The sequence below is a fragment of the Schistocerca cancellata genome, chromosome 3 (genome assembly GCF_023864275.1).
Source record: "Schistocerca cancellata isolate TAMUIC-IGC-003103 chromosome 3, iqSchCanc2.1, whole genome shotgun sequence".
NCBI lineage: Eukaryota > Metazoa > Arthropoda > Insecta > Orthoptera > Acrididae > Schistocerca > Schistocerca cancellata.
In genome coordinates this window covers 310,308,144-310,380,232 of record NC_064628.1, presented here as the reverse complement: position 1 = coordinate 310,380,232, position 72,089 = coordinate 310,308,144, and positions in this window count along the sequence as shown.

The window sequence follows — 72,089 nt, the reverse complement described above, 5'->3', positions numbered from 1 at the left end:
TTGAAAGCCTCTATAAGGGGAAGATTTCTCTGATGTGATATAAGAAGAAGCAGGAGTCGATTTAGAAGAGATAGGGGATCCAGTATTAGAATCAGAGTTTCAGAGAACTTTGGAGGACTTGAGATCAAATAAGGTAGAGACAACATTCCATCAGAATTTATAAAATCATGGGGGAAAGTGGCAACAAAATGACTATTCAAGTTGGTGTGTACAGTCCATGAGTCTGGTGACATACCATCCGACTTTCGGAAAAATATCATCCACATAATTCCGAAGACTGTAAGAGCTGACAAGTCGGGAATTATTGCACAATTATCTTAACAGTTCATGCATCCCAATAGTTGACAGGTATAATATAAAGAAGAGTGAAGAGGAAAATTGAGGTGTTGGACTTCCATGGTACTGGAGGGAGCTATAGAGGATGAGAACTGTAGAGGAAGACAGCGGTTGGAATACATCCAGCAGATAACTGAGGACGTAGGTTGCAAGTGATACTCTAAGCTGGCAGGCAGTGGAGACAAATTTCGCGGCAGGCCGCATCAAAGCCGTCAGAGGACTGATTACTCAAAAAGCAAATGAGACGTTGGATGATATTTCCCATACACGAGTTACCGTCCTCAATTTCTTCCCCAGAACACCCTCTAATACCCCTCTATTTAAGTTTGTCTGTATCATTTTCTCACGCCCGATATATTAAAAAAAAAACCTTGTCTGAGTCCTGTATTTACTAGAATTCATTCACTTCTTTTAATTTCTGTGACTACCATAGCATTAGCTTTTTTTCGTCGGTTTTCTGACTGGTCTGTTGCGACCGCTCACGAATTCTTCTCCTGTGCCAACTTCTTCATCGCAGAGTAGCACTTGCAAGCTACATCCTCCACTATTTGCTGTATGAATTCCAATCGCTGTCTTCCTCTACAGTTTTAGGATTCTGCAGGTCCCTCTAGTACCATGGATGTCATTCCCTGATGTATTATATGTCCTGTCATCATGGCCCTTCTCCGTGTTTCCAAATATTCCATTCCTCTACAACTCTTACAGAACTTCTTCATTCCTTACCTTATGAGTTCACCTAATTTTCACCATTCGTCTGTAGCACCACATCTCAAATGCTTAGATTGTCCTCTGTTCCGGTTTTCCTACAGTCCATGTGTTACTACCATACAGTGCTATGCTACAAACGTTCAGCCTCAGAAATTCCTTCCTCAATTTAAGTTCTATGTTTGAGACTAGCAGACTTCTCTTGACCAGGATTTCTTTTCGCCAGTGCTAGTCTGCTTTTTATATCATTCTTCCCCTGTCCATCGAGGTTTATTTTGCTGCCTAGGTAGCACAACTCCTTAACTTCATGTACTTCATGATCACCAGTTGTGTGGTTAAGTTTCTCGCTGTTCTCATTTCTGCTACTTCTCATTACTTGCATCTTCCTTCGATTTACTCTCAGTCGGTATTCTGTACTCATTAAATTGTTCATTCTATTCGACTAATCGTGAAAATGTTCTTCACTTTCCCTAACGATAATAATGTCATCAGCAAACCTTTTCGCTGATATGCTTTCAACTTCCCCACTCTTGAACCTTTATTTCCCTCGTCGCTTCTTAGTTGTATACTTTGAAAAGTGGGGCAAAACACATCCATGTCTTACACCCTTTTTAACCCGACCCCTCATTCTTGGTGTTCCACTCTTATTGTTTCCTAATTACAGGACATATCTCCTGTGGATTCACATGATGTGTCTCTGATGCAGTGCTTTCCGTTGGCTTCTGCATCTTCATGTCGTTGATCGTTACTGATTCTTCCGCCTTATAGGGGCAGTTTTCCACGCCAAGGACAAGAGAGTGTTGTTAACCTCTCTCCGCTCCTCCACCCTCTTTGACAAGGATATTGGCAGAAACAGGGTGAGTTCTTACGCCGGTTTTTGTGGCGGCGTTCGTAGCGAAAAACACTTCGCTGTAGAAACGGCTTACGAAGTCACCGCCACACTTTTAATAGCGGGCCGACCGGTCCGCTGGAACAGTGAACAGAAAGATGAAAACCCAAACACTCTGATTAAATAAAAGTCGGTACTTATCTTTATTAACGAAGATACAGAAACAGTAGTGAACTCCATGTCTACAGAAATCTGTCTAGTTCGAGTCGGAGCGGCTAGGTCAGCGTCGGCTGACGACAAACAACAACTCTGCTGCGATGAACACACAACTGACTAGCAAGTACACAAATCGGTGGCGAGTATCCAACTGAGCGGCGAATACAGAACTGTCCTAGCGCTCGCGACTCCAGCGCTTAAGAAGCCAGAAGCCAGCGGTGGCGCGCGCAGACTTGCGGCGATTTCCTGTATCGCTGGCGCTGCTTATGCGGACGGCGTCCGGACTTTGATGCTGCCAACCTTTCGGCAGCGGGCTCGGTTGGCATTACTGGCTAGGATATAACACTCTCCCCCCCCCCCCCCCAAATCGCCGCACCGTCGTTGAATAATGACGTGGCGAGCGTCGACGGCGGGGGAGGGATCTGGCCGCAGGCGTAGCAGAAGAGACCGGGGCGGAGACTGTTGTCGGTGGCAGTCCCCGGTCTGCACCCCAGCATTGGCTGCGTGGGGCCTCGGGAAACACCGACTGAAAACCGAGGTCAGGGTGCACGCCTGTGACCACGGGCGCAGCTTCTGGTACTGGACGCGACGGGGCGTCGGGACCCACGAAGAGAGGCAGCGTCTCCTGACGCTGCGTCGACGGCTGCTGAGTGGGCGCCGGACAAGGCGCTGCGGTGTCATACTCCTTGGGGGTGCCCAAGGAAAGCGGCTGCAGGACAGGCTGCACAGCCACCGCTTGGGATGGCGGCCCGGCTGAGGAGTCGACGTCCATCTGCTCCGAAGGCGGTGGCGACTGAAGAGGGACCGCAGGCGCCGGAGCGACCACCTGTGGCGCTCCCGGATGAATCTGCGCGGGAGGCATCAACGGGACGGGCTGTCGGCGTGGTAGCGGCGACGGCTGCTGCTGCTGCCCTGGTGGCGGCAGCGAAGTCGGAAGGCGCGGCTGGAACCCGCCGCGGACCAAATCTGTGGACAAAGAACGAGCGGCAGAATCCGGGCGGCCAGCGCGGCGCAACTGGTTCTGATGCCTCCTGTGCACCCCAGTAGCACCGTGAACAGTATAAAAACCGCGACCCTGGTCACTTATCACGGTGCCTCGTTCCCAACGACGGCGACCGTGATAAACTCTGAAAAAAAACGGCGTCGTTGCGCTGAAAACGCGTGCGATGCTCAGAAGCGACGGGTTGATCCGGGGGGTGCGACAACCGTAGTAGGGTGCGATGACGACGGCCGTGGAGAAGCTCCGCAGGCCAAGGGCCGTCGCGTGGCGTGGTCCGGTACGACGACAGGAACGTGATGAGGGCCTGCTGACGAGAGTGCGTAGCACGAAGGCGGTCCATATGATCCTTGAATGTGCGTACAAAACGTTCCGCTGCACCATTCGATTGAGGGTGGAACGGCGGAGTAAGAACATGGCGAATGCCATTGGCAGAACAAAAACTTTCAAATTCAGCAGAGGTAAATTGTGGACCATTGTCAGACACTAAAACTTCTGGAAGACCCTCAATACAAAAAATTGAAGTCAACGCCTGTATAGTTTGTGCAGACGTTGTAGACTGCATGGGCACAACAAACGGAAAATTACTAAATGCATCTATCACGATGAGCCAACGAGAATTCCAATATGGACCAGCGAAATCAATATGTACTCGCTGCCAGGGACCGGCAGGGCGTGCCCACTCAAAATAGCGTTGAGGCGGAGCAGCTTGGTGTTCGGCACACGTCGAACAATCTGTAGACATCTGCGTAATCTGCTTAGCAATGCCGATCCATGTACAATGACGGCGGGCAAGCTGCATGGTGCGGACCACTCCCCAATGACCTTGATGCAACAAGTCGAGGACCTTGGATTGGAGCACTTGGGGAACCACTACACGAAACTGGTCATTCTCGGTGCGTAACAGCAAAACTCCTTGTGAAACAGACAACAGATGACGTTGCGGATAATAGCGACGAATCACAGGATCCGATATGTCCTTTGCCTTGGACGGCCAACCACGTTTAACAAAACGTAATAGTAAACTCAGATGAGGATCCGTAGCTGTCTCACGTGCCACCTGACGATAATCAATCGGAAAATCCCGGAGGGATTGATGCTCATCGGCGTCAATCTGATGGCAAGAGTCTTCAGAGGAATCGAAGACATCATCCGCAGCAATCGGCAATCTAGAAAGCGCGTCAGCGTTTGCATGCTGAGCTGTAGGGCAATACAGTATCTCATACTGGTATTGTGATAACAAAAGAGCCCAACGTTGTAGTCTCTGAGCTGTCCGCTGAGGAACTGGTTTAGACGGATGAAACAGTGACGTCAGAGGCTTGTGATCTGTTACTAAATAGAATGGTCTACCATAGAGGTAGTGATGGAATTTTGTGACACCGAACACAATAGCCAACGCTTCCTTGTCCAATTGGCTATAATTACACTGAGCTTTGTTTAGCAATTTAGATGCGAACGCAATAGGACGTTCGGTGTTACCGACTCGGTGAGACAACACAGCACCGAGGCCGAAAGAAGAGGCATCACAAGCTAACACTAGAGGCTTGTTTGGGTCGTAATGGACCAGTCAACGATCATTCAATAAAGCCTCTTTAAGCTGCTGAAAGGCTGATTGGCAATCAGCTGACCACACAAACGGAACATTCTTACGGCGGAGACGATGCAAGGGTGCAGCAATCTGTGATGCATTAGGTATAAACCTAATATAATATGTCAATTTGCCAAGAACTGCTTGCAATTCATGCAGATTGCGAGGGGCGGGCAAATCACGAATAACTGCTAAATGTGACTGGGAGGGATGAATGCCTTGAGCATTAATAACATGTCCCAGATACTCCATCTCCGTAAGGAAAAATGAACATTTATCGATGTTGCAACGTAGGCCTGCCTGAGACAACACTGTAAACAAACACTCCAAATTACGGAAATGTTCAGCAGGCGTCCGACCGGACACAACAATATCGTCTAAATAGTTGCAACACGATGGCACATTAGCCAGAAGTTGTGACAAAAAACGCTGAAAAACAGCTGGAGCTGACGCACAACCAAAAGGCAAACGCAGAAAACGGAACAACCCCAACGACGTGTTTATGACAAAATACTGTTGTGATTGCTCGTCGAGGGGCAATTGCAAATATGCTTCACGGAGATCAATTTTGGAAAAGAAACGAGCTTCCCCTAACTTATCCATCAGCTCGTCCGGTCTAGGCAAAGGAAAAGAATCAATGACAGTCTGAGGATTAACTGTCGACTTAAAATTAGCACACAAACGTAACTTGCCAGACGGTTTCTTTATGATAACTAAGGGAGAAGCCCACTGGCTCGCTGAAACGGGTTGAATAACACCGTTGTTTTGCCAACGACGAAGTTCATCTTCTACAGGTGCCCGGAGGGCGTGAGGCACTGGACGAGCACGAAAAAATCGAGGCTGAGCATTATCTTTTAACGTAATATGAGCGGCAAAGTTCGCAGCACAACCTAGTTCGTCTTTAAATATGTCACTGTATTGTTTACACAAATCGGTTATGCTGTCTTGAGGAACAACAACAGAATTAATTTGCAACACATTGTCTTGGATAGAAAGGCCAAACAAGTCAAAACAGTCTAATCCGAAAATGTTTACACTGTCTGTAGCGCGGAGCACTGTGAATGAAACTGTTTTTGTATTGCCGTGGAATGTGGCTGGCACGCTACATACACCTAACACAGGAATTTGTTCTCCACTATAAGTAGCCAAAGAATGTTTTGCCGCTGAAAGTTTAGGGCGGCCGATAGCCGCATACGTAGCACTATTTATTAGAGTCACAGACGCACCAGTGTCCAATTGAAAATTGAAGGTCATATCCTGGATGCGTAGCTTCACAAATAGTTTATTACACTGTCTCTGGATCGGTGCAGTGGAGTCGGAAGACACAAAATCAGCGCGTTTAGCGCGTGTTCGCTGCTTACGACAACTCGTGGGTTGGGCGGGTGGAACAAAAACTCCCGCTTCACTTGCAGTCTGTACATTACTTTTTACAGCGGTTGAATTACGCTTGGGTCGCATAGCAGAGGGCTGGGTGGGTGGCTTATTGCGAACAAGTTTATTACCCACACGAACCGTGGAAGAGTCTTTAAACGCGACCTTCTGGGCGGGCTGGCTTTGAATAACATGAATATCCATGGGCTGGGCAGCACTAGAATTGTTCTTGCGTTTACGCAAACAAACAGTCTGGATGTGTCCTTTCCTTTGACAAAAGTGACAAACCGCGTTTCTTAACGGGCAACGTTCACGAGGATGAGCAAGAACACACTTAGGGCAAGACTTGACTATCATTTTGCACACGCGGCTGACGAATGTTTTTAACATGACGCGGCCGGCTAGTGTTTACAGTCTGACTCTGCCGGTGGGGCCGCGGGCGTGACATAACTTGCTTAGCACAGGCAATTTGAGAAATACATGGCTGATCTAACTCAAACTCAGCATAGTCAAAAGTATCGTGGGCTTCAATGATGTTCATCAGAGTCTCTAATGACGGGTCAGGCAACTTTAAGATAGCAGCACGAATACGAGAATCTGCAATGTTTTGAGTAATAGCGTCTCGTAACATGACATCACTGTAGGAAGCTCCACACACACAATTAAATCGGCACTGACGGGTGAGGCCCCGTAAATCTGTTAACCACTGTTTATTAGATTGATGTGGCAGTTTCTTTAATCTGAAGAACTTGAATCTGGCTGCTGCCACATGAACTCGCGACTCGAAATACTCAGCAAGCTTGTTAACAACAACGGCATAGTCTAAAGCTTCTGGCTTGGATTCCGGGAACAACTTACAAAGTAGTCTATAGACTTCCACGCCTGCAGTGGAAATTAAATAAAGCTGCCGCTCATTACCTGTGAGTTTGTAGACTGTCAGGTGCGCCTGCAACTGCGCGAAATATTCTCGCCATTCTTCTCTTGATGCATCAAAAGCACGGAAAGGTGGTGCTGCCTGTGCTTGTTCCTTTTGTGTTGGTGGATTAGCCGCTTGTTTGGCGATTGCTTCCACCAGACTTTGTATTTGCTGACTCTGTAACAAGATCAACTGTTGTAATTCGGCAGACATAGTGAACACAAATTAAACCAGCCCCCAAAATTTCATCTCTATAATTAGTATAACAAGAAACAAGTTGAACCAGCCCTGCACACGAGTTCGGAAGTCCTCGTCGCCAGTTTTGTGGCGGCGTTCGTAGCGAAAAACACTTCGCTGTAGAAACGGCTTACGAAGTCACCGCCACACTTTTAATAGCGGGCCGACCGGTCCGCTGGAACAGTGAACAGAAAGATGAAAACCCAAACACTCTGATTAAATAAAAGTCGGTACTTATCTTTATTAACGATGATACAGAAACAGTGGTGAACTCCGTGTCTACAGAAATCTGTCTAGTTCGAGTCGGAGCGGCTAGGTCAGCGTCGGCTGACGACAAACAACAACTCTGCTGCGATGAACACACAACTGACTAGCAAGTACACAAATCGGTGGCCAGTATCCAACTGAGCGGCGAATACAGAACTGTCCTAGCGCTCGCGACTCCAGCGCTTAAGAAGCCAGAAGCCAGCGGCGATTTCCTGTATCGCTGGCGCTGCTTATGTGGACGGCGTCCGGACTTTGATGCTGCCAACCTTTTGGCAGCGGGCTCGGTTGGCATTACTGGCTAGGATATAACACCGGTGGTGTCTTATTCGAGTTGGATGATGATTAGAGAAGCACTCCGTCTTCAGGCCATAAGTGGCCCATCGGGTCCATCCGACCGCCGTGTCATACTAAGATGAGGAAGCTTATAGGAGGGGCGTGTGGTCAGCACACCATTCTCCCGGCCGTTCTGATGGTTTTCTTTGACCGGAGCCGCTACTGTTCAGTCGAGTAGCTCCTCAGTTGGCATCACGAGCGTGCGTGCATCCCGAAAAATGGCAACAGCGCATTGCGGCTCGGATGGTCACCCATCCAAGTTCCGGCCACGCCCGCCAGCGCTTAACTACGGTGATCTGACGCGAACAGGCGTATCCACTGCGACAAGGCCGTGGCCGTGATGGTTAGAGAAGGGACATGTATAATCTGGTTCCTACACGTAACTTACGCCTCTCGATTAGCATTAAATGCCCATACTCAATGAAAGAGGTTTACAATTTAATCAAGAATATTGCCGCAAAATCTTGCGATCAGAAACTTCATGCCGTCACGTCACCTCCCCTTAGCCGGAAAGGGCAAGCGAAAGCTGCCCACAGTGCCTCGCGTACTGAGCCAGTTAACCATGCAAGTTCCGGCCACCTCCACTGACGTCTCTTAACTTCGGTGATGTGACGAGAACCATTGTATTCAACGAGGCTACGCCATTGGCTGCAAGTGTAAGGTGGATGTTCAAGAGCTCTCCAGTTTAGCGTATGGACTTTTTCACTGAGTTTGGTTGCTGTATACATCCTGGTTGACAGTCGTCTTGGCCTTCATCGGTGGTCCTACTCCAACTTCCCTCTATACTCGTCCTGTTGTTGATGATGGCCCCATTTTTCGTCACAGGCCACGATTTGTTCCAGACAGGCCTCTCCTTCTTCTTTGAAGTGATTCAGGACTCACAGAGAGACGTTTTTCTGCACATTCGTTGTGTCTCTGCGAAAAGTTGTGGAATCCACCTTGCTGATATTTTTCTGTATCAAACAGTATGCGATAAAATGAAGAAATACTTATCCCCCCACCCCCTATGATATAATATAGATGAGATAATATATGGCTGGAATATTTTCGCTGATTCGAGTTGCCGTACGACGTAGGTGGCTTTGATTTTCCATTTTATCGTCACCATTTGTAAACTCCTGGGCCTAAATGAACCCTTGGGTTTATTTAGAGTAGTATGCCAGACCGATTTCACACCATCGCTGGCTGGAAAATGAATAATAACGCGTTGCGCAGAAGACATTGGTAATTCCTGTTCACTCAAAGCGATATTGAAATGTTGGACCATAGTATTACGATCTTGTGCATGGCTACCCCCTGCTCATTCTGTAGCAACCATTCCTCAATCTGCCACTCTGCTCATGTCAGTAAGAGCGCCAACGGAAAGAACTTTCTGACCTCATAGAAACTGCCACGACTATTTTCTGAGCAAGTTCCAGGAACAGCCATATTGTTACCTCGCTTTATCATTCTCCCTTTGTATTTTATCCCATAAACTTTCCTTGATGCCCTGAGTAAGCTGGAGATATCTATCTATTCACAAAACAGCACTCAATCGGAAACTTGTGTTTATTCAGAAAGATAAACGTTTAGTAGACTACCGTCGTTGGTCTGAGGAATGTCCAGGAACAAATACAAGGTTATTTCGCTGAATGAAAGGTGCGGGATATGTTATAATGAAATTGAGCTTCTGCAAAAACAGATGCGTCTCTTTATTTATGCCCTCAGCAGCCGAATACTATAGGGATTGGACAAACGTATGGAAACGTCAAAACTCAATACATTAATTTGCCCAATACGGTGTAGGAAACCCGTTGACATTCAAAATTTGTTCCAGCCGGATAGAAGTGGATAACTGAAGGTTCCCTTGGAAAAGCAGCAATGGAACTCTAACATATGTTCGACATAGTTAAATTAATCTACCAGTGTGAAAGTCAGCATAAAAGTGAAACTTCCTGGCAGATTAAAACTGTGTGCCAGACCGAGACTCGAACTCGGGACCTTTGCCTTTCGCGGACAAGTGCCCTACCAACTGAGCTACCCAAGCACGACTCACGCCCCCTCCTCACAGCTTTACTTCTGCCAGTACCGCGCCTCCTACCTTCCAAGCTTTACAGAAGCTCTCCTGCGAACCTTGCAGAACTAGCACTCCTGAAAGAAAGGATATTGCGGAGACATGGCTTAGCCACAGGCTGGGGGATGTTTCCAGAATAAGATTTTCACTCTGCAGGTGAGTGTGCGCTGATATGAAACTTCCTGGCAGATTAAAACTGTGTGCCGGACCGAGACTCGAACTTGGGACTGCTCGGGTGTGCTAGTTCTGCAAGGTTCGCAGTAGAGCTTCTGTAAAGTTTGGAAGGTAGGAGCCGAGGTGCTGGCAGAAGTAAAGCTGTAAGGACGGAGCGTGAGTCGTGCTTGGGTAGCTCAGCTGGTAGAGCACTTGCTCGCGAAAGGCAAAGGTCCCGAGTTCGAGTCTCGGTCCGGCACACAGTTTTAATCTGGCAGTAAGTTTCATATCAGCGCACACTCCGCTGCAGAGTGAGAATCTCATTCTGGAAACATCCCCCAGGCTGTGGCTAAGCCATGTCTACGCAATATCCTTTCTTTCAGGAGTGCTAGTTCTGCAAGGTTCGCAGGAGAGCTTCTGTAAAGTTTGGAAGGTAGGAGACGAGGTACTGGCAGAAGTAAAGCTGTAAGGACGGAGCGTGAGTCGTGCTTGGGTAACTCAGTTGGTAGAGCACTTGATCGCGAAAGGCAAAGGTCCTGAGTTCGAGTCTCGGTCCGGCACACAGTTTTAATCTGGCAGTAAGTTTCATATCAGCGCACACTCCGCTGCAGAGTGAGAATCTCATTCTGGAAACATCCCCCAGGCTGTGGCTAAGCCATGTCTACGCAATATCCTTTCTTTCAGGAGTGCTAGTTCTGCAAGGTTCGCAGGAGAGCTTCTGTAAAGTTTGGAAGGTAGGAGACGAGGTACTGGCAGAAGTAAAGCTGTAAGGACGGAGCGTGAGTCGTGCTTGGGTAACTCAGTTGGTAGAGCACTTGATCGCGAAAGGCAAAGGTCCTGAGTTCGAGTCTCGGTCCGGCACACAGTTTTAATCTGCCAGGAAGTTTCATATCAGCGCACAATCCGCTGCAGAGTGAAAATCTCATTCAGCATAAAAGTGTCCACTTATTATGGATCAACGGACACTGTTGTACATCATGCAGCGAGTCGGGGAATTACCTGGCGAATGAAAGTGTGATTCACGTTCAACCCTACTACACTTGCCCTCCACATATAGATTTTGTTGGTGGCGTAAAGAAAATAGTCCCTCAAGAATGGTCACATACGTGGGAGATCACGCAGTAGTCCAAAGAAAGACGTTATGTCCCATTACAGCCGAGTTTTCCGCGAAACACCTGGTTCTCCCAAGTCAAAATATTTAGACGTCACACCACTACTATAACGCGCTTTCGGCTGGGTCACGGTTTTTATCCTCCACATGTGGAATGTTCAGCCATCGCCGAACCGCGATGTCCACCCATGTGGGATGACAGATCTCAACCATGTGATATTAAGATGTTCACGCTGTGACAGATAACGCTGCCAATTTCTCATTGCCATGATCAGAGCAGGAATTCCCCAATTTACATCTGTGAACGACCTGTTTCGGCAGCTGTCCACAACGGACTATTTCGGTATTGTCCGGTTCCTGCGAGCAGCGGATATCCAATTATAAGTCAGGCACAAAGGATCCAGACTGAGAAGTTGTGAAGCATGGATTGTGTTTGAATGTACAAAGTTTAACCGGAATGAATCTAATTTCTAATACCTGTGCGATATTGTATACCAAATCTGTAGTTACTCACTTCTCTGACTAAATGTTTAATGACAAATATCAGCAAATTACAAAATGTAATGTCCTGTATTGTTAATAAGGGAATGTTTTACCATTATTTCTCTAAAATAGTGACACTTTGAAGTAATGATGATGCAGGTGGACAACGGCCGCGCACCCTTCTCCCCAAAGCAAACCACGAAGGCTCAATAAAATTGAGAGATACGACAATTCATCCCCCTGCTCAGAAAACTAGCCTCGGACATTGCGAACTGGGTCCTGTCATCTTGGAACACATCAGCGCCATGGGGCAACAAACGTTGTACCTTGGGATGCCCGGAATGTTGCAGTCTTGGAGCGTAAACTAGACGGACAGTAATATCTCGACTTAAAATTGACAGTGGAGGAGTAAGAATCAAGAGGGTGATTAGACTCTTCCACGTAGCTACCTTGGTGATGAATGACAGTGGGGATGTCATCTGTCGAAGAGATATAGATCCAGGGTGTTTCAAAGCCTTTTTATCAAATGTCTCGTGGTAATAGTTCAGGTCTTGGGGAACAACTTTTGTTAGTGACAAAGTGTTCGCTGATGAATGACGACGGCCCTAGCCGTTTTTGTTACTGCTACTGAGCGAAATGGCGCAGCGGTTGGTATCCTGGAGTCTCATTCGGGAGGACAACGGCTCAAACCCCGCTCCCGACATCCACGTTTAGGTTTGTCAGAATCGATCCAGGCAAATGTCTGAATGGTTTCCTCCAAAAGGTCATGGCCGATTTGTTTCCCCATTCTTGCTTAATCCGATCTTGTGCTCCGTCTCTAATGACCTCGTTGTCGACACAACGTTAAATTGTAATCCTGCCGTGACAGATATTATGCAACATACCTGACGCTGCTAGTTCGATCAAATCTCGTTGTAGCAGGGCGAGTGAATATAATAAATAGATGACTAGCGTCGCCGGGAAGCATTAGGACATATCTTGTCTCTAACAAAAATTGTTTCCCAGGATGCGAAATAAAAAATTAAAAAAAAATTGAAGCGCCTGAAGACACTATCGGATATCAATGTAATTTTGTATACAGGGTGTCTCAAAATTGTTTGTCAATATTAAGGTATATGACAGGAATGATCATTCGAAATAAACAAGTCAAGTGAACATGGGATCTAATACTCTTACTTTAAGGACTATGAGCAATTGTTGATCTTCGGCACTGTGAAACAAATTTTTCTACTGCAAGCTCTTTGCTTTCCATATTTTGGGAAGTGATAGTATGGACCAAAAAAAGAAAAAAATTCTAGTAAACATGTGCTACAAAATGCATAGCTTTAGAGGCCTGGGCACTTCCTCATCTTTGCTATTTTGAAACACACTATTGTAATGAACAAGTGCTTATAAACTTTGAGGTATGCATTTTGGAGCATATGTTCACTGGACATTTTTTCTTGTTTTGGTCCATACTACCACTACCCAAAACATGGAAGGCAAAGATCTCGCAGTAGAAGAAATTTGTTTCACAGTGCCGAAGATTAAGAATTGCTCATAGCTCGTAAGGTATGTGTTTTACAGCTTACGTTTACTTGACTTTTCTGTTTCAAATGATCTTTCCTGTCAGATCCCTGAATATTGATCATCACTTCTGAAACACCTGGTATGTACCCATCATCGGCGGTTGTGTTGATGATTAAAGTTACAATTCTCTGTGAGATGCAGATCTGTAACCAGAATGCATCAGTGTTGTTAGCTTCTAGTGTTCTTTTAGGCACAGTAGGATGCATAAGCTGCCAGAAAAGCTTTAGATTTTTAGAGATCGTTTTGAAGAACACACAGCTGTCATGTGCATCCCTGAAAAAGCTTTATCAGCACCTGACAGAAATTAAAAGGAACCGTGGTATGGATCCCCATTTGGCCGATGGGTCGAATAGATCTGTATCCATATTTTTGGGGAATACGTACGTGACAATGATCAAATGTTGGTCTACATAGGAAGGTGAGGGCAGATATTCTCGTCGTCAAGATTCCAATCGAGCATGTCTGACCACCGCAAGAGAGAACGGTAGTATCGAATACCGAGCATATTGTAACCCCATCATATCTGCACATACCATCTAAGAAGAATAAGTAAAGGTCACCGTGCTATATTCTGTGTGTCATCCCGCACCGTTCCATACTGAGGCTGCCATTAACACCACGACACAAACAGCTAAATTTGGTGTGGTTCACTGAGCACGAGTCATGTACTGTAGATGACCATCGTCGTTGAATATGGCGGCGACCTGGGGAGAGGTCCCACTCTTTCATTGTTTTGGAGAGGCACATCGGTGTTACTCCTGCAGTCACTGTGTCGAGAGCATAGGTTACGACTTCAGGTCACAAAGGGAACTCTGACAACACAGCGGCTCGCCACGAACATTCTACATCCTCATATGCAAGTGAGAGTATCAAGGCGCCATTTATACTGGAAAATAATGGCTGTATGACATGCCTGCGTGCTGATGAGTTACTTCCGTGGGCAGCAGAAACCCCAGATTAGTCCCCGATAGGTGAGTGGTTCCAGCTCGGACGCCTATCCGTGCTACTGCCAGTAACCAGGATATCAAGGGCCATATACAAATTGACGCAGGAGAGGATATGATTTTGACACCCTTCCGAAACGAATCAGTGCAAGCCTGCAGGCCAGAGGAGGTGAAACATCATACTGATAAGTGGGTTCACACTGCCTAGTTGTTTGTAACTTTGATTCGATTTTGTAATTTCTGAAATAACAACACATAACCTCTCAATACACCAAGCTTCATTTCGTTCCCTGCTTCCATTCTGCGTGACTCACTTTTTTGTCAAGTAATGTATAATCCCCATATCTTATTTTATTTATTTATTTGTAGCTGCAGTTAATGATGTCAACGTTGCATCCTGTCGATTTCGGAGCCAAATGACCCAACCATTAGGCATCTGACAATGATGCAGGAACATATCTAAATCCGCACTCTGTTATCAACTACAGCGCGACATATCTGTTTACTGTGTATCAACATAAACCTAGAGACACCTTAGTTTGCAACAAACTCTCACCAGTGTGGCCATCACCCACAGTTATCGACAGAATTCAGATGAACAGACAGTTCTAGCCGTGTGACATGGACTATGGACATTTCTGGGAGTAATTAATTTTAGGATGGTCAATGATATAAACACAGTCAATAAAATTCTTTTGCGTTTGGGACCGCATTGTCGACTATAAAATTCCGACGTTTGGGTGACTAGTGCAAGACGCCTTCCTCAGGGAGTATTGCTATCTGCTGAATGGGCGCTAGTTTGCTTAGCAGCTCTAAGTAACCAACCTAGCACCCATTCAGCAGTTAGCAACACACCCTGAGAAAGGCGTCTTGCAATAGTCGCCGAAACGTCGGCCTTCTATAGTTGACAGTGCAGCCCCAAACGCAGAAGAATTTTATTGACTGTGACAACGGGTGCGGAAGGTTACGTTTGCATTTAACGATTCAGGTGAGCACAAAGCGACAACGTAGTACAGGTAAATGACCATCAGACGATTTGTTAGCCGCAAGGAGAGTACACTCGATTAATTCAAGCCTGTCGTCATGATCGCTACTTGACAGTCACTGTCCACCATCACAAGTGCAAGCAGAAATAATGATCTGGGCCGTCTGCTGGAAGTATATCTAGATGTCAGAGAGAATTTATATCTGTCGAGAATGGTCATCACCGAGAACTTACATTGGTAATTTGATCAATATTAATTATTTCAAATAACATTTCATTGTTTTGAAATGTTCTGTATTGACTTGTAAATTATACTTACATCAGTTAAACGAAATAAAAATCTAAATTATATATCATTACAGCCTCAATAGACATAATTAGTATGAAAATAACAGATCATTTTCATTCGTTATACGTGTATTCTTTTTCCATGAGGCTGGCTTGTCCAATCATATTTCTGTGTTTAATTTTTTGTTGCCACACCTGAACGGTTTAATTAATTAGTTCACTAGACTGAAAATGGCATTCAGTCTTAATCAATGTCATCATGTTTCAACGATTAACGACAGAACACTGAAAAACGTTAACTGCATTCAAACCGATTACAAAGGTGCAGGTGTATCAATATCGTCGTGTTTGAATGGTTAATTAATTACAGCGCACTGGAAAACATAAACTCCAGTGACACTGGCTTGGTTATGAAACATTGTATACCTCCTGTAACGAGGAACAATATTTGTTTTGTATAATGCACGTTAATAGAACTAAGAGATCTTTGTTGTACGTATGCACGTATCATTCCATTTAACAACGTACTAGCTATAAGATTTGATTTTGTAACGCGTTCAGTATTTTGCATTACATACGGGTTGGCCAACATTCAGCAAAAATAAGAAATAAATAAAACTGATGAGAAGATATAAATCGATTGGGCAGCACAAAATGTGTTTGGAACAACAAAAATGAAGAAGGAAGTCTGGTGGAATGAAATCTGTAAAGAAGCAGTTACACAAAGAACAAAACAGTGGAAGAAATGGAATGGTTCTGGGAAGGCTGAACACCTCGATGAATTTAGAATGCAAAGGAGTGAAACAGCAAGAATAATAAAGAGTGTTAAAAGAGGTTTTCAGAAATCACAACTTCTTGACAAACAAAACAACTTTGTGAAAAATAAGTCACCGATTTTCTTACAGATGTTTAAAAGTCATCTACAGGGCTACCAACCTCCAAGTATTTGTTTCACAGATGAAAATGGTAAAGCAGGCCTTAGCAACAGCCAGAATTGTGAAATACTATGAAAGTACTTTGAAAACTTATTGAACTGTGAAGAACCAAACTGTAAGCTAGAATTTCCATGTCTCCATGAAAATACAGAAGCAGATCCACCCCCTACAGCTGAAGAAATTAAGAAAGCAATAAGTACCCTGAAAAACACCAAAGCCAGTGGAGAAGACTCTATTACAGCTGAATTTATTAAATGGTCTCAACCAAAAATTATAACTAATCCTTAGCTCATGTTTGAAGACATAGAAAACTGAAAATATACCAGAAGACTGGAAAGGGGCTCTCATCCATTCCTTGCACAAGAAAGGTCATAAGCAAAATGTAAATAAGTACAGATGTATATCTTTGTTGCCAGGGGGTTGCAAAATATTTTCAACAGTACTACTAAACAAGGTAAAAGCAACACCTGAAAGCCATTTGGGAGAATATCAAAGCGGATTTAGAAATGGCAGATCTTACTCACAACAGATTTTCAACCTTAAGTCCATAATTCGTCGCAGACGTACGAACTCCAGAGATAAATGTGTAACAAATATAGATTTTAAAAAAGGCATTTGACTCAATTGATAGGGAAACACTAGATAAAGTAATCACAGAATTTGGCATCAAATCTAAATTAGCAAACCTTACTCGTGAAACGCTCACAGACACCAAATCTAAATTAAAGTTTCGGGGTGAAATATCCAAGGCATTCAACATAAAAACAGGTGTAAGGCAAGGTGATGGCCTGTCTCCACTCCTCTTTAACTGCATACTAGAGAAAATAGTAAGAGAATGGAAACAAAAACTAAAAGAACAGAAGCTATCACCAATCAGACTGTGAACTAAAAACAAAGGTATTGAAATTCGCTGTTTAGCATTTGCAGATGATTTTGCCATTCTCTCTGAAAACTTAACAAATGTCAGAATACAAATCAATCTCTTTGAAGAAATGGCCAACGAAGCCGGTTTAAGAATTTTTGTAGAAAAACAACATTTATGACAAACGTAAAAAATGCTCCGGAATCTCTAGCAACAGATATTGGCCAGATAAAGAGGGTAAATAAATTTCAATATTTAGGAGAAATTATCCAAGAAAATGGCTTAGAAAAATTCGCTGTAGAAGAAATACATAAAAAATTGAAATTTGTGGTTAGATCTTATGTGACCAAACGGCTGAGGTCATCGGTTCCTGAGCTTACACACTACTTAACCTAACTTAAAGTAACCTACGCTAAGGACGGTCACACACCCATGCCCGAGAGAGGACTCGAACCTCCAACGGGGCACGGACCGTGACAAGACGCCTTAGATGGCGCGGCAGAACATAAAATGGAGAGAGCCTATGCAATAACCAGGAAGATCTACAACAAAAGGTGTCTGTCTACAAATCTGAAGATACAGCACTTCAACACAGTAGTAAAACCAGAATGTCTTTATGCAAGTGAATGTTTAGTACTGAACTAAAAATTACATGAACTTGAAGTCCTAGAAAGAAAAATCATTCGAAAAATACTTGGGCCACCAAAAAATACAGAGGTATGGCAATTAAGAAGCAATGAAGAAGTTTATCGCAACATTAAAACATAAATGAAACACTACGAAAGAGGCGACTGCTATTTTTTGGACACTTATACAGAAGGAACAGCAACAGGTTAACCAAACAGATTTTTTAAATATCTTTGGGACAAGAAGTCAATATTAGCCTGGATTCAAAAAGTTGGGAAAGATTTGGAAAGAAACAACATAAGTGAAAAAGATTAAACACAAAGAGATATTTTCAAGAGGAAAGTGTTAAAAATGGAAGGATTCCAAGACAGGAAGGAGAAGAAGACAGGGTCAAACTGATTCGAGGAGAATAGAAGGATATATAGTGAAAAGATGAAAGAATAATGGAGGAAAAAGAAAGAACAACAAAGCAGGAAGCATTGAAATTTGTGCGTGGTCCTTAGATGACCCAAACGAAAAAAGAAAGAAAAAGATGTGAAGACGATACCAAAAGCAAGCCCACTATATTAGCAAAAGTCAAACCGAGCGTTAACAATTCCCAAAATTACTTTTACCAGCTGACAGAGGTTCTCGCAAAAGTAATTGCGAAGAAAGTGTGCATGTTACGTTCTCTGCAGAAAATTAGGAGAACTTCAGTAGAAGAGAATTGGGGATTCCATTAGTTTTGCACATCCATCTGACCTAATAACGGTTTATCTTTCACGTGCATGCAGTACAATTAGGAGTACTTTTTACAATTACATTTAGAATTAAAGTGTTCGTTTATTTTTCACAAACGTTAAATGTATTATCCTCTGGAGGCACGAGAAACATCCAGACCACAGTCAGACTTGTGCCCCACCTTTGCGTGCATGTCTGGAGTTAACTCGATTCACTGCTGCTGTTGCTATGCGGCATCGTTCAACCGAAGTTGTAGGTAGGGGAGGCACACAAACGGAGCCTTTCACAAATCCACACATAAATGTCACACACCATGATATCTTGAGACCTTGAACGCTAATGGTGCAAAGTGAGATCCGTACGCCTAGTGAAGATAAAACTGTGCTAGAATCTTTTTTGTGCTTTCTTCTGTTCTTCCTGCTTGCTTTCTGTTTACGTCATGGAGTTGCTATGCAAGGAATTGCTGTTTTTCTTTCTTTCTGTTTTTTTAATGTTATTTAAAATTACTTCCCACGAACATGATACGTGAAGCGATAATTTTGCATGAGATTTTAAGAGCTGAATTCGGTATAATGTTTTGTGAGAAAACTGTGGAAATATGTCAATAGTACGATTCGGAAAGAACAACAGAGAGTCGGGAGAGCGAGATTAAATGGTGATTGTCGAACGGGTGAGTTCAAGTGTGTTGCGTCTTTGGACGATGTTAAAAAACTGTTTCATTGTTGGTAACACATTTTGATTTTGGTGTGTGCCGTGGACAAAGAAACTTATAGCAAACCTTTCGCACTTCTTTTTACGGTGAACTGAAGTTCAGAACCTTAATCTTTAAACAAGAATGTGTAGATCGCCAAGCCGGATAAGTACTAAGAGTGTACGATATCTAGTTGGGAACCACACAGACCGTGAAGTGCATACTGTGGACAGCCAGAGTAATTGGAAACACTGTAGTGAATTTTTCTCGTTGTGATCTGATATTCAGAAAATTTATTTGATTTTTCAGTATGCCGATCTCCACATGATTGCTGTGAGTGTACGACAGCTACTGTGACCAACATGGACCATTTGGTGCTTTCCGCGGATTTTTAAATACAATTACAAATAAAGTAATGTACTTTCTTATTGTGGACTGTGACTCTCTGAAACGGTAAATTCAAAACTGTAACTATAAACAGCTAACAAACGTTATTACATCGGGATATGTCGCGGGTTAATTGAATGACCATGTTGCAAATACGCTAATTCAGAGCCTACTACATACGTCGTGCGCTACTGCTGCATACACGGACGGGCAGCTACGATCCAGAGGATTAACACGACAGCGATAATTGCTGGGCTGGACGCTACTGGATTATGGTTCAACAGCGCGGCTGTGGCGACACAAAGACGGCACTAGCTAAGTGGATAGTTTTCAAATGTTAATCGTTGCGAACTGTTATTGGAAAGCATTTTGTAACAGAACTGTCATTTGCGCTCAGGCTGTATTAGTCTCTCGTTGTCGACGCCTTTCTCGTAATTGTAGTCCACAACAAGCTGAACAGCATTTTGGTTTTTTTTCCTAACTTTTATTAACTGCAGATGCCATTTTTTCCAAGCTCATTATCTTTCGATACCATCCTCATTATTGCAAATGAATACTTTCAAGAGTGACGATAAAACAATTATTCTTAATTTTTTGCAGGCCTTTGTTCCTATGTATGTATATTTATGTTCTATTGCGAGTGTTATTTTCTGCAATTCTTTCTCCATGCGTATTCCCACGTTCCGTAATTAAGGGCTCACTTTTCTATTTAATTATGAGTAGCCTCGTAAATGAACACTAAGGGTGAGATGAGAGTGTTTTTTCCATCTCTACGCACAAAATTTGCATCTCGGAGACCCTTACCGGCCACCATACGATATGGCAACTTGCAGTTGGCACCAAGGCAAACATTTAGTTTCGATACGTAATTCAAATTGTGAAGGTGTCAGAGGTAAAATACAGGGAGCGAAAGGCTATTTACAATTTGTACAGAAACCAGATGCCGGCCGGTGTGCCCGAGCGGTTCTAGGCGCTTCAATCTGAAACTAAGCGACCGTTACGGTCGCAGGTTCGAATCCTGCCTCGGGCACGGATGTGTGTGATGTCCTTAGGTTAGTTAGGTTTAAGTCGCTCTAAGTTCTAGGGAACTGATTACCTCCGATATTAAACCCATAGTGCTCAGAGCCATTTGAACCAAATGGCAGTTATAAGAGTCGAGGTGCATGAAAGGGAAGCAGTGATTGGGAAGGGAGTAAGACAGGGTTGTAGCCTATCCCCGATGTTATTCAATCTGTATATTGAGCAAGCAGTAAATGAAACAAAAGAAAAATTCGGTGTAGGAATTAAAATCCATGGACAAGACACAAAAACTTTGAGGTTCGCCGATGACATTGTAATTCAGTCAGAGACAGCAAAGGGCCTGGAAGAGCAGTTGAACGGAATAGACAGTGTCTTGAAAGGAGGATATAAGATGAACATCAACAAAAGCAGAACGAAGATAATGGAATGTAGTCGAATGAACTCGGGTGATGCTGAGGGAATTAGATTAGGAAATGAGACACTTAAAGTAGTAAATAGTTTTGCTATTTGGAGAGCAAAATAACTAATGATGTTTGAAGTAGAGAAGATATACACCGGCAATGACAATGAAAGCGTTTCTGAAGAAGAGAAATTTGTTAACATCGTGTATAGACTTAAATGTCAGGAAATCGTTTCTGAAAGAATTTGTATGGAGCGTAGCCATGTATGGAATATGTGACTAGGGCTTCCCGTCAGGCAGACTATTCGCCGGGTGCGGGTCTTTCGATTCGACGGCACTTCGGCGACTTGCGCGTCGATGAAAATGGAATGATGATGAATAGGACAACACAACACCCAGATTCTGAGCCGAGCAAATCTCTGACCCAGCGAGGAATCGAACCCAGGATTTCCATTCTGTCGCGCTGACCACTCAGCTACTGGGCGCGGACGCTATGTATCAAAATGAACATGGATGGTAAATAGTTTGGACAAGAAGAGAATAGAAGCTTTCTCAATGTGGTGCTCCAGAAGAATGCTGAAGATTAGATGGGTAGACTACATAACTAATGAGGAGGTACTGAATAGAATTGGGGAGAAGAGAAATTTGTGGCACAACTTGACTAGAAGAAGGGGTCGGTTGGTAGGACGTATTCTGAGGCATCAAAGGATCACCAATTTAGTATTCGAAGGCAGTGTGGAGGGCAAAAATCGTAGAGAGAGACCAAGAGATAAATACACTAAGCAGATTCAGAAAGATGTAGGTTGCTGTAGGTACTGGGATATGAAGAATCTTGCACAGGTTAGAGCAGCATGGAGAGCTGCATCAAACCAGTCTCTGGACTGAGGTCCACAACAACAACAACACGTATTTTTAAATTTCTTCTTTCATATAGACGAGAGAGTGTCGTCGTATCTCGATGGATTAATTTTTTTTTTTTTCTGAAACACAGAGCAATTATCACAAAAAATGTTTGATCTCTCTAACTGCCACGATAGATAGATACTGAAATGGTATTGTAATCTGGAAGTACACTGTCCAGTCACATTACTGTGACCTCCTGTCAAAAGCTCCATTAACCACCTTTTACTATTCGGACCGGCGCGTGGCGTGCATGAAGAGAGTTGATGAGGTTCTGAAAGGTACTGACAGGGATTGGAACCACGCCAACTCCAGTGCCGTGGTCAGATGCACCAGGTTAGTCGGTTGAGTTAATGAGTTTCTGGAAGATACCAACAGGTGTGTAGAGTCATGTCGCCCACAGTGCAGTGACCAGTCATCTGTTGAGGATCTCTGGCGCTTACAGCCCGATCTAAGTGGTCCTAAAGCGTGTCGACTGGGTTTGAATTCGGGAGTCTGGTACCCGGGGTAGTGAGGTGAACGTATCCTGGTGCTCTTCGAACCGCACACGTACACTGCGAGCCGTGTGTCGCGTTGCATGGTCCTTTTGGTAGATGCAACTGTGCCACGGAAAAACAAACTGCTTCTAGAGATAAAAATGGTCCCTAGGGATAGATGCAAATTTGTATTGATTCACTGTACCTTCCAGAAAGGCGAGATCACTCAGGGAATACCTCTAAACGGTCCCCAGACAATGATGCTCACTCCTTCGATCTGGACACTTCCGACGTTTGTTGTGGGGAATTTGTTTTCATCTGTTTCACACCGTACATGCCAACAGCCGTCTGTCCGACACAGCATGTGAATAGGCCACCTGTCGCCACTCAGTGGACCTCCAGCGCAAATTCCAGCCTTCGTCGCTGATGAACAGCAGCCAGCATGGGCCCATGCACCAGGCGCTTGCTGCGAGAGCCTATACGCAGCAACATTCGCTGAAAGGTGGTTGAGGGGATACTGTTGCTAGCCCCTTGGTTCATCTGGGAGATCAGCTGCTGAACAGATACAGTTCTTTTTGCCTGTACACATCTCCGCAGCCGTTTTTCACCTCTGTCATGTATGACCCATGCTGCACCAGAGTTGACTAGACGCCGGTTTTGGATAGCGCCATTTTGCCATTAAAAGTATACTTCAACCACGGCAGGACACGAACAGTTTACAGAATTAGATATTTATGAAATGCTTCCATCCCTGAACCAAAAGCCAATAATCATTCCCTTTTGGAAGTCAGATACATCGCTTCGTTTCTTCCGCATTATGACAACGAAAAACTGTTTCCACGCGCCCTCCCCCCCCCCCCTCCCAACGACACAGTGTATTTGTTCTTAACTGCTAGTGCTGCCACCTTCCGTCTCTGAGTGTTATTGTTGGACGTTGACGTCGAACACTGATCACAGTCACGGTAACATGAATGTACCGTGTAAATACCCTCGACCCTGACCATATAAAAGTGTGAGGTTCTCCGTATGATAACTAAAAAAAGTTCCGTTACACGAGAAGTCACATAAATTTGGATGTTGCCAATTCGATTAAATATCTAGGGATAACAATTACGAAAAACTTATACTGTAATTATAACAGAAAATGTTAGGAAGATGAACCGAGAATTGAATTTTATTAGTAGAACACATAAGAGATGCAACAACATTAAAGAAACTGGCTAGACTAGAATTACCCGTTCTCTTTTGAGTATTGTTACGCCTTATGGATTCCCGTTCAAACAGTTGACGAAGGACATCGAGAAATGGCAGCTAGTTTGTTGCTATGACGAAATAGGCGAGGGAGAGTGTCTCATGTCAGTTTGTTACTATGAGGAAATAGGGGAGGGAGAGAGTCACATGTCAGTTGGGGTGGCAATAGCGAAACCGAAGACGGCTTTGTTGCAGCAAGACCATTTCATGAATTTACTATCACCCAATTTCATATCCTCCAAATGCCAAAACAGTTTTTTAAGTACCGACCACACAGAAAAAAATGGCCATCATGATTAAATATAAGAAATAAGAGCTCTAAAGCAAAAATTTAGGTGTTCATTTTTCCATGATACTGCTCGAGAGCGGAATGGTAGAGTAGTAGTGTAACAGCAGTTCTATGAATCCTCCGCAAAATGCTTAAATGTGAATTCAAGAGTGAATGTGAATTCAGATGAGCGTGTTTCATCATCCACATGAAAAGCAAACTGTTGACCAGTAATGAGGATAGTTTGCCACAAACATCTGGCTCTGGGTGTTCCCACCAGCGACAATCGCCTTTATCTCTAGTGTGGATAGTGTGGCAAAGATTATGTAAATACAGTTCGTTGACATAGAACACAAGAAGTACTACAGTAGGAATTTTGAGCAGCTCTTCTGGGAAAGTGAAGTAAAACGAGATAACAGTCTCAGACAACTGACACATGATATGGTAAACACTATATACTGTTGTACTTCCAGGTATTTCCTTCATTTCCAAGTTTCTATCGCCAGGACCTGACAGAAGACCAACAGTTAAATTTGAGAACGTCAACATGTACCCGCAACTCAAAGAGGTTCTCTAATAGGTGGCGTATTATTACACTTATTACACACGAGTTACAGCAGCCTCCATAGTCGAAGTACAAGCCAGCAATTCAGTGTGCCTTCGGCAGTGCCATGGTGATTCTGTTTACTTCAACCATAACTGTGTACTGTCGTTCCTAACGATGTCTCATGGGGAACAACGATCATAAAGTGACTTTGGAATTTACGTTTTGATCCATTTTTGCATCTTCCGTGTTCGGTGGTGAACGATTCCTGTGTGATGAAGCAGAGACATTGGCAATCGACATTGTTGGGTTTTCCCATAGAAAGTAATACTGTCAATGTGAAAATGGTTGATGACGGGGCATGTTCCAAATTTATACAAGAGGCCCACCATGAACTACACTTCTGTCGCTGACAGCAGTGTAGAACTTGTCACCATAGACGGTGCTGGTCTCAGTGTCAGAACGATAGGAGTTTTCAAACTGCTGGCCAAGCTCCCTGCCGATGATGTGTGCCCTCCAAGCTTATGGTACGTTCATCGAGCACGTTGCCAAATAATCTGCACAGTGGAGTACATATCCTATCCTCAATGGTGAATGACATTTCACATAGAACTTTGGAGCCATGTACCCTCCTACTCCAGACTGGAGGTTGCAGGGCCATGATTTGTATGAGGGTCAACCACACGTATCCTCTGGTTGCAGGAAAGAGGGTCTTATAGAGTCAGAATGAATTTAACGACATGTTGCACAACTTATTTGCACAGGTTTTCCACTCCCTACCATCACGATTCTCCCTCTGGTGAAGTATGAGTGGCACTCACCACGACAACAACTCCAGCAAATAGCTACCTGTACCAGCGCTGTGTGTTTCCCAGGCATCATTTGGATCTCATTGCGGTCACTAACGACGAGGAAGCCACCTTACTGCATTTCCCCTAGTCCTCAATGGAGGGAGTGAATCCGCAACAGTGCCGTTCCATGCAGTAACAGTGCATAGAGCGGCCTCCGAGCCATGACGTCGCACCTCGTTGACTTCATCTGATTTGGAGCAACATGTTTGTAAACAATGACCACTAAGCTGACATAAACATCACTGTCAGTCACCCAAGGGGTCTGGCTAGCTCTCCCCACCCCCCATGACGACGCTATCATCCTGCCCAGCCAGATGACACTCGCATCACAGTGTCAACCAATGGCGACAGCGATCAACAGCCTCAAGCAATGGTTGCCTTGGTGCCATCGGCTACTATGGATGTTTCCCTGTCAGAAGCACGCGTTGAGACTACAGTCTCTCCACAATTGACACATGCCTGCCTCCTCTTCAGAGAAGAAGAAACAGCGTAGTCCCTCAACATGGTAGAGTGCGGTGACGACGTCGAGGACAATCCAGCAGCTCACCCTGAATTGCCGCCAGCATCCTGCACCAAAAACCAGTAAAGCTTCCATCCAGAGTAGAACATGGAGTAGTGACGTCCATCGACACCACCTCCATTGCTTTTGACTATGGTAGATACATTCCCAGCAAGCTCATGCCACACATACAACTCCACAACATTCACTACCAATATAGTCAAAATATGCAAAGGTTCTACTTCTTTGCGACATGCTCAGGGTTTCAGAAGTTAACATCCCCCTTCTACAAGGTGTATGTCTTGCTACTATTTCAACTCTTTATGGATTACAATTGTTCTTCTCAGTCGGTCGTCACATAGGTTGCGGTGGGGCGCTCTGCATCTGGAAGTATTCCTGTGCATAAATGTCATTGTTCTCCTGTCCTGATGGGGTACAGCCCTCACACTATTTGATATCTGGGTCGTCAATTTACACACCCCATCAGGCTCTACACAGAGACGTCAACAAACTACATCTTATGCAAAAGAAATAGTACCATTATGAGTGATGCAATGTGGCCATTACATCTCAGTAGGAGATTTCGACAGTGCCCTCCGTCCAAAGGATCACACTTTCACCATGTCCAGCCTTATATACGTTGATGGAAGACTTTCATCAGAATGACAATGGGAGATCGTGCATGGCGACACCCCTGGTTACACTCACCACTCACAGCACACATTCAGCAAACAGTCTCAAACGGATTTATGTTACTGCAACCCTTTGGGCAGGTGTGACATCTGCTGGAACGTAGCCTCTGATCCTTTCCGAACATTGTGCTTTTTCTGAGCTCTACTCCTGGTTGGATAACCAATTTGTTGTGGTTAAGGTCCCTGTAATCTCGGTACTCATCTACATAATCCCCCATTTTGTCGAAAAAGCATCACTGGTACACGGACGTCTTGTGAGCAAAATCTTCCTCATTATCCCTCAACACTGTGGTGGTGGATTAGTTGCTTGAAGCTGGTGATCAAATGGTTCAAATGGCTCTGAGAACTATGTGACTTAACAGCGGAGGTCATCATTCCCCTAGAACTTAGAACTACTTAAGCCCGACTAACCTAAGGACATTACACACATCCATGCCCGAGGCAGGATTCGAACCTGCGACCGTAGCGGTTGCGTGGTTCCAGACTGAAATGAAATGAAATGATTGTATGGCATTGTTGGCCGGGAGGCCCTATGCGGGGAAGTTCGGCCGCCATATTGCAAGTCCTTTTTAGTTGACGCCACTTCGGCGACTTGCGAGTCAATGATGATGAAATGATGATGAAGAGCACGCAACACCCAGTCATCACGAGGCAGAGAAAATCCCTGTCCCCGGCGGGAATCGAACCCGGGACCCCGTGCGCGAGAAGCGAGAAAGCTACCGCAAGAAGCGCCTAGAATCGCTCGGCCACTCCGGGCGGCTGAAGCTGGTGATCAGGAGAGAGTTCATCCAATGTGGCAGAGGTGTGACAGAATGGCACAACAAGTTCGCCTTACGCCAAATTGATGTCCGCTCACCGTCATCAGATGTCCATCATGAATGCCAATGTATCAAAGCCACACTTCTGTCCCTTCAAAGCAATAAACTACAGCGTGTGGTGGTATAATCGCGTCATCAACACATCACTTACAAGGAGCCTCCATCCACGTGTCATATCACGTCCAACCTCCATCACCAACGACAAAGTAAACAGAAGATAAATTAAAGAAATGTATGTTTTCTGCCACAGAGGAAAGCTGAGTAAAATTACGATAGAGATGTAGGTTTGTGTAGTGGAAAAAGATGGTATAGAATAGTCATGGAGACTAATAGGTAGCTTCCTGCTGGTGGAAATTTTTCCTTTCTCCGCTTCGAAGACATCAACTTTTCTTCTTTCAGCTAAAAGTTTACAGTTTTAATTTTTAGCAGCTTATTACTCTCGTTTGCACTGCTTTTTCACCCACAGGCTGCAACACTCGTATTCCTTTGTGAGCCACTCAGCGTTTCACAGAACCAAAGGTTCTTCAGTCGGTAGCCTTGATTTCTCTGTGGAGTGTTAGCAGAAGAACATGAAAAAATTTCATGTAGAGTAAATGAAATGAGTGGTGTCTCTACGATGGCTACAAGCAAGGATGCGACAAAGCTTTGCTTGTCTATAGAAATGTTCATGGTGTACACATGAGTGTCGTTGATGTCTCGGAATATATCGCACTCCGTCAACAAAAACGACACAAGTCAAAAAACGGCAATTTTTAGTTCATGACACTTCACACGTGTGAAGTGTCCCAATACGTACAAAAAACGTCACATTTGTATTTCGTAATTTGTCGACTTCAGGGCAGTTGTATCAGTTTTGTTGTGGACTACTTCATGATTCGGCATGCAAGAAAAGTGTCGCTTCAGCGTTACTACTGGCTGGTAAGTGTGGGTCACTCAAGAGGAGGGTTACATTCAGAGTTATGACACGTTTCGTGTACAAGATAAGTTGAATGTAATTTTTAATGTAATTGATTATTACAATGTCTTGTTTATACAGTATCTATAAGTTACGTTACAGAACCATTCCAACGTGCATGAGTGTCTGAACGAACACACGCAGTCCTGACGACTACAGCTGTTGTAAATATTACGAAATTTCCAGCATTGTAGTGTACAAGAAAAAAATTGAAATTTCTGCTGTAAAGAAATTACTTCCGTATGGCATCCCTTTTCTCGGGAAAAGTATTTTGCATTATAATAGAAGCCCAGTTGAAAGTAATTTATGATTTTGTGTTTTCGTAAACTGTGTTCCTTAGGCAATACTTAATTGATGTTCCATATTTTCCTTCTAAAACAATTTAAAATTATTTTCATTTTTTATTCTAACTTTGCCTGATGAATGTTCGAATGTCGTGTTGTATAACAGTAAGTAAAAAGAAAATTCTATTTGGGGTGACAAAGTGGTAAAAGTATTACCTGGGGTGTCATAACAAAAACAAAAACGGTTTTAGAAAAGAGAGGAAAGTAACACAAGTCAAAGAGTTAATTAATACACTCCTGGAAATTGTTCTGTCACACTGACAGAACCACAGGCACATAGACACAGGCAACAGAGCATGCACAATGTCGGCACTAGTACAGTGTATATCCTCCTTTCGCAGCAATGCAGGCTGCTATTCTCCCATGGAGACGATCGTAGAGATGCTGGATGTAGTCCTGTGGAACGGCTTGCCATGCCATTTCCACCTGGCGCCTCAGTTGGACCAGCGTTCGTGCTGGACGTGCAGACCGCGTGAGACGACGCTTCATCCAGTCCCAAACATGCTCAATGGGGGACAGATCCGGAGATCTTGCTGGCCAGGGTAGTTGACTTACACCTTCTAGAGCACGTTGGGTGGCACGGGATACATGCGGACGTGCATTGTCCTGTTGGAACAGCAAGTTCCCTTGCCGGTCTAGGAATGGTAGAACGATGGGTTCGATGACGGTTTGGATGTACCGTGCACTATTCAGTGTCCCCTCGACGATCACCAGTGGTGTACGGCCAGTGTAGGAGATCGCTCCCCACACCATGATGCCGGGTGTTGGCCCTGTGTGCCTCGGTCGTATGCAGTCCTGATTGTGGCGCTCACCTGCACGGCGCCAACACGCATACGACCATCATTGGCACCAAGGCAGAAGCGACTCTCATCGCTGAAGACGACACGTCTCCATTCGTCCCTCCATTCACGCCTGTCGCGACACCACTGGAGGCGGGCTGCACGATGTTGGGGCGTGAGCGGAAGACGGCCTAACGGTGTGCGGGACCGTAGCCCAGCTTCATGGAGACGGTTGCGAATGGTCCTCGCCGATACCCCAGGAGCAACAGTGTCCCTAATTTGCTGGGAAGTGGCTGTGCGGTCCCCTACGGCACTGCGTAGGATCCTACGGTCTTGGCGTGCATCCGTGCGTCGCTGCGGTCCGGTCCCAGGTCGACGGGCACGTGCACCTTCCGCCGACCACTGGCGACAACATCGATGTACTGTGGAGACCTCACGCCCCACGTGTTAAGCAATTCGGCGGTACGTCCACCCGGCCTCCCGCATGCCCACTATACGCCCTCGCTCAAAGTCCGTCAACTGCACATACGGTTCACGTCCACGCTGTCGCGGCATGCTACCAGTGTTAAAGACTGCGATGGAGCTCCGTATGGCACGGCAAACTGGCTGACACTGACGGCGGCGGTGCACAAATGCTGCGCAGCTAGCGCCATTCGACGGCCAACACCGCGGTTCCTGGTGTGTCCGCTGTGCCGTGCGTGTGATCATTGCTTGTACAGCCCTCTCGCAGTGTCCGGAGCAAGTATGGTGGGTCTGACACACCGGTGTCAATGTGTTCTTTTTTCCATTTCCAGGAGTGTAATTACGTGTAATGCCTGACATTCAACTGGAACAGACCTACATCTGCCTATCACTGTTGTATATAATGTAAGTTACTGCGAATAATGCTAACTTGAAATTTAAAGGAAGCCTTTACTATTTCAATATAAGTTTTATTAGATTCTTTAAATCGATTCGCGATTGTGTTCTGTCACTGTTCCTCAGTAACGGCATTTACATACTCTCTTTCTGATCATAATGACCTGATAAATATTTAAAGCATAATATTCATTATTTATTAAAAGTTATTATAACATTAAATTAATTTTCTGTTTGCCCATGCAGGACTCTATTTGTCCAGGTTTATAAGGGTTCAAAAGTGCTGCCAACCACTTTTCCCATTGAACTCTTCTAAGAGATAACTTATCATTTGCTCTTCTTGCTTCTCGATCAGACTTGTCATCGAAGTTAACACAAGTGATATCCAACATAATCGTTTCTGTGAGATCAGGTTACGGCGTGAACGATGACTTTACAAGTTTCTGAATTCAATAGACACTTTGTTGAGCCACCATACGATTTCTATACACCACACAGTAACAACAAACCAATACAGGCTTCAAGTGGAATTTGGTCTCTTTCTTCCCAACTGTCACCATAAACTTGATGACCCTCAATATTAGTCATTCCTATTAAAATATTGCGAATATTATTATTCATAAGAGTTCGAAAAGATGATTTTAGAGAACTGTCTCTGGTTATAGCATATCCTCTTGTTCCAGGAATCAGTTTTATAACATCTGTACTGGACGCTCTTCCTGTTTCTGGAAAGGGTGCAAGCGACACAAGACAATTTTGTCATTTGACTGATCCACCTTCATCGCTTGCAGGTGAGGTATCAAAGTATTAAATGTCTTCTGATCCTGTTACAGGAAGCATGCCGTCGTCACTGGCGTGATTCTCTCCTTCAGAAATATTCTCCTCACTGTCAGATGCATACCAATACTTCCATCTACCCGTCGGAAAGAAATCATTTCATCGTTATACCTACACATAATGTTCCACGTTAGATACTGTGAACTGCGTCCGATGAAAGATTGCTGATAGCGACAATGCTTTGTTAATCTGACTGTAGTGAGTGACCTGTCATGTGTAACCACACCCATTTCAATAATACACAAGCAAAGACCTACATTGTTCAAAATGAGCATTATGTCTGTATTTCAGAAATGTAGAAATAAAATTTTACTTACCAATAATTGTAAACGTTATAAATTTTGAACACTTTGGTTATATAGACCCTAGATTTACAAGTGTAACAAATTAAGCTAAAACAAGAAGGAAAAACTGTTTTCTTTTTATTTGAATCTTAAGCTACGTAAAATGGTGCAATATCAAAATTCTGAGGAAAATAGGAATAAGCTATAAGGAGAGACGGGTAATATGTAAAACGCACAAGAGCCAAGAGGGAAAAATAAGAGTGGACAACCAAGAACGAAGTGCTCGGATTAAAAAGGGGATAAGACAGTCATGTTGTCTTATCCCCCTACTGTTCAATCGGTACATCGAAGAAACAATGATGGAAATAAAAGAAAAGTTCAGGAGTGGAATTAAAATTCAAGGTGAAAGGATCTCAATGTTACTATTTGCTGATGACATTGCTACCCTGAGTGAAAGTGAAGAAGAATTAGATGATATGTTGAATGGCATGAAGAATCTAATGAGTACAAAATATTGACTGAGTTTAAATCGGAGAAAGAGATGTAGCAGAAATGAGAACAACGACAAACTTATAATCAGAAGTGACGGTCACGAAGCAGATGAGCTTAAGAAATTCTGCTACCTAGGCAGCAAAATACCCAATGACGGACGGAGCAAGGAGGACATCAAAAGCAGACTAGCACTGGCCTAATGGGCATTCCTGGCCAAGAGAAGTCTACTAGTATCAAACATAGGCCTTAATTTGAGGAAGAAATTTCTCACAGTGTACGTCTCGAGCTCAGCATTGTGTAGTAGTGAAACATGGGAAAATCAGAACAGAGGAGAATCGAAGCATTTGAGATGTGGTGCTATACACGAATGTTGAAAATTAGATGGGCAGGTGAGGTAAGGAATGAGGAGGTTCTGCGCAGAATCGGAAAGGAAAGGAATATATGGAAAACACTGACAAGGAAAAGGGACAGTATGATAGAACATCTGTTAAGACGTGAGAGAATGACTTCCATAGTACTAGAGGGCACTGTAGAGGGCAAAAACTGTAGAGGAAGACGGAGATTAGAATATATTCGGCGAATAATTGAGAACGTAGGTTGTAAGCGCTACTCTGAGATGAAGAGGTTGGCAGAGGAGAGAAATTCGTGGCGGGCCGCATCAGATCAGTCAGGCGACTGATGACCCAATAGAAAAGCTTTGTACAGTTATGCAAAACAAAGCGATTAAGTTCCAATTGCTATTGTTTAAGTATAAAGATGTTGTAAAAGAACAAACTGCTTTCCGGGTCATATTGACACAAAGAAAACACCAGCATTATATCCCTTAACGCTGGAATGACTGTAACAGCGGTTGTGAACTACGAGAGGGAGAGTTATATCAACTGCAGAATTAACACAAGTCGGAATAGGGGTTCGATACAACGTACAAAAAGAGGTGTCGCACTGTTCCTTTGCAAAACAACGCACGCTGCTGTCGATTTTTTGTCTCTCATACCGAACGGGAAATATGAATCACGGCCAAATTACAGCAGCAGCGAACGTGCCTCGGCTGCGAGTTTGTCGCGCGCCTATCGGTCGGGACCCGCGTAAATGGGGAGAGCAGAGACGCGGGAATAGAAGCGGCGGCGGGCTGTCTGCTCGCTGATTGCTCGCGCCCTGCCCCCATTGTACCAGACGGCGCGCTTTTCACACGCGCCTCCTCACGTGACTGCCGCGCTCCAGGAGGGCTCTTGTTCCCGCGAGTCTCATAAACACACGCACGGGAGTAGTTGTTGTTCTCGACCCCGGGGGATCGTTAAGAGCCAGACGAGTATCTCTCTTCCAGCATAATGAGATAAAACATCGAACAAAATTCACGGCAAATTGATGAATTATACGAGGGTCACTCCAAAAGAAATGCACGCTATTTTTTTATCCATCTTTTATTCTACATGTTTGAAAGTTTTGTAGTATGTACATACATCATTTAGGGACAATATTTTCATTTCTCCACATAATCTCCATCCCTCTCAACTGCCTTAAATTATCTTGAAACCAGCGCCTTTTTACCCGCACGGTAAAATTCTGGACCAACCTGTTGGAGCCACTGTTTGGCAGCGTGCACAAGAGAGTCGTCATCTTCAACCCTTGTTCCACGAAGAGACTCTTTCAGTTTCCCAAAGAGATGACTGTCACATGGAGCCACGTCAGGACCGTAAGGCGGGTTTCTCAGTGTTGTCCATCCGAATTTTGTGATCGTTCCCATGGTTTTTTGACTGACATGTGGCCGTGCATTGTCGTGCAACAGCAAAACATCCTGCTTTTGCAGTCGATCTTGAAGTTTCTTCAGTGTCGTCACATACGCATCAGAATTTATGGTGATTCCACTTCGCATGATGCCCACAAGCAAGAGTCCTTATGAATCGAAAAACACGGTAGCCATAACTTTTCCAGCAGAAGGTGTGGTTTTGATTTTTTTTCCTTGGATGAATTTGAACGATGCCACTCCATTAATTACCTCTTCGTCTCTGGTGAAAAATGATGGGAACATGTTTCATCGCCTGTCACAGTTCTTCCAAGAAATTCATCTCCACCATTCTCGTACTGTTCCAAAAGTTCGCTGTTTCTTGTTTCTTTGTGAGCCACTGTCAACATACTGGCAACCCACCTGGCACAAACCTTTTTTAACGGTAACACTTTCAGTATTCTGCAAACACTTCCTTCCCCTATCCCAACGTAGCGTGACAATTCGTTCACTGTAATGCGTCTGTCAGCAGGCACCAATTCGTTAACTCCTGCACATTGTCTGGAATGTGTGCAGTACGAGGCCTGCCGCTGCGAGGACAATCCCCAATATTGCCGTGCCCGCTTTCATCACCTAACCTGCTTGCCAACCGACTAATTGTCCATACACCTCTTTCAACCTCTTGTGGATGTTTCCCACAGTCTCGTTTTCACAGCACAGGAATTCTATGACAGCACGTTGCTTCTGACGAACTTCAAGTGTAGCAGCCATCTTGAAGACATGCTGTGACGGAGCCAGTCACGGGAATAGGTTGAACTAAGTTTGAAAATAGGCGGCAAGGATGTATCTACACACTGTAAAACTTTCACACATGCAGAATGAAAACTGTATTTTTACAAAAATACTGTGTATTTGCAGTGACCCTCGTAGTAGTTTCATCGTCTTTGGTGGAAATGATTGTTCAGTTTGGTTACCGGTCATGTGCACGCCAATATAATTAGGTTACAGGCTGTCCTTATACCTGACTAGTCTCTGCGAGTTCTAACTTGGCGCATTGTTTTGTCATTTATATTCGTATTAGCTGAGTACCTGGCATCGCACATTTATGTATTTATTCCAGCTCTGTTAGCTCATTTTCTCTTTCCCCCACCTTTCTCTCCATCTCCACGTCTCCTCTCTCTCTGTCCACCCTCTTCCCTTTCTCTGCCCATTTACGTTCTCCTGTCCATCCTCTTCTCCATCATTCCTCTTTCCCCTTCCCTATATGTCCATCTCTTCCTGTGTCTTCACTCTCCAGGTTATTACGCACAGCCCAAAAGCATATTATGGTTGTTCATCCACAGCGTGTCTTTGCAGTTATTAAATAATGTGTACGGCTGAAATCGATCCAGGGGATTAGAAGGAGCATTTTGCTAGCAGCTTTGCCACGACACACACATGTCACATATATTTCACATGCATTTAACGTATTTTATACGTGTTTGAACATATATTTCGCCTGTTTCTCTAATTACGCTCAGAGGTTGGTTCTCTTGCATGTCTTAGTGATGTCATAGCTCGGGAACTGGGGACCTAGGAACGACGGAGAGGCTTCGTCCCCGCCGTAACCCTCAGTGGTACACAACCCCACAACAGGCTACAGCAGTTCACTCACCCTGTAACGCCGGAAATGCATATCCTCCTATTTCCATCTATTGTACTATAAATTTTTTCCTTATTTTGTCACCTGAAGATATGACGTTTCTGACATCGATAGGTCGTGCGGAGAACCAAAGTGTTTACGATATTTGAGAGTGTGAACTCTGCCGCGCGGAGCGCAAGCAGAGGGGAGTCTGGCTGGAGGAGGGCAGTGGAGAAGGTGTGTTGTGTGACGCTTCCGCGAATTGCCGCGCTTTAGGGGTTTGGCAGCATGTAATTGCGCTCGACTTGCTATGTTAGTTTCTGACATGGTGTCGCGGACGGGAAGCGTTAGCTGGCACACATCAAGAGCCCGTTTCGGCTGGACACCGTGTCGAGAAGGCGCGCCAACATACAGCTTCTGCAGCAGCGGCGGCCGACAATGAGTGACTGTCGCCACTTCCTCGATCGACGACTTCAAACTTTCAATCAACCAACAAGGAAGACTGGTAGCACGTAAAGGTTTAGAACTGTATGGCAGACCTCAGCTTTTCAAACTGTTAAATGTTTCTCACTAAATTACAGCACCGTAGCATAAACCTTTGTTGCTCATTGTCCAAATTGCATTACCAAGCAGGATCCCTCCCTTTTCCGGAATGAACCCGAGTGTCGTTGAAATTCAAACTCCAGCATTAAAGTAATATCATTCGATTTCACTGCTTTAATTTCAAAGTTCAGTTAAGGTATTCATATCTGGCTACAATATTTAGATTTCACAAGCACAAATTAAGAGTGCGAGTTCTGTTACCGTATTTTAGCTTACCTGTGACTGCAGCTCAGCTTGGTACGTACTAAATTTTACTATTGTTAATTGTTCAGAATCATTTAATTCAAGTTCAAAGTTAAATCTCTTATTTCTAAATTGCGTAGATTCAAGTAACTTTTGAAATGATTGTTGAGGTAGCCCAAGACTAACCGTATTTTACTGAATTTCGATGTGCTTCAGAAACAAAGCTCACTATTAATTTCAGTCACTAAATTAACTTTCAATTTTCCGGTTTTATTAATTATTTTGCTAAATTAAGTCGGAGTGTAGCGAAATTTATTACTTCTGACATACTTTCAGTTTACACACTACATGTGTCAACCTTCAGTTGCCACGCTTCTGGTGCTAATTATATGTGTAATAACCTTTCTTTTTCAGTTACTATAGTAGTTGTCCATAGGACTGACGACCGTAATTTTCCCCAAACCTCAAATATCTAATTAACGCCAATTACTTGTTAATGTAACGACCGCACATTTACTTTCTTTATTAATTTTACCCTTTTCTCAAAATTAATTTCCACAAATTTCATTTGCATTTTTCCTTTCATTTAGGTGTAACCCTTTCTTCCCTCTTAAGCGACAGATTAACTTCGGTGACGATTGCCTTTCCCAAATTTTCATTAGGTACACGCGGTATAATTTTTCACTGTCATTAAGGTCGATAAGTGAGGAGGAGGTTACACGTGGCGACCTGGTGACAGGACAATCTTCAGATTTGAGGATGTTCTGGACACGAATTTTGCATTGTGCAAATCTCGTAACAAAGTACTGGTTACGAACAGGCCGTTACGTCAGCGAGAATAAGTAGTGGGAGTAATCCTAATTATATTTGAGATTTGGAATTTATATTGAAAATTATTAAAGTGAGTGAAGGCAGCAATTACCAAAATTTGGTAGACTTGTATACGGAACAATCGGTCGAACAGTGGGAAACGCGCACCGCGGAACCCATTGTTCAGGGGCAGGCGGCTAGCATGAAAGACGCGACCGCCGAAACGCAACAAAGAGCAGAAATGGAATTCCAAACTTTAGAAAATGTTTCGGAATTGGAAGCGAAAATCAAATCTGTACACCTTGATGACGAATACGGGGGAACATATATAGAGGAACCAGTTACGAAAGTAAAACCGGTAGTTTCCGGGAATTCAACTGATTTATTGAATGTTTTGTTTAATGAAATCAAGAGTCAATCGGCAGAAATTAAAGCTCAGTCTGAAAAAATTGACAGGAAGCTAGACAACCAGAACAAAGCTATTAATGTTGTTAACAACAATGTTGGAGTTGTTAACACAAAAGTTGATAAAATCAAAGAAAATATTGTTATGATTAATATCGAAATCGGTAATCTTAAACAGGAAATGATAAGCGTTCAGGCAGAAATTGCGAGCATAAATACTCGTTTTTATTTCGAAATTAGCAGAATCGAGAAAAGTGTAGGAGAAGCAGTTGCTCCGATCATCGAGAATAAGGTGAAGGAACAAATTCAATTAATGAAAAAAGAGAATCAAAAGAAGGTGGAAACTTTAAAGGCTTTAGTATCCGAAGTAGATACCAAAGTGAGGAAGCAGGCTAATACCTGCGAAGAGAAAAAGAGGGAAGTGGAAACGCTTGTGACAACCACTTGCCAAGTAACTACGAGAGTTTCGGAATTAGAAAAGAAACCTGACGAAAAACAGAGCTATGTGCCAATCTGTGCACACAGTTCGGAATTGTTGACGAAAGAGGAGCGGTTCGACCCCTTGAAAAAAGGCGGTATACACGCCACGAATTTCATTAAAAATCGTGAAAGAGTTTTACCGAGATCATGGACTTATGAGAGAAAAATTAATGCGGTTATTAACGTGTTGGCTGGTGATGCCAAGCGTTGGGGCTTAAACCTCAACATTATGAACCTGCCTTTTGACGAGTTTAAAAATTTGTTTCTGGCTGAATACTGGTCAGAGCAAAAACAACAAAGTGTCTAGCGCGAATTTGTCGTATCGAGGCCTTTCGATGCGAATTCGCGCGGCTCGATGAAGGAGTTTTGTGAGGGCTGGATCCGCAAGTTGGAATATTTGCGTGATCGCGGCACGGAATCCGAAATAGTCTGGGAACTCTACAAGAAGCTTCCAGATGATACAAAACGATACGTAGGAAGCAATCACAAGACAATAAATGATTTCCTGGAAAGAGTTGAGGACGAGGACAATTTGCGCAATAATCGCGACAGTGGTAGAGGCCGTGGTAACAACAACGGGTACCACAACAACCACAACAACGATAACCATGGGAATTGTGGTGTCACCGCCAGACACCACACTTGCTAGATGGTAGCTTTAAATCGGCCGCGGTCCATTAGTACATGTCGGACCCGCGTGTCGCCACTGTCAGTAATTGCAGACCGAGCGCCACCACACGGCAGGTATAGAGAGACGTACTAGCACTCGCCCCAGTTGTACGACGACTTTGCTAGCGACTACACTGACGAAGCCTTTCTCTCATTTGCCGAGAGACAGTTAGAATAGCCTTCAGCTAAGTCCATGGCTACGACCTAGCAAGGCGCCATTAACCATATCTAGAGAGAGTCTCACTTGTATCATCAAGAATGCTGTATACAAATGAGACTCTTCAAATACAAGCACTGTAAGGCTAATGGCGCCTTGCTAGGTCGTGTTTGTCTTTACACCCTCAAATATCTGTTTAATTTGATCACGAACATTACCGTATAAGCTTCCTTCAGCAGAAATGTTGATTAGTTGTCATACTGCGGTCATCAGAACCCATTATCAATTTCTTTGCATCTCTTTACAGCTGCAGAGGAACCAGAGACTAATTGCTGTTTACCAGCATTATATTCGTCGTGATTGTTATATTTCATGTGTTAGCTATCAGACTAAGGCTCATATCCTCATAACAGTTGACCTCTATACAACGAAGATCAGTTATATGTTAACCTAATGAAATTCTAAAACTTCGAGAAGTAATTGTAAAAATACATAGAAATGTTGATACACGTCCCTATTTATTCCGATACAAAGTTTAAGCATTCCCTCCGCTGAAATTTGTTTATGAATCTGTTGTCTCATGTCGTTACATATTATTTCTTGGGTCATACCAAAAATGTCGTTTGAAAGCCAAATTTTTGTGTAAAACATGATATATTTTAAATTATTCCGTACTCACATATTCTCATGCACTTTCCAAGAAAGAGTAGGAGGCATATAAATTAATATCTTAGTAACGTTTGCAGTATATTTTTGCGTCAGTCAAATAATGGGTTTCGAGGTTCGTAGTCAAATTTTTAGAGTCTAAGATATTCACTACATCATTACATAATATTCCTTGTGTTGTAACCATGTCAAAATAAAAAATTGCAGTCTCTTTTTTTATTTTTCGTATGGATGCATAATCTTCAAATGTCACACATCTTTCGCAGTAACAGTCTTCGTAGACTTAGATGCCATCGCTGACATTGTGTGCGCTGTCTGTTCACATTTGAGATGTTTTCCGAAGGTCTAGAAAGGCGATAACCAGATGATAACAAAATATAAAGTAAATACTGTTGTGTTAAATGAATACTGAATATTTCAGTTTTCAACATGTACATAAATTTCTTGCTTCCATTGAGAACTGCCAGTCACAAAACTTGTGGATGAGCAACAATTTCAGGATTAGTAACAAAGCTCAGTCCTGTAGGAGACTCTAATTTCTTAACAAGACATTCAGTACAAGTTAGTAAACCCTGAGGTAGTAACAAACGCTTTCCTTCAGTCTTTTAAGGTGATGCTAGCACAAAGTTTAAAGTACTGCGTTGCACACCAATGGACGTGACCTTTCACTGTCGATGTTGCCTGGAACTTCTGCCCTGCTCAATCTGCTTACGGTAAACTTTTCTTCGCGTAAAATGTGTTCCCAACCAAGGACGCAACAAGGCCACCTTTTAACTCTATCTCAACACTATGTGTCGTGTCTGCCTAGTCCGCTTTTTCCCGTCTAAAAAGGGCTTTCTCCTAACAGAGATACCAAGGACCAAAGTTTGCATACTTTTTGAAATGATAATTAATATCGAGTTAAAGACGAGCTTAATCAGTACGTTAAACAGTACATACATGATTTGTTTTATATTCTCAATGCTAGAACAATAATTTAACTCTGTGTTATTCACTGCGATTAAATCTTTACAGCATTTAAAAAGTAAACACATCGGATCTATCCAACATATTACGTATATGGGCATTAACACTGTTCAGTTGTATGTGTTTTAAAATGTCTGCATGTCATGCCTACGTACATTGCCTTGCAACATCGTCATTCAGGTTTGTATTTTCCTCATCCCTGGGCCGGCCGGAGTGGCTGAGCGGTTCTAGGCGCTTCAGTCTGGAACCGCGCGACCGCTACGGTCGCAGGTTCGAATCCTGCCTCGAGCATGGATGTGTGTGACGTCCTTAGGTTAGTTCTAAGTCTAGGGGACTGATGACCTCAGATGTTAAGTCCCATAGTGCTCAGAGCCATTTTCATCCCTGGAATTTGTCCGTCTTGATAGTTAGTTGGCTTAAGTCTGTTGAGAGTGTATCTACAGTTTTATATGCTACACGAAGGCCCTCTTTTCTTAGTATGTTTTCCACTTCGTGTGTTAACTTATGTATGTAGGTCATAGTAGACCACGTGCTTTCCTTCTGTTTGATGTTGTCAAATGGTTCAAATGGCTCTAAGCACTATGGTACTGAACATCTGAGGTCATCCCCCAGAATTAGAACTACTTAAACCTAACTAACCTAAGGACATCACACATATCCATGCTCAAGGTAGGATTCGAACCTGCGACCGTAGCAGCAGCGCGGTTCCGGACTGAAGCGCCTAGAACCGCTCGGCCACAGCGGCTGGCATGATGTTGTCATTCGGTATGAGTGTTGTTTGTATGTGTAGGTTTGGGGCTTGTACGTTTTTCTGCTTTCTGGATACGTTGGTTGTGTTTATTTCTTTTTTGTGTTTCAGTTTTCTTGATTGATTCTGTGTACTAGATGTGTGTCACACTCACTGTTTCTGGCTGTTTCTAGGACTGAGCTCATTTCTTTTTCATAATATCTTCTATTAAGTGGGGTTCTTGTTAATCTGTATAACAAGTGTTTTACTGCGGCTAACTTCTGGTTGTGCAGATGATTCGATCTGGAATGTAGGGTAGTGTCTGTGGCTGTTAGTTTCCTGTGAATGTTAAAAAAAAATGTTTGTTAGTTTCCTTGGTTATTGTTGTATCAAAAAAAATATTTAGCCTTCTTCTTGAAGTGTGACTTGTATGTTCTAATGTGCTTTGAGGATTCCTGTGTGCGGTTCATCTATTTTTTTCCTTTGGGTCATCTGCCAGACAAAAAATGTGTTCTACATATCTGTACCAGCATATGATTGTGAAAATTTCAGCAGTGACTGCGTTTTCAAACAAATAGACTAAAACACGAAGAGTAACCAGTAATCCAGCAGCGTCAGCTGTGGTCTGACCCGTACTGACCTCCACCACCACGCAGCCGCACTGCTGAGTCGCTGCTGCAGTGAAGCTTGTTCTTCGTATTTTATTGTCCCTTATAAAGACTCCTTTGAAAAACAGAAAAAAAATTTTTTACTACTACTACTACGCTAATTACTGTTTAGCTCTACAGGACCTTTATACTGAAATGTTTCCCACACCACCTTGTATTGTCTTTCTATGTGTGTGAGTAACTGTATGTTCACTGTTGTGGGTAAATACATACAGCGCACACAGTGCGATGTGTGAAACTGATAGCGGTTACACGATTCCGCTGTTGTAAAAATCAGCTCCAGATGCTGCAGATACCGTATTGAGCAGAAAGTGGTAACCAAAGTACGGAGAAATATTCTTCGGGGCTCTGTTGCATAGCAATCAGACTGATTTCAGTTCTGAGAAATGTCCAGGTACTATTGTGAATTTGAATGATCCATGAAGTGACTTCTTTTCCGAAGAAAATATCGAACTATTTCACTAGAACTGAATGCTCTCGTCGGAACTGTTCTCAAGCTGGTATTTATTATTAAATCACAATAGAAGTATACGCTGGGTGTATAATAGCACGTACCTTCTTGAAATGAACAATATTTTATTGTTCTATTAACTGATTTCCTTCCATATACACATATACTTTACAATGTTAATCAAAAACTCGCAATGGCGTCGATTTTTACATCACATGAATGGCTCTCTTCTAGTCAAATTTACTCTTAAGAAGAACAAAAGCTCTATCTCCTAAGAATAATTATGTGAGCGCTGACCGCCACAGAGTAATAAACAATATCTTTGTCCCTCTCTAACTCTCCCTCGCACTGTCACAGCAAGTTACGCTGCATGATACATCATACCCTGTTAACAGACATCGATAAAAAGAATATCGCACTAGACTAAATGGGGACCGCTCTATCAAACAGGCACTTAAAACTGCGCTTTAAAAATCATTTCATAGACACTGCACGTCACATTAAGGACGTGATTGTCTGAATGCAAAATCGAAATTGCAAATATTTGCCGAAACATCAGAGAATTTGCCCCAGGAGACTTTAGAAGGGACATCCGGTATATAAGGAGCTAGTATTTGGGCACGTAATCTAGACCATCGATTCATTGTCGCTCGATAGCTCGATTCTTTGATCCCAAAACGTGATAAAACTACCGATTTCGGGCAGGGCTTATTAATTGATGGTTGCGAACTCTGTTTCTGGGGAGTTGTATAGAGTGGATATTTCAGAGTAATTCTGTGGTACGAACTACAGCAGTGAATTTTAATTTTCTTCGGTATGCTAGACTTTGATCATGGACATTTATATAGAGTCAGATGTTCACATGATTTTGATTAGACACACTAAACTGTGGCAGTGTGAACATTTTCATACGCATTCCGCTCCGTACCATTAAAACCGCTGGCGTCTCTAACGCATTTCACACATTTAGGAGCTTTGGTGTCTTAAGACGAGCGAACACTTCATGAACTTTCCTGCTATAGTCAGGACTAGGTTTGTATACGTGTGGGTAACTAGGTCTGTATACATGTGTATATCCTTCCTCCCCGTAAATAACGAGCTTAGCGACCCATAATTAATTTACTTTCGATGTGTATCACTGTCTGCAGAAGCTACTAAATAAAAAGTTTCGTCACTCGTTTCAATATCTGCTTCGTTTTGTTGGCAAGTAACTCCTAGGTGACACTCAAGTAACCAAGGTAACGTAGACAATATTTAAAATGTGCTAGAGTTATGATTGTATCCGCAGAGAAAAGTAACGCTGTAATATTTCTGTAGCAATGGTTTGCGCCAAATGTTCACTTTTAGCATGCCCTCGGTACAAACTTACCAACTCATTGAGTAATTTTAAATGCTCACATCATGTCCATTTATTACATCTCTGACACGTGGGGTATTCCAACAAAAAAATTACTATTTTGTTCTACCGTTACCGTTCTGATGAAGTGATAACATGTTGACTGCAAAATCAGGATATTCCATCAAAAAATTACTATTTTTTGCTACCGCTAATATTCTGATTAAGTGATAAGATGTTGACTGCAGAATCAATGGGAAACAAAGATAGAATAGTTTACACGTTGGTGTCCAAAGCAACTATTGGTGTACGGTACCATCCACAGAAACGGCAATCACATGACACGATATAAACTGATTTCTTGGAAATGCACACAAAAGACTCTGACTTCGTTGAAGCTCAATGCTAGATAGTTCTCATGAAGTCAAAAACAAATCGCGTACTTTTAAAATGGCATCCTGCACTTTAACGCACGTGACATCATGTCTAAAAGAATCTTTGCCTTGCCTGTTGGTATGGCAGATGACACAATGAGCTTTCTGTGGATTTGCGTCCCTGGACAATGGATATTCCTTGTAAGATCTCTAGTCATACCACACATTTTGTAAATTCTTTTGTCTGTTTGCGTTTTTTTCGTAACTTGTAGGGTTTAACACATTTGTTATGGAGAGCCAACTCTAGCAGCAACAGCAGCAGCCACGCTTCTATCGCTTGGATGCCTCGTAGCCAGCCAACAGATGCAACCTACGGGAGATACTACATCATCCCAGTGGCATACACAACAACATCACGTTCACCACGGTGGTAAAAAAGAACGAAATCCTACCATACCTGGATATTTAGATGAAGAGAAATCCGCGTGGCACGTTGGGGAGCTCGGTCTACATGGAGCAGACTCATCCAGACCTACCATAAATGGTCGGAGTTGCCACCATCCTGCGAGGTGCATCTCGGTACTCACAACCTGAGTACCCAAAACCATATCCATCGGTGAAAGAAAGAGCTAGCCGTATGAATTGCTTCCGCACTAAACTTTCCACAAAAGCGGTTATAACGATAGTCAAATAGGACGTGCGTTACGCACTTATAAGATAAGGGAGGACAACAAAGAAGAAAAGATAAACGTGTGGCCTTACTGTCGTATGTGGGGCCACTGACAGCCATGGTCATGAAAATAATGGAGGAGCACCAAATAAAAACCGTCTTTCGTGCTATGCAGAAAATTGAAGAATGCTTAGCTCGACCAAAGACCGGCTAGGATTGCAGACGCATGGCGTTTACAGCACTGAGTGCGAATATGGAATGCAATATATCGGATAGACACGGTGATGGTTCTCACAGAGTTGTACGGAACACATCAGAAACGTTCGACTAGGGCAGACAGATCAAGGCCGCGGTGTCAGAGCATAGCATCAGCGAGGAAAACACATTCGCTGTTGAACAAACGAGGAAGCTATGCAGCGTCATGAGATTCTGGGGAATCGGCTGAGAATGAACTGATAAAAATATGTCTGCACAACAAACTAATGAAGTGAGATAGTGGTGAATAACTCATCACAGTGTGGCATTCCGCAACTACGAAAATGCGAGAGGAATGCACCATTCTGAAGGAGGCGGCGTCCAAAGACAGAAAGGACAGACATATGGGCCTGCGTCTGGGTCGTGCCGTCTTCCTCCACCATCGGCCACGGTGCGCTCTCCACTATCGGAGTGGCACGCTCTTCCGGGTGCTCGTGATTGGTCCGCCTACGAAAGCCATCCGTCTGCTATTTCGATACACAGAACACGGCAACCCGACACTGCAATTCCGTATTCCAGCCTGCGCCGCCAAAGTGGTAACACTTGGACGCGCGCTCCCTGAGCTGATACCCGCTGCACGCCTAGCTGCAGACAGGCAGATCCAGCTGTTCCAGCGACTGTCGCTTTCTTCGACGAGACTCTCTGGAATTTATGCACTTACCGCTAGGGACTATTAGTGAATTTCGTGAACCTGGGTCCCATTCACTGGGTAAATCGGCTCCCAACAGACTTATCTCTCGTCTTTTGTCATTTTTCTTTCCGCAGCAACGCTACCTCACTTCCCCTCCAATAGGAGAAAGACAACTGTACTTCGAGCCACCCTACAGCTAGGTATTCCGACTGGACCTATGTGGCAAAACCCCACTTCTATAAAAGAAAGCTGTGTTTTTCGAGTTCGCGGTGTCGCGCCTTTTGTGAAATCTCTGTACTCTAGGCAGAGTCGGTGAGACGTCGGGAACAGCCACCCTGCTCGACATCGCCACGCCGGGCGAGTATTGCAGTGGGTCCCAGGGCGCGTCGCGTGGAGGGTCATAAGGTAGGTCGCGCGACGAGCCGGTTGACGAGCCGGAAGGAGCAGCAGCGACTGGGCTACATGCAGGGGACGAAACCTAGTCTTCACTCCGTCAGAGAGTAGGCGGAACAGCCTGACAACAGAAGACCTCACTGCTGCTGAAAACGCTGACAAGTCCATCCCAGTAGTCATGACAACTGCCACCATATCCGATGTAACAAAGGTGGAAAATCCTACGTGGAGTGGAACAAACCCGCCGTAGCAAGGCATGGCTACGGTGGTCACCCAAACATACTGGGAGTGCTGACGATTGGACTCTGGTCAGCTCGCACAAGCAAAAGAGGAAAACGTTGTGCCACAGCATCATCAAGACCAGGATGATGACCGTCATTCCTAGTCGGAAGGGAACTGCTAAATTGATCGAGCAGGTACCACTACTATCGTTCAAGAGCACAAACTCATACGGGAGCATATGGGAATCAGCTACTGAGGAAGGCCCCATGCTGCCACCAGTAAAGAAACCACTGCAGTAGAAAAAGTCTCCCCTGATCATCGTCCTATGGACAGAGCCCTTTGAAACCCAACCAGGAGAAGTTCAGGAGCGTTGTAATTCCTCAGTTCATCTGTCCCACTACCCACGACCCGTATAAGGCCCAGATGGCGACTCCTATGGTCTTTGAGTTGTTGAAATCTGAGAAGTTGCATTGCTTCACCAACAACCCAGAGGATTGCTCCAGGAAGCAGATTTTGACGCCCTTGTGTCCATGAGGGGCAACTTTCATTGCCAGGGTCTTCAGTGCGAGAAATACCGAGTGAAGTTCTCGGCTTACCATCACCAGAAGGCTTCGTCTCTCATGCGCTGTTCAGATAAATGCCGGGGCGTTTTAATCCCACCCACTTCCCTCCTGATGGCTGACATTGTACTACAGAAAGGGTTTGGTCAACACGAGTCCGCAACGACATGGAACTTCTTGTCTTCAGATCACGTACCTGCGACCTTCTACATGGACGAAATTGGCCCAGCACTGCTACCTGGTAGTCCAAATTATCGTAATATGAACAGCGAGCGCTACAAGGAGGAAGTGCTCGACCTACTTGAAGACATCTCTGACGTGGACGAATTGGGTGTCGATGCAGCCCTGTCCTTTGTCAACTGCAGAATACTCCGCGCAGCACACGAGATGGCCGCAAGGACCGCGATATGTTTCGCCTCAAGTAACGACACATATCCTTGTGACAATCACTCTGAGGAGCCGACTATCCCGTGAATGGCACATCACTCCCCAAAGAGACACAAGCCGCCAGCTGAGCCGCATGAGCAGAGAGATCAAGGCGGCCGTCGACGAGCATATGAACTGGAACTCGGGCTACCTGGTGAACACAACCACGATGACGGCAGTGGCTGAAGTTTCGTCAAGAACCACGTTGCCGACAAAGCGTGTAGCCGCCGCAGGATCGCCAGGACTTCATCGGCCAGTCAGATGCTAAGGCTAGCATACTTGCTAATGCCTTTACGGCAAATTTTAGGCCTGTGACCGACATGGTGGACGAAGATCACGTTCGTCATGTCAGAGAGCTCCTACCTATCTGGCAGCAAGACCTGACGACGACATCATTCAACCAGTCACCACGCGAGAAGCGCTCCACAGTTCTGGTGCCTCGACATCATAAGGAGAGGAGGCAGTGATACTATCAGTAACCACCTGCTGAAGAACGTGCCGTCTTTGGTCCACCGGACATTAGCCAGTATCTTTAATCAGATTCTGCTCTCGGGAGTCTATGCCACGTGGAAACAAGCACAGGTGGTGACCATTCTGTAGTCCGACAAGGACCGTCGGCAGGCATCCACATACAGGCCCATCAGCCTACTTCCGACCCTCTCGAAAGTCTTTGAGAAGCTGTACCAATAAAAGGCTGAATCAGCATGTCACCCAGGAGACCATCATACCAGACGAATAGTTTGGATTCTGGCGTGGCCGCTCCACCACTCCTCAACTGCTGAGGTTGGTGGGAGCGGCATTGAGAGCACTGGAAATATGAGAACACCTTGGAGTGGTGTCTTCCGACGTGTCTAAGGCATTCGGCTCAATGTGGTATGGTGGCCCCGTGCATACGTTCTGTGAGCACATCACACGTAGTCCTTCTATAGTCTTACCTGAAAGCGAGGACTTTCCACGTCAGGACAGACGACGGAACGTCGACTTATCGGCAGAAACGCGCAGGGATGCTGCACGGGTCGGTACTCGTCCATTTCTGTACACACAGTATGCCGCCAATGCACTACAAGTGGGGAACATAGAGCTAGCGCTTTACGCCGTCGCTGCAGCACTAGTCACCTATAGCATAAATGCTAATGCTATGAGACGCCTTCTTCAGCTCGCGAGCGATGCACGGCAATCATGGTCGACGAAGTGGCTATTGAAATTCAACCTAGCCAAGAGCCAGGCACAGTAGTGTTGACCCGAAATTTGCTGATGTTAGATCTGGCGCCAGTAAACATCTTGGGAGGGCCCATCCTATGGAAAAAAGGCGGCAAAATACCTAGGGCTAACCCTGGACCATCCACTCACTCGGACGTCAAAGTTAGGACAATAGGGCGATTTCTCGCCCTATACAGGGTGGTCCATTGATCGAGACCGGGCAAAATATCTCACGAAATAAGCATCAAACGGAAAAACTACAAAGAACGAAACTTGTCCAGCTTGAAGGGGGAAACCAGATGGTGCTATGGTTGGCCCGCTAGATGGCGCTGCCATAGGTCAAACGGATATCAACTGCGTCTTTTTAAAATAGGAACCCCCAATTTTTATTCCTAATCGTGTAGTACAGAAGGAAATATGAATGTTTCAGTTGGACCACTTTTTTCGCTTTGTGATAGATGGCGCTGTAATAGTCACAAACATATGGCTCACAAGTTTAGACGAACAGTTGGTAACAGGTACGTTTTTTAAATTAAAATACAGAACGTAGGTACGTTTGAACATGTTATTTCGGTTGTTCCATTCTGATACATGTACCCTTGTGAACATATCATTTCTGAGACCGCATGCTATTACATCGTGATTGCCTGTAAATACCACATTAATGCAATAAATGCTCAAAACGATGTCCATCAACCTCAATGCATTTGGCAATACGTGTAACGACATTCCTCTCAATAGCGAGTAGTTCGCCTTCCGTAATGTTTGCACATGCATTGACAATGCGCTGACGCACGTTGTCAGGCGTTGTCGGTGGATCACGATAGAAAATATTCTTCAACTTTCCCCACAGAAAGAAATCCGGTGACGTCAGATCCGGTGAGCGTTCGGGCCATGGTATGGTGCTTCGACGACCAATCCACCTGTCATGAAATGTGCTATTCAATACCGCTCCAACCGCACGCGATCTACGTGACGGACATCCATCATGTTGGAAGTACATCGCCATTCTGTCATGCAGTGAAAGATCTTGTAGTAACATCGGTAGAACATTACGTAGGAAATCAGCATACATTGCACCATTTAGACTGCCATCGATCAAGTGGGGGCCAATTATTCTTCCTCCCATAATGTCGCACCATGCATAAACCTGCCAGGTTCGCTGATGTTCCACCTGTCGCAGCCATCGTGGATTTTCCGTTGCCCAATAGTGCATACTATGCCGGCTTACCTTACCGCTGTTGGTGAATGACGCTTCGTCGCTAAATAGAACGTATGCAAAAAATCTGTCATCGTCCCGTAATTTCTCTTGTGCCCAGTGGCAGAATTGTACACGACGTTCAAAGTCGTCGCCATGCAATTCCTGGTGCATAGAAATATGGTACGGGTGCAATCGATGTTGATGTAGCATTCCCAACACCGACGTTTTTGAGATTCCCGATTCTCGCGCAATTTGTCTGCTACTGATGTGCGGATAAGCCGCGACGGCAGCTAAAACATCTACTTGCGCATCATCATTTGTTGCAGGTCGTGGTTGACCTTTCACATGTGGCTGAACACTTCCTGTTTCCTTAAATAACGGAACTATCCGGCGAACGATCCGGACACTTGGATGGTGTCGTCCAGGATACCGAGCAGCACGCATAGCACACGCCCGTTGGGCATTTTGATGACAATAGTCATACATCAACACGATATCGACCTTTTCCGCAATTGGTAAACGGACCATTTTAACACGGGTAATGTATCACGAAGCAAATACCGTCCGCACTGACGGAATGTCACGTGATACCACGTACTTATACGTTTGTGACTATTACAGCGCCACCTATGACAAAGTGAAAAAAGTGTTCCAACTAAAACATTCATACTTCTTTACGTGCTAAACGAATATGTAAAAAATAATGGGGGTTCCTATTTAAAGAAACGCAGTTGATATCCGTTTGACCTATGGCAGCGCCACCTAGCGGGCCAACCATAGCGCCATCTGGTTTCCCCCTTCAAGCTAGACAAGTTTCGTTCTTTGCAGTTTTTTCGTTTGATGCTTATTTCGTGAGATATTTGGCCCGGTCACTATCAATGGACCACCCTGTATACCCTCTGAATCCGCAGTCGACGCTGCCCCTGAAACACGACATAACGCTGAACCTAACGCTGTTCTGACCAGTGCAGAAGTACGCGGGCGTGGTGTGTGGATATGCAGCCCATTCGCACGTCGGAGTATTGCAAACATTGTAAAACCGTGCTCCCAACTTAGTTATGTGCCTCCCAAGGCTATACCCAACTTGTTTTCGGCACGAGGACACGTGTATCCTGCCTTTTAGGGATAGATTCCGGCAAATGGCACGTGCTTTCTACGAGAAAAAGACAGTCTTTACTCATTCCGATCTGATCATATAAGCTTACAAGAGTTGTGGAATGTTTTCAAAGAGATAGTATCGACAACAATTGAGAGATATCTACCACATAAATTAATATGTGATTGTACTGATCCCCCATGGTACACAAAACGGGTCAGATCGCTGTTGCAGAAGCAGCGAAAAAAGCATGCCATATTTAAAAGAACGTAAAATCGCCAAGACTGGCAAAATTTTACAGAAGTTCGAAATATACCGCGTACTTCAATACGAGATGGTTTTAATAATTTCCATAACAAAACTCTGTCTCGAAATCTGGCAGAAAAGCCAAAGAGATTCTGGTCATACATAAAGTATACCAGTAGCAAGACGCAATCAGTACCTTCACTGCGCGATAACAACGGAGAAGTCACCGATGACAGTGCCACTAAAGCAAAGTTATTAAACACAGTTTTCCGAAACTCCTTCACCAAAGAAGACGAAGTAAATATTCCTGAATTCCAATCAAGAACAACTGCCATGATGAGAAATATAGAAGGAGATATCCTCGGTGTCTCAAAGCAGCTTAAATCACTTAATAAAGGCAAGGCTTCCGGTCCAGATTGTATACCACTCAGAAATTCTTCCAGTTCATATGTGGCATAACAGCAAACCAGCTTAGCAGTATTGGTTAAAAACAGTCTTGGTTTCAATTTTATTTTTTTTTATTTTTCAACGACGCGTTTCGCCTTATTTAGTTATCTTCAGGTTATCTTTTCTAGATGGACGCGAGAGGCACCAAGATCTGCATAACGTGTTCCCGTTCATAGGAGCGAGTAACAGTAAGATGGGGGTCAGGTAGTAAGCATAATGCAATAATACCTGAGTATTTGGTATTATGCTTATTATCTGAGCCCCCATCTTACTGTTACTCACTCCTGTAAACGGGAATGCGTTACGCAGATCTTGGTGCCCCTAGCGTCCATCTAGAAAAGATAACCTGAAGATGCCTAAATAAGGAGAAACGTGTCGTTGAAAAATAAAAAAACTAAAATTGCAACCAAGACTGTGTTTAACCATTACTATACCAGTTAGGTTCCTCTTGGAGTATGCTGATAAAATAGCTCCATACTTAGCAATTATATACAACCATTCGCTCACAGAACGTATCCGTACCTAAAGACTGGAAAATTGCTCAGGTCACACCAATACCAAAAAAGGGGAAGTAGGAGTAATGCGTTGAATTACAGGCCCATATCACTAACGTCGATTTGCAGTAGGGTTTTGGAACATATACTGTATTCGAAAATTATGAAGTACCTCGAAGAAAACAATTTATTGACACATAGTCAGCACGGATTCAGGAAATATCGTTTGCGACCGAACCGCTGAATCTTTCCATCAGTAAATGGGGTATGTTCTCAACTGACTCGATTGTTTTAACCCCCTCCACTGACGGAATGACCCGCTTCCTAATTCCGTATGTATAAAACCAATACGGACTTGTAGCTGTCACGCCTTTGCGCTTACTGCTACGTATTTTAACTGTAAATAGTTCAGTCCTAATGGTAAGAGGTAGTAGTGAATTTACGTTGTTAATATTTGAATACAGCACAGCTGCCACAAGCTCAGCTCACTTTTACTCCACTCCTACCCTCGCCATTGCACCACATTAACTAGGTGCTACGTGGACCTTGCTAAATTCACTTGTGTATACATTTTTGACCGTTACTCGCCAGTATATACCTAATGATTAGTACACTCCTAACCGGACTATTTCCCTAAGAGCTGTGATGATTGAACGGGTTCGATCCACGGCCTACAGTGCCCTACAGTTCACACAGTAACACTGCCTACCTGACCCACTTAACTTGGTAGTGAGCTTATGTATCCAATCACCACTGCTAGCAGCAGTGGATAATCCTATCAGCACGACGAGAGCAGCAGACTTACCGTCGAATCCTCCAGAAAATACTTATAACTACGGTCGCCAGCTCTGAAGGAGCAAAAGAATAAATCAATTTCTGGCTCGTTTCAAAGTGAAATGGCTTGAGTTGAATTTAAACTTAATTCTGAATATTACTATTTCTGATCATTCTAGATGATTCTACAAAGCAAATACTCTCTCAATTTCTGTGAGTTGGCTTGGTAATTACTACCAAGACAGTTTATGCAACTTGGGTTAACAAAATTCTATCCTTCAACTTATTTAATGATTTTGGATATTACTCTTTGGACAACTGATACAGAATTAGTTAAGTGACTTTACTTGAAAGGTTACTCAGAAAAATTTAAGTAACTATAAATAGGCGACTCATTCTGGTGTGACCATTGCTCTTTTCAACATTCTTATACGCTAAAGTATTCTACAACCAAAAGAATTGTAAATGAAAGAGGCGATGATGGCCTCAGTCTGATTTCACTATACTATGTTTGAGGTTACTACACTTTACAATGAACAACATGCGTCGTAATTTTACTCATTACTATATTCTGTCCTCTGCACTTGCATAAAAGAAAACTGGTATTCTCCTTTTACATGTATACAAAGTTCGACTTAACAATTGCAAGCAGTCTTGCCTTGGGTAGACGTGTCGGTGCTGGTGGTGAGATGCATGTGGCTAACGCAGCTCTTCACGCCTCATGCCCTTAATGGCGGCTGGAACTACGAGCTGTAGCACTCGTATAAGCTACTGCACGTCCGCCATAAAATCTGGGCGCAGGAACTCTTACAATCAGCCCCAGTGGCATAGAGGCGGCTTCAACAACCATTCATCGCGTTTCACTCCAAAAACGGCGACAATATTCGCCTCTTCTCTGTTGCACAATCACTTTTGCGTGAGCACAGTTACGCACGTCCGCTCACGTCAACACTCCCCAGGCCATTCCATTGTTCAGTCTCTGTGTCTCCAGCTACCCATAGCTACACTCGTATCACCAAGAGTGGGGGCGTTCTCCTACCACCTTTTTACCGAAAACATTTAGTATTTAAGAATATTTATATTTACTACCCTGGAGTTCATACCAGTCATAATAATTTACTGCTAGCGCTTTACAACATTAAATTATACAGTAATAACTTATAATTACCAAGAAAAAGAATACATTTGACTCCTAGAGCTTAGTGCATTGTCTGACAGGTAGCACTAATTCCCAGTTTCGCCAATAGATGGCATCAGGGTGCACTCCCTGGCAGTCTCACACAAGCGCGCCCGTTTCCGACGCGCGGGCTCCAAATTACTGTCAGCCCACCATCATTTCAGTTCCGTTACACGTTCTTGCGGAACACAATCAGCTCTTTATACTCATGAAGTAATAAGTGCTATCGACGGGGCTGTCAAATTGATTCCATATTTTTAGATTTGCAGAAGGCTTTCGACACCGTTCCTCATACGCGTCTTCTAACCAAACTGCATGCCTATGGAATATCGCCTCAGTTGTGCGACTGGATTCGTGATTTTTTGTCAGAAAGGTCACAGTGCGTAGTAATAGACGGAAAGTCATCGAGTACAAAAAGAAATCCACTAAATTTCGATTAGGCTAAAATCACACAAATCTGAAGGCTATAAATTGAATTAAATACTTACGGATTTCAATTACAAGTAACCTAAATTGGAACGATCACATAGATAATGTTGTGGTAGAGCAAACCAAAGACTGCGATTCACGGGCAGAACACTAAAAAGGTGCAACAGGTCTACTAGAGAGACTGCTTACACCACGCATGTTCGACCTATTCTGGAGTATTGCTGTGCGGTGTGAGATCCGCATCAGGTGGGACTGACGGATGACATCGTAAAGACGTGATACGTGAATTGGAGTGGCGATCATTAAAACAAAGTCGTTTTTCGGTGTCGCGGGATCTTCTCGTGAAATGTCCATTCGATTGCTAAGACATTCTGCTGGCACCCACCTACATAGGGAGAAATGATCATCACGATAAAATAAGAGAAATCATGGCTCGCACAGAGAAAATTAAGTGCTCGTTTTCCCCGCACGCCGTTCGAAAGTAGAATGGTAGAGAGACAGCTTGAAGGTGGTTCATTGAACCTTCTGCCAGGCACTTAATTGTAAATAGCAGAGAAATCACGTAGATGTAGATGCAAATGTAGAAGGACTATTCCGAAATCGGGTGATCCAGGCCCTGTGCCACCAACAACACCGCAAGCCGACCACACGCTGGCCAGATAAACTGCGACAATAATTTTCTCCGCAGTACACAACCTCATACATCATCACATTCATCGGAAAATCATTAGCTTGAGTAGCATGTCATTTTCTTTCGTTTCAGGTAAACATCACGCCAATCCATCAACTGGAGGTCACCAAACACCGACCAACAGAAGGACCAGCAGGAGTTATTCCTAATGAGCGTGGAACTGCAAACACCTCGAGCCAACGAATGGCTCGCTCTTCAACGAACGAACGAACAACCCAACACGACGCCTGAAGATGATTCACTGAAACGTCACAACAAGACGACCCTATCACTCGACTGATCACCTGGCAACAATTTTTCATTGGAATGCGTAGAGAAAGACTGAACACCTAAAATTTTCGTTGACAGTCTGGAATTCATTAGCTCTGAAAGAAGAAAAGAAAAAAAATTATGGGAGAACATGCACGACAAAAAGGAATCAAAAGAGCAAGCCACCTAGTTGAATTCAGTACGAGAATTATTCATACATCACTAACATTTGGTATAAGAGTCATGAAAGAGTGTTGTATACATGCAAGACACTGGAAGGTTTCAAACTGATGATACAACTGTAAGACAGAGATTTCTAAGCCGTATTTTAAACTAAAAGACTTTTCCAGGGCTAGTTGCGGGATGTGGCCATAAATTATAGGTTGTGAAAATGCAGATTAAAACTGATTACATGCGATATTGAATTTCACTGACGGAACGAGAGAATTTAAATGTGTAGCCATAGAATCAGGCATCGGGACACACAGACGTCTAAAAATAACACAGTGCGAAATGACTAAGCAGGAATGGACAGAAGATGAATACAGGACTGTGGAAGGATGGGAAGATACAGGCAACCAATGGGAAAACTAAAGAGACCACTGTAGAAAAGAGAAGCACCTGTATGAATATCGAGGGCTCAGACGACTAGCCAGTATTAAGAAAATAAGGGAAAACTCGAAGATGCAAGGAATACAGAAAAGGGCTGGACACTGAAGCGAACTTGAAGACAATTTTATAGGAGGAAAAGAGGAAGTATACGGAAATGAGATGACAGATAAGATACTGTGAGAAGAATTTTAATAAGAACCATCTACCTACCTATCAAAGTGGTAGGTGTGGGGATGAAAACGAATCTTAGCCAACAACCCGTCAATTCCCAGATTTTATTGACGTCGTATTTTTCAATGAGAGCATTAGCTGCTTGCAACAAACTTTACACGTAATTTCATACGTTAAAGAAACTTTTGCTCGCTGACAGCCCCTGCAAAATGATAAAAGGAAAAATGCGTAACGCTCACTACTTTCCACTGTTCATGCAGTAAAAGTACAGCATGGGGCATGACATTACAATTTATTACTTCTTTTCTACTAAATATATTGGTAGCATATTATACAGACTATATACACATACAGCATCAAATGTAAGTGCGAAATTGTACCATAGTGTGGCATATTGTTCAGCAGATATGACATAAACAAAGAGTTGCGTGACACATGGTCACATCATGATGACGTTTAACTTTATTGCGTCATTGATATTAACTCTGTTCGCTACAAATTTCGCAGACAGTATTTACATATGCCGCTGATTATACCCACAGCATTATACCATTGTCCAATATATAGTTCAGGAAATGTCATGAACACTTGAGGTAGTTGAAAAAACTGTTGCATTGTGCATGATGTTTCAATTTATTACTTATGGTACTAACTCCATTCGCAACAAATTCATTTTGCAGGCAGTACCTACATATGCCACTGTATGTACCTAAAACATTACGACATTGTATGACACATAGTTCAGGAATAATGACGTAATAGACATTAAGCACAAGGCCAGACGATGCGTGCAGCTATAAATAAGAGAAAAGGCCGCTGGACCTGATGGGATACCAGTTCGATTTTACACAGAGTACGCGAAGGAACTTGCCCCCTTCTTGCAGCAGTGTACCGTAGGTCACTAAAAGAGCATAGCGTTTCAGAAGATTGGAAAAGGGTACAGGTCGTCCCCGTTTTCAAGAAGGGACGTCGAACAGATGTGCAGAACTATAGACCTATATCTCTAACGTCGATCAGTTGTAGAATTTTGGAGCACATATTGTGTTCGAGTACAATGACTTTTCTGGAGACTAGAAATCCACTCTGTAAGAATCAACATGCGTTTCGAAAAAGACGATCGTGTGAAACCCAGCTCGCACTATTCGTCCACGAGACTCAGAGGGCCATAGACACGGGTTCCCAGGTATATGCCGTGTTTCTTGACTTCCGCAACGCGTTTGATACAGCTCCCCACAGTCGTTTAATGAACAAAGTAAGAGCATATGGACTATCAGACTAATTGTGTGATTGGATTAAAGAGTTCCTAGATAACAGAAAGCGGCACGTCATTCTCAATGGGGAGAAGTCTTCCGAAGTAAGAGTGATTTCAGGTGTGCCGCAGGAGAGTGTCGCAGCACCGTTGCTATTCACAATAAATGAGCTTGTGGATAACATCGGATGTTCACTGAGGCTTTTTGCGGATGATGCTGTAGTATATCTAGAGGTTGTAACAATGGAAAATTGTACTGAAATACAGCAGGATCTGCAACGAATTGGCGCATGGTGCAGGGGATGGCAATTGAATCTCAATGTAGACAAGTGTAATGTGCTGCGAATACATAGAAAGAAAGATCGTTTACCATTTATACAATATAGCAGGCTAGCAACTGGAAGCAGTTAATTCCATAAATTATCTGGGAGTAGAGATTAGGAGTGATTTAAAATGGAATGACGCTATAAAATTAATCGTCGGTACAGCAGATGCCAGACTGAGATTCATTGGAAGAATCCTAAGGAAATGCAGTCCGAAAACAAAGGGAGGAGGTTACAGTACACTTGTTCGCCCAATGCTTGCATACTGCTCACCAGTGTGGAATCCGTACAAGATAGGGTTGATAGAAGAGATAGAGAACATCCTACAGAGAGCAGCGCGCTTCGTTACAGGATCATTTAGTAATCTCGAAAGCGTTACGGAGATGATAGATAAACTCCAGTGAAAGACTCTGCAAGAGAGACGCTCAGTAGTTCGGTACGGGCTTTTGTTGAAGTTTCGAGACCATACCATCACTGAGGAGTCAAGCAGTATATTGCTCCCTCCTACGTATATCTCGCGAAGAGACCATGAGGATAAAATCAGAGAGATTAGAGCCCACACGGAGGCATACCGACAATCATTCTTTCCCACGAACAATGCGAGACTAGAATAGAAGGGAGAACCGATAGAGGTACTCAAGGTATCCTCTGCCACACACCGTCAGGTGGTTTGCGGAGTATGGATGTAGATGTAGATGTAGATGAATACTCTGATGAGCCAAAACATTATGACCACCTGCTTAACAGCTTGTTTGTCCGTCTTTAGAACGAAAAACATAACTGATCCGACGAAATACATAACGGATCCGACAGTTTGTTGATAAGTTTGTGGAGGTATGTGACATTACATGTCTACGTACAGTTCATGCAATACGCGTATTTAACGTTCTATCAGCAACGAGGTCATCAGGGATGGAACACAAGCTTGTATTAGGGAAGTATGGAGAGGGAAGTTGGCCGTGCCCTTTCAAAGGAACCATCCAGATAGTTGCCTTAAACGATTTAGAGAAATCACGGAAAACCTAAATCAGGACTGCCGGACGCGTGTTTGAGCCGTCGTCCTCCAGATTACGAGTCCAAGTGTGCTAACCAGTGTCCTACCTCGCTCGGTGAGTAAATAAAGGGCTGCTGATTTACATAAGCAGTGATTGCAACAGATCGCGACACAGATGTGTTCCACAGGCGAATTTTGTCGCCGAGATATCGACGTGAGTTCACTATAATGCTCCTCAGACCACTGTAGCACGATTCTGGTTCCGAGACACAGACAATTTTACTGCCGAAAGATGACAACGCTGTCGGGGAAGACATCAAGAATGAAGGGAAGGAGGTGGTTCGCAAATCTCATTGTGTCTTGGATTATTACCACAGGTCACATGCAAGCACAGGAGAATGTCATCCATAGAGTAATACTGCTCCCACTAGCCTGCATACGTTGCGCGCTGCACATTTCGAGCCGCCATTCACCTCGATGATAGCGTTTGTGGAGACGATCATCGACTGAGTGTAGCAAAAATTTGATTCACCGGAATAGCCGACATGTTTCCGTTGATCGACGATCGAGTCCTGGTGGTCCTGTGCCCACTGCAATCGTAATTATGGCGTTGGTTCAAATGGCTCTGACAAGGGAACATCCCCATCGCACCCTCTCAGATTTGGTTATAAGTTGGAACAGTGGATAGGCCTTGAAAAACTGAACACAGATCAATCGAGAAAACAGGAAGAAGTTATGTGGAACTATGAAAAAATAAGCAAAATATACAAACTGGGTCGTCCATGCGTAAGATAGGCAACAAGGGTAAGGGCAATGTGAGGCGAGGAGCGCCGTGGTCCCGTGGTAGTGTGAACAGCTGCGGAACGAGAGGTCCTTGGTTCAAATCTGCCTTCGATTGAAAATTTTGCTTTCTTTATTTTCGCAAATTTATGATCTGTCCGTTCGTTCATTGACATCTGTGTTCACTGTAATAAGTTTAGTGTCTGTGTTTTGCAACCGCACCGCAAAACCATGTGATTAGTTGACGAAAGGACGTGCCTCTCCAATGGGAACCGAAAACATTTGATCGCAAGGTCATAGGTCAACCGATTCCTCCACAGGAAAACACGTCTGATATTTTGTATACGACACTGGTGACAGCATGTGCGTCACATGACAGGAATATGTTGTCAACCCACCTAACTAGTACACTTGACGAATGGGTGAAAAGATTCTTCTACCTTGCCCGATTTAGGTTTTCTTGTGGATGTAATAATCACTCCAAAAAAAGTGATGAAAACAAGAGTTTTTCACATAAACTGAAAAAAAAGTTAAAATTTTCAGTCGAGTGCAGATTTGAACCAAGGACCTCTCGTTCTGCAGCTGTTCACGCTAACCACAGGACCACGGCGCTCCTCGCCTCACGTTGCCCTTTCCCCTGTTGCCTATCTTACGCATGGACGACCCAGTTTGTATATTTTGCTTATTTTTTCATAGTTCCACACAACTTCTTCCTGTTTTCTCGATTGATCTGTGTTCAGTTTTTCAAGGCCTATCCACTGTACCAACTTATAACTAAATCTGAGGGGGGTGCGATGGGGATGTTCCCTTGTGAGCACTATGGGACTCAACTGCTGTGGTCATACGTCCCCTAGAACTTAGAACTACTTAAACCTAACTAACCTAAGGAAATCACACACATCCATGCCCGAGGCAGGATTCGAACCTGTGACCGTGGCGGTCGTGCGGTTCCAGACTGTAGCGCCTTTAACCGCTCGGCCACTCTGGCCGGCTTATGGCGTTGGGTCAACATGTGAACACGGAGGGGTGGACTGCTGCGGAGCTTCGTGTTCGGTAATGTACGATGAACAGTGTGTTTTGAAATACTTGTGCATGCACCAGCGTTGGTGTCTCTCGGCAGAGATACCACAGATCATCAGCTATCCTACTTTACCGAGCAGACAATTCCCCGAACCTCACGTTCTGTGAAGAGTCGTGGATGTCCAACCATTTACCGCCTAGTGGTAGTTTCACTGTCCTTCTACCTCTTTTCTTAGATGCCCACGACAGTTACGCGTTAACATTCGATCAGCTTCGGTGTTTTCGAGATACTCGTTCATAGGCTCTGCGTAAAAATAATCTGTCCTTTGCCTAAGTCGCTTGTCTCAAAGGATTTCCCAGTTTGCAGCCAATATCGTCGCTAGGGTGATCCACCGCCCATTTCTGTTCCGCTTACATACTTTTCTTGCCGCGTCACATGCCCGGAACGCCACCAGTCGCCATCCAGCGTCGCGCTGGGTTATCGTCATAATGCTTTGGCTTATCACTGTATACACCTGTGCAATCCCGGATTTCTCCGCTAGTAGTCTTATAAGTTTTGCAAAATACTGAAACGAACTACTTGTACGAGAATCGGAAAACTAATAGAAGCTGACGTCGGGGAGGATCAGACTGGATTCGGGAGAAACATAGGAACAAGGAGGTAATACTTGAGCCTACGATGTGTCTCAGAAGAGAGATTAACGAGGGCAAACCGACATTTATTAGATTTGTAGATCGTGAGGTAGCTCAGAAAGAAGAAATAAACATTTTTGGGGTTTGCTGACGATATTGTAACTCCTTTAGAGATGAAAGCACCCTCGAGAGCAGTAAAATAGAGGTGGATAGCGCCTTGGCATATAACATGAACATCGACAAAAGTAAAACAAGGGTAAAGATAATTGATACCTATAAGACGTCAACAGATAAAAGATTTCTACAGTTCTTGTAATTAAATTTATTCTTAATTGTAAAGTTTAGCACTATTCCAAATATAGAATACACCTGACGCCATGTGTAATGGACTTGGTGGCGCTATTCGGTTTTCCATTCGAGCTGCAATGCTTCCCTATTGGTAAATTGCACAGAACGCAGTTTGTCTAAAGTTGCTAATGAGATCTGACCCTATGATTTATCTAGAAGGTACAATAGAATCTGACTGGTCATGGAACAAATGTGATCGATACTTCGAAACTATTTCTCCCATACACAACAGCTACACTTACTGATCACTGGAGTGAGACACCAGAGGTGGAAAGCACATAGGCGAAAAGACTACTGAGTCATACTCCTTGAAAAGGACTTGTTTTCTCTTCTCGGAGCTTAACGTCATTTTACAAGCAAAAACCCCTTAATATTTTGATCCTTACGGGGCTTGATTTCTTAACAAATTTTATCGAGATTATTCTGTTAGCAAACGATCATGCCATCATGACAAACACTCACCACAACTGTGGAAGAAAAGCTCTAGAAAATAAATTCACTGACGATTGATACGAGCGGCAAGCGTTTTCCTCAAACTTGGCTTGTGATTATTCTTTCTACTCAAAACAATGTGTAGAGCGGAATTAAGGAATCCTACCCGCGTTGCTAATGAGAACCAACTCGCTCCTTTCCAAAAAAAATAAGCTGGAGTCGATAAAATTTACTGACGCGAAATTTAGCTACACAATTCCCTTGATAACTGAATTTAATTAATGCACGGATTACCCACATTACTGAACGAGATGATTCCCAAACAAAAAGCCTTATTCTAAGTGCGCTCAAGTGCAGCATGTGGTACGTACCACACCGTCAGACCACGACTTACTGAACTTAAAGACTTTCTAAGACATCCCAGACACTCTGATGCAGCCTTCCTTAGTGGAGATGGCTGTCAGCCAGTAGTCACCAAAAGCGAGCCCACTGCTCAAACTGCTTCGCTTAATCATGTGAATGCTGAAAAAACCTGCAGTTGTTAGTCTCCGGCCAGTTTACCGAACAAAAATTTGATCGGGAGTTCTGTGGAAAATACCACAGTTCGGACGCTGTTATGACTGACCAACTGAAAGACGAAGGGTCAAAAGAGAGTGGGGCAAATTGTTTTCCCCTGCTCTATCACATTACAAGCCATCTTTGAATGTTAAAAGTTCAACAGATGGTCCCATGCTTCTAAAACGAGAATAGAGAACGTCTACGATCGCACGTGCACACTTAGTTGACCATACATTCATACATCTCTGATGAGCATGATTAGGTTCGCAAAGCTGGTCATTTTTGGAGCATCACCTGCGACCAGCTTTGCGAAAGAAGCGGCGACAGTTTCTGCGCAACCCACCCCTCATTTTGCACGACAATGCGCGGGCACGTACAACGCAAACTGTGGCTGCTCTGTTCGGTCGATGAGACTGGGAAGTACTGTACCGTCCACCATACTCCCCGGACTTCAGTCCTTGTAACTTTGATCTGATTCCGAAGATGAAGGAACCACTTCGTGGCATTCGCTTCAGAACTGTTCCAGAGATTCGACACGCAGTAGACCACTCCATTCCCACCATCAGCAGAACAGGCTCTGCTGACGGTATACCACGCCTTCCACATCGCTGGCAATGGGTTCTACACAACACTGGTGACTACTTTGAAGGACAGTAACAGGTGCAAACATGTAACTCTTTTGTATCAGTGGTGAATAAATAGTTGCCACTATTTAAGTTCCAACCTACGTATACAGGGTGTTACAAAAAGGTACGGCCAAACTTTCAGGAAACATTCCTCACACACAAAGAAAGAAAATATGTTATGTGGACATGTGTCCGGAAACGCTTACTTTCCATGTTAGAGCTCATTTTATTACTCCTCTTCAAATCACATTAATCATGGAATGGAAACACACAGCAACAGAACGTACCAGCGTGACTTCAAACACTTTGTTACAGGAAATGTTCAAAATGTCCTCCGTTAGCGAGGATACATGCATCCACCCTCCGTCGCATGGAATACCTGATGCGCTGATGTAGCCCTGGAGAATGGCATATTGTATAATAGCCGTCCACAATACGAGCACGAAGAGTCTCTACATTTGGTACCGGGGTTGCGTAGACAAGAGCTTTCAAATGCCCCCATAAATGAAAGTCAAGAGTGTTGATGTCAGGAGAGCGTGGAGGTCATGGAATTGGTCCGCCTCTACCAATCCATCGGTCACCGAATCTGTTGTTGAGAAGCGTACGAACACTTCGACTGAAATGTGCAGGAGCTCCATCGTGCATGAACCACATGTTGTGTCGTACTTGTAAAGGCACATGTTCCAGCAGCACAGGTAGAGTATCCCGTATGAAATCATGATAACATGCGGTGAATCGAGGAAGTACAGTAAATACTGACGAAACTGAAATGAGCTCTAACATGGAATTTAAGCCTTTCCGGACACATGTCCACATAACATATTTTCTTTATTTGTGTGTTTCCTGAAAGTTAGGCCGTACCTTTTTGTAACACCCTGTATACACTCCTGGAAATGGAAAAAAGAACACATTGACACCGGTGTGTCAGACCCACCATACTTGCTCCGGACACTGCGAGAGGGCTGTACAAGCAATGATCACACGCACGGCACAGCGGACACACCAGGAACCGCGGTGTTGGCCGTCGAATGGCGCTAGCTGCGCAGCATTTGTGCACCGCCGCCGTCAGTGTCAGCCAGTTTGCCGTGGCATACGGAGCTCCATCGCAGTCTTTAACACTGGTAGCATGCCGCGACAGCGTGGACGTGAACCGTATGTGCAGTTGACGGACTTTGAGCGAGGGCGTATAGTGGGCATGCGGGAGGCCGGGTGGACGTACCGCCGAATTGCTCAACACGTGGGGCGTGAGGTCTCCACAGTACATCGATGTTGTCGCCAGTGGTCGGCGGAAGGTGCACGTGCCTGTCGACCTGGGACCGGACCGCAGCGACGCACGGATGCACGCCAAGACCGTAGGATCCTACGCAGTGCCGTAGGGGACCGCACCGCCACTTCCCAGCAAATTATGGACACTGTTGCTCCTGGGGTATCGGCGAGGACCATTCGCAACCGTCTCCATGAAGCTGGGCTACGGTCCCGCACACCGTTAGGCCGTCTTCCGCTCACGCCCCAACATCGTGCAGCCCGCCTCCAGTGGTGTCGCGACAGGCGTGAATGGAGGGACGAATGGAGACGTGTCGTCTTCAGCGATGAGAGTCGCTTCTGCCTTGGTGCCAATGATGGTCGTATGCGTGTTTGGCGCCGTGCAGGTGAGCGCCACAATCAGGACTGCATACGACCGAAGCACACAGGGCCAACACCCGGCATCATGGTGTGGGGAGCGATCTCCTACACTGGCCGTACACCACTGGTGATCGTCGAGGGGACACTGAATAGTGCACGGTACATCCAAACCGTCATCGAACCCATCGTTCTACCATTCCTAGACCGGCAAGGGAACTTGCTGTTCCAACAGGACAATGCACGTCCGCATGTATCCCGTGCCACCCAACGTGCTCTAGAAGGTGTAAGTCAACTACCCTGGCCTGCAAGATCTCCGGATCTGTCCCCCATTGAGCATGTTTGGAACTGGATGAAGCGTCGTCTCACGCGGTCTGCACGTCCAGCGCGAACGCTGGTCCATCTCAGGCGCCAGGTGGAAATGGCATGGCAAGCCGTTCCACAGGACTACATCCAGCATCTCTACGATCGTCTCCATGGGAGAATAGCAGCCTGCATTGCTGCGAAAGGTGGATATACACTGTACTAGTGCCGACATTGTGCATGCTCTGTTCCCTGTGTCTATGTGCCTGTGGTTCTGTCAGTGTGATCATGTGATGTATCTGACCCCAGGAATGTGTCAATAAAGTTTCCCCTTCCTGGGACAATGAATTCACGGTGTTCTTATTTCAATTTCCAGGAGTGTAAGACAAAGTCAACATACACACTCATTCACTCATTCCTGCTGATGATAAAGAGAGAAAGGAAATCTGAGAGTACAAAATGTAGGTTATATACATAGGTTTAGGTGCTTACTGGAAAAACTGATACTTCAATATAGTTTTCTATCACTGAATGGGGACAAACACGAAGTACAAAACTAAATTATAAATGATTGAGCGTGACAGCATGAAATACAAGTTAAATAGCATGAAACGAATGTGACAGAGTTATTTCTAGGTAAAAGGAAATAATAAAAATCAAAAGAGTTGCTTCCCTACGCAATACTTATAACAGGCATTAATATATGCTAAGCAATAGCAGAAGAGCATCCTGAAAGCCAAGTTAACCATGAAGAATAATACTTTCATAAAAGGTGTCACAGACACGCTTTTTCAGTACTATGCAGTCAAAGTGAATCAAGCATTCTGAAACGATATGGATTAGGAAGTAAGACACGAAATGGAGTACATGGGTTTGGCAATTTGGGCAGCAAATGAAGAATTGATAGTTGAAGTGGAGAGGATATAAAATGAAGGCTGGTTACAGAACGAAAAGAATGTTTTGAAAAGAGAATTTATTAACATCTTCTATACAAATATACACTATGTGATCGAAAGTATCCGGACACCTAGCTGAAAATGACTTACAAGTTCGTGGCGTCCTCCATCGGTAACGCTGGAATTCAATATTGTGCTGGCCCAACCTTAGCCTTGATGACAGCTTCTACTGTCGCAGGCATACGTTCAACCAGCTGCTGGAAGGTTTCTTGGGGAATCGCAGCCGTTATTCACGGAGTGCTGCACTGGGGAGAGGTATCGATGTCGGTCGGTGAGGCCTGGCACGAAGTCGGCGTCCCAAAATATTCCAAAGGCGTTTGATAGGATTCAGGTCAGGACTTCCTGAGGGCCAGTCCATTACAGAGATGTTATTGTCGTGTAAAGACTCCGCCACAGACCGTGCATTATGAACAGGTACTTGATCGTGTTGATACATGCAATCGTCATCCCCGAATTGCTCTGCAACTGTGGGAAGCAAGAAGGCGCTTAAAACGTCAATTTAGGCATGTGCTGTGATAGAGACACGCAAAACACCACGTGGTGCAAGCCCCCCTCCATTAAAAACACGACCACACCATAACAACACCGCTTTCGAATTTTACTGTTGGCACTACACACGCTGGCAGATGACGTTCACCGGACAGTCGCCATACGCACACCCTGCCATCGGATCGCCATATTGTGTACCGTGATTCATCACTCCACACAACGTATTTCCACTGTTCAATCGTCCGATGTTTACGCTCCTTACACCAAGCGAGGCGTCGTTAACATTTACCGGCGTGATGTGTGGCTTATGAGCAGCCGCTCGACCATGAAATCCAAGTCTTCTTACCTCCCGCCTAACTGTCATAGTACTTGCAGTGGATCCTAATGCATTTTGGAATTCCTGTGCGATGGTCTGGATACATGTCTGCCTATTACACATTAGTACCCTCTTCAACTGTCGGCGGTCTCTGTCAGTCAACAGACGAGGTCGGCTGTACACTTGTGTGCTATACGTGTCCCTTCACGTTTCCACTTCACTATCACATCGGAAACTGTGGACCAAGAGATGTTTAAGAGTTTGGAAATCTCGCGTGCAGACGTATGACACAAGTTACACCCAATCACCTGACGACTTTCGAAGTCCGTGAGTTGTGCGAACTGCTCTCTCACAATGTCTAACAACTACTGATGCTGTTGATATGGAGTACCTGGCAGTAGATGGCAGTAAAATGGACCTAGTATGAAAAACATATGTCTTGGGAGGAGTCTGGATACTTTTGATCATATAGTGTAAGTGTTATCGCTGTACAGAAATGAAACTTTCATGGTAAGAGTTCAGACGAAAAGACAGTAGAGGCTTTGGAAATGCAGTGCCACCGAAGAATGCTGAAGATTAAACGGATATATAGCGTAAAAATGAGAAAGTACTGAGTCGAATTCAGGAGAAAAGGAATTTATGACAACTTGACTAAAGATAGGGACCGAGTGGATACGACCTGTCCTGAGTCATGAAGGAATGGCCAATTGTAACGAAGGGAAGAGTGTGTGTTGAGAGGGGGGGGCGGGGGCAAAACTTGTTGAAGGAAATGAAATGACGGGATGAATACAGTAAGCAGGAATTGCATATAAAAGGGCTTCAAGTAGCTGGATGCTCCTTCTGCGATACTGCGTAGAGACTTGGCTGAAATGTAGTCACTGTACGTGATTGCTGGTAGCAGTGGTTATAATAATGTACGGACGCAACAAGACCGGCCTCCCGACGGCCACTTGGCATTAAGACCATCGTGTTCGGCGTAGGATTCTGGCGCATCGTACTGCCTCTGCAGCAGCAATATGAGCAGAAGTTGTCGCCACAGTGACACAACGAACTGTTACAAACCGGTTACTTCAAGGCACGTAGGGTGCGTTTCACTGACAGCAAATCACCGCCACTGGTCTCAAGTGAGAGTTCATTTGAGTTCTGGGTCGAGGTCTGTTTTTTTTTTTTTTTTTTTTTTTTGATGAAATCTTGTTCTGCATTGGTTCTAGTGATCGGTGTGTGTTGGACAGGGGGAGGCCAGTTGATGGCCTGCAACAAACCTATTACGTGCTAGATACACTGGACTTCACACGTGGAGTTATTGTCTGGGGTGCCTTTTTAGTGACAGGAGGAGCACTCTCGTGGTTAACCACCGCACCCTGACTGCTAATTCGTACGTCTGTCTCGTGATTCAACCTGTTCTGCTGCCATTCATGAACACCATTCCGCCGGTCGGGGTGACCGAGCGGTTCTAGGCGCTACAGTCTGGAACCGTGCGGCCGCTACGGTCGCAGTTCGAATCCTGCATCGGCATGGATGTGTGTGACGTCCTTAGGTTAGTTAGGTTTAAGCTGTTCTAAGTTCTAGGGGACTGATGACCTCTGATGTTAAGTCCCATAGTGTTCAGAGCCATTTGAACCATTTTGAACACCATTCCTGGGGATGTTATCTAGCAGGATAAGTCTTGTCCATTTACCGCTGTTGTGTCCCAGCATGCTCTGCAGAGTGTCTACGGTTGCTTTGTCCTGTTAGATCACCATATCTGTTTCCAATCGTGCACATGTGGGACATTATCAGACGTCAACTCCAGCGTACAAAAAGCATTAACCGTCCCTTTATCGACTGACCAAGTGCAACAGGCATGGAACTCCATCCAACAAACTGACATGCGGCACATGTACAACACGTGTGCATGTATGCACTCATCTTTCTGGTGGTTAAACCGGTTGTCAGTATATCAGCATTTCTCATTTCCAATGGCTTACCTCACGCTTACATTGACTTATGATCTTGTAATGTTACTCACTTGCATTCGCTATTGCCGGCACGGTAGCTCAGCGTGTTCGGTCAGAGGGTTAGCTGCCCTCTGTAATAAAAAAAACTGAGTTGACCGATCAACGACGAATTTAAACGGGTGTCTTACGACGTCTGCCCCGTGCGGTAGCGTTCTCGCTTCCCGCGCCCTGGTTCCCGGGTTCGATTCCCGGCGGGGTCAGGGATTTTCTCTGGCTCGTGATGACTGGGTGTTGTGTGATGTCCTTAGGTTAGTTAGGTTTAAGTAGTTCTAAGTTCTAGGGGACTGATGACCATAGATGTTAAGTACCATAGTGCTCAGAGCCATTTGAACCATTTTGAACGTCTACCCCGAGCAGATGCAACGAACGAAAGCGAGCAAAACGAGCCGGCACGGAAGCTCAGCGTGTTGGGTCAGAGGGCTGCGTGCTCTCTTAGAACTTAGTCAAGGGATCAACGATCAACTTGAACGGATGTCTTGTGACGTCCGCCCAGACCAAACGCAACGAACAATAGCAAAAAAAAAAAAAAAAAAAGGTGGTCAGCGCGACAGAATGTCAATCCTAAGTGCCCGGGTTCGATTCCCGGATGGGTCGGAGATTTTTCTCCGCTCAGGGACTGGGTGTCGTGTTGTCCTAATCATCATCATTCCATCCCCATCGACGCGCAAGTCGCCGAAGTCAAAAGACTTGCACCCAGCGAACGGTCTACCCGAGGGGAGGCCCTAGTCACACGACATTTCCATGAAGTCTACATCATTTATTTTTTTGGTGTTGACATTTTTCCCGTGAGTGTATGTGCATACAAAACAGGTCGAGTAATGAGACACACAAGACAGAGCAACTGCGCTGTACTGTTATCGCCTGGTCTGAACTACCTCTGCGTCCTCGTGCACGTCGCACGTTACAGGTCAGAGGTCGGCACAATAACGACGCTTGCCGGAACGGCGTGACGTTAAGTTAGTGCGCCATATTGTAGCGACGTTAGGGGCCGTCAAGTTGGCCGGCGCTCCGAGTTATACGGCGCCATTGTCCCAGCAGCAGGTATGGGAGCTCAGGCTGTGTTTGAGCCATCGACCAGTCGAGTGGTTGCGAGTGTTGACGCAAACACTTTCTGTTTCTGGAGCTCCTCGAGCAGCACATTCCAACGTTTATTGGTCACAAGGCAGGATGAGGGCTCTCTAAAATGCAGAGACGGTGTGACGGGGACGGGGAGAGAGAGAGAGAGAAGGATGAGGCGAGCGGAGGACCTCCCGTAAATCCGGCGACGTCGCCGCGGTCCGCCTCTCCGCTGGACGAGCACATCGCATCGCATCGCAGCCAGCGTAAAATTTTATGTGCGGCCGTGCCCGGCGGCGTCGGCGCGATGCGGCTGTCTCCGCCTGCGCTGCGCCGCGTTGCCTCGCCGCGGACTCTCTGCCCGAGGGTGACGCTTTTTGTGCTCTTTGGTTTCCAAAACTCCGTCGAGCTTACCGTCAAAGACAAACCCGGTCACATTTTCGGACAAAAGTGCCCACAATAAAAGCTGTCTCATCTGCCGTATGACTGCCGAAAATCGAAACGCTGCTCGTTCTTGCGAGACGTGAAGTGATGACTAAATTTTTCTACGAAAAATATTTACATGAAAACGTGGCGGCATGATGTATCATTCTTTCATCAAATGAGTGTCATTGAAAAAGTTATGCACACTGTGCGACAGAACTGAAGAAAATCATTCATTTCACAAAATACGTTTACAGGCCTTCAGTATAATCAACATTCTTGCTTACGACAGCTTCCTAACGTTTTGACAATTTCTGTAATCTCTATAGGGCCCCTTCATTATTGATCTGCCTGGTTACTCTGAACCTCAATGGAAGCATCATCCGTTGTATCAAAACGTCTCCCACAGAGCTATTCCTTTACTTTCGGAAACAAATCAAAATCTTCTTGATGCAATAATTTACCAACAGCCGTATGTATTGTAAAATTTATTTTATTTTATGAACTTGTATGTGCTAACAGTTTCGGCATTACATTGATGCCATCTTCAGGCCCCACTCGTCATAGTCGTAAAATCGCTATACATGGAAGGAGTCATATAACTGGATCCGTGAATCAAATCGTCCTTCAACAGCTCTTGGAGGCCAGGCGACATAGACTTCTCCTTCCGTGTATAGCGATTTTACGACTATGACGAGTGGGGCCTGAAGATGGCATCAATGTAGTGTCGAAACTGGTAGCACATAGAAGTTCATAAAATAAATTTCTACAATACATACGGTGTTGGTAAATTATTGCATCAAGAAGTTCATGTCAGCCGTAGTCCCACGGTCCATAATGGATCAACGAAGATTTAAAACAAAATCAAAATCTGGTGGGCTCATATCAGGACTGTAGGTTCTCCTTCTATTCGATAATGATGAAGCAATTCGTCTGAGATTCTTTTGCGACCTGCCTTCTGTTGTTCAGGAACCCATCTGGCAGCAATTTTTCTTATCTTAAACTTTTAAGTTGAAGATATCCACTACTGTACAGCTACACTATCGCTGACTAACTACTGCAGAAAGCGTCTGCCATTAAATATCCAGGCGTAACTATTCAGAGCGACCTTAAGTGAAATAACCATATAACACAGACAGCGGGAAAAGCAGACACCAGACTCAGATTCATCGGAAGAATCTTAAGGAAATGTAACTCATCCACGAAAGAGGTGGCTTATAAGGCGCTTGTTCGAACGATTCTCGAGTATTGTTCACCTATCTGGGATCCCTATCAGGTAGGACTGATCAGAGAGATAGAGAAGATCCAACGAAGAGCGGCGCGTTTCGTCACAGGGTCGTTTAGCTGGCGACAGAGCGTTACGGAGATGCTAAACAAACTCCACTGGGAGCCATTACAAGAGAAGTGTTGTGCATCTCGGAGAGATTTACTATTGAAGTTTAGGGACAGCACTTTTCAGGAGGAGTCGGAAAACATATTACTTCCCCCCACATTCATCCCCATATTGACCACGCGGAGAAAATTCGAGAAATTAGTGCCAATACAGAGGCTTACCGACAATCATTCTTCCCACGCACTATTCGCGAGTGGAACAGGGTTGGAGGGATTAGATAGTGGTACCGAATGTATCCTCCTCCACACACCAATCGGTGTCTTGCGGAGTATGATGTAAATGTAGATGTAAGTTATGATTCTATAAACTGAAGTGACAGACATTCTGGCCTGATAAGCAAGTTTCTCGCATGTCTTTTCGGCTCCCTTCTCTCAAAATGTCATTAACAATAACCTAGAGGTATTGGAGTTGACGCCTTCCATTTTTTACATGTTCCTTTGTGCTATTCCGATCTTCACGGAAACGAGCAGACCATTGTGATACTGTCCTACGACCCACTACACTATCCCCACATACCTTTCTCAAAGCATTGTAAACTTCCATTGGGTTCTTTCCACGTAGGAATTTGATTTTGATGTAGGAACGCTGATCACTACGTGTAATCCCACCTCATTAAATTACTCACGACATCCACTCGAACAAGTATCAATACATTCCACAATAACGCCTAAAGTCTCGCGTACAACTGAAATGATTTTCAACTTCATCACGTCTCCGTAACGTTCTCGCATCTGCAGTGTGCAAGACTTACGAAAAGACCATCGTACAAGACTTTCCTATTCCGTGTGTGAGACAACTTCAAGAGCGAAAGTGAAAAATTTTCCAAGTGGCAGGTATCACGCTTTTCAGGAGAATAAAAAAAGCAAAGTATCTCTTTTTGTACATAACTTAATTTTATCCAAACAGTTAAGTAGAAATT